The sequence below is a fragment of the Nannobrachium achirus genome (assembly GCF_963921795.1).
Source record: "Nannobrachium achirus genome assembly, chromosome: 13".
Lineage (NCBI taxonomy): Eukaryota > Metazoa > Chordata > Actinopteri > Myctophiformes > Myctophidae > Nannobrachium > Nannobrachium achirus.
Window position 1 is genome coordinate 23,853,910 of NC_137833.1, and position 55,000 is coordinate 23,908,909.

General features: G+C 42.6%; 1 protein-coding gene across 1 annotated transcript; it reads left to right on the forward strand.

Annotated features, from left to right (window-relative positions):
* Nucleotides 1-3,219: 3,219 nt before the first annotated feature.
* On the forward strand, nucleotides 3,220-33,441 carry slc2a15a (solute carrier family 2 member 15a; the record flags this gene model as incomplete). Its single annotated transcript, XM_080740141.1, has 12 exons — nucleotides 3,220-3,264; nucleotides 7,799-7,897; nucleotides 18,069-18,229; nucleotides 20,823-20,947; nucleotides 21,074-21,219; nucleotides 22,310-22,442; nucleotides 23,104-23,291; nucleotides 27,465-27,575; nucleotides 28,327-28,428; nucleotides 29,771-29,846; nucleotides 31,029-31,156; nucleotides 33,187-33,441. 12 exons carry the CDS (start codon nucleotides 3,220-3,222, stop codon nucleotides 33,439-33,441), a joined length of 1,569 nt encoding a protein of 522 aa, XP_080596267.1.
* Between the last annotated feature and the right edge of the window lie 21,559 nt (nucleotides 33,442-55,000).

Genomic DNA, 55,000 nt, shown 5'->3' on the forward strand with positions numbered 1-55,000 from the left:
CACTATGTGTCATCTAGTCTAGTCCCCATTTGTGCACTCACCCACCTTTGTACACAGGATTTAGTGTAAAATGTGAATGAACTTTGAGTGAACACACTGATCTGTCTATTACAGCAGCTTAATCAGGGCCATGCTGCTTGCAATTGAGTTCTTGCCATACTTTCATCAAACAGAGTCATATCCTTCATCGTGATTCCTGACATACTATATTGTGTTCGTGTGCATGTTTTTGCTCATAATTTTCTAGAATGTTGTTGCTATGCCTTGAAGGTAGCATTACTAACTTTTGTTAGTCTGTGTTTGCAGAGGAATTGTTTTCAGATGTGTCATTAAATCCGTCTTAGCTGTGGGGACAGAAATTGTCATAGACCCAGCCTGATGCTACTGTCTGGCAGTGGTGTAAAGTAACTAAGTACATTTACCCAAGTACTGTACTTAAGTACAATTGGTGACTTTCAGAGGCAAATATTGTATTTTTTAATTACTAGTTACTTTGAATATTTGGATTATTATTACAAAACCCTATACATTTTGGCAATTGAAAATAGCCTATCTACGAGTTCACAATGCGGCGCGATGTATATCGGCTATTTTCCAAATATACCTGGCTGTCGCGTCTCTGTCTTGGACTGTCAGAATACAGGAGATTTATTTTTTTGGGGGTACGCTGAACTCCCCAACTAGGTTCTGGGGGTCCCCAAAACATGGGTACAATTTAAGCCTTAAAATGCCATATGTAGGTGTACATATTTGATGACAGAAGCAAAGTAAGAGATATTTAATAATGACGTCTCATCTTCAAGTCATTACTTAAGAATATCTGTATGATCTTGCATGCATTGCCCCCACCCCTAAAGCGGGGGTCTGGGGCTCCTCCCCCAGATTTTTTAGTAGCCTAGATGTAATTTCCTGTATTCTGGTGAATTTTGGAGTTTGATACCAAATCCAGGAGAAATCCAGGAGATTTGCCAATCCAGGAGATTCCCAGGAGATGGGGTCAAAATCCAGGAGACTCCTGGGAAATCCAGGAGCATTGACAAGCCCTCTTATGTCAGACAGGTGGTGGTGTGGTACCTGGCAGTGTCTTCTTCCATTTATAATTTCGATTTAGTTTGTCCAGCTCCTTGGCTTGGTCCTTACGTCTTTATTTTCTTCTCTCTGTTTGCTTTTCACAGACATAAATAAATACAAAAAAAATAAAAACATGTCATCAATATTATTTTTCTTATTATTAACACATGTATTACTATAGGCTATGTATGCATATAACTCAACAAACAGATTTGTAGCCTACTGTACAGAGTGACGTGTCCTGTTGCTACATTGCTACTACAAGCTAGCTTTATCACAGTGACAGAACTTTGCTTTATTTATGTATGAAAATACACATTTCCCCTTCGGAAAATAATATAGGCCTATGAACTTATACGCATCAAAATGGTACACAAATAGTGTGCAATATGGTTGAACAAATTGTTCTCACCTGACCTAACTAACTGGAGTGCCACATGCACCTATAATAATAAATGTCAACAGCCTCAGGTGTTTGGACGTCTTTAATTACCCTGCACCAACTGAACTGCAACGCATCTCTGTCTGTCTGTCTGTCTGTCTGTCTGTCTGTCTGTATGCCGCCATAGGCTTCAACACATGTGCTGACTTGAGGAAATGTAATGTGAAACGTGGAAATATTTGACCGCCTGCACGTTTTCTGCCAGAACCTTCAAGTGGATACAGCAATTCCTGTGAGTAGCTACTGTACACACGGTAACACACCAGTGGCAGTGGTGTACCTACCGTACTCTGTTAAGTAGAAGTCCAGATTTCAAAATGTACTTGAGTAAAAGTACACAAGTATTGGCATCAAAATGTACTTAAAGTACCAAAAGTAAAAGTACTCATTAATCACAATGTCCCATTTCAAGTTTTCAAATGTGTAAAAAATCTTTTGAAATAGGCTAGCAGATCTACAAGCTCACAATGCATCATCTATTTTTCAAATGGTCAAAATGTACATAGGGGTGAAGTTGTTATTATAGGGCCTGTAGGCTATGTTTTGCGATAACAATCAAAATCTACAAAGTAACTAGTAACTAATAGTACATAAATGTAGTTGAGTAAAAGTACTATATTTGGATCTGAGATGTAGTGGAGTAGTTGAAAAACTTTAAGTAAATGTACTCAATTACTTCACACCACTGGAGGGCAGCTGACTGTGTACATTAACATATCACAGCCATTCTAGGGCTAGCGCAGGGGTAAAGAAAGACAGGCCTACCCTGTCCACCATGCCTTGTTGTCACTGCCAGGCATCAACAAGTTTGAGTTGAGCCTGGGGTGGAGACTGTGGGGCGCATGGCATGAATTCTGGCCACTGCCAGAAGTTCACCATCAGTTGACCATGAATGCAGTTTTTATAAGAAATGCAAATGTCCACTTTCCATGCCATACCTTAGGCAGCATTCAAGAGAATTGCCTGGTCCAAACTCTCTTGAACTGAATGCAGCATCTTATATTGAACAAATTGCCCTCTCTGTGTAGAAATCCATGCCTTTACGCTAGGAACCTAAGGTGACTAACAGTCTGTGTTATGAAAGGACTGACTGACTGACTGGAGATTGATAGTGTTTGTGTTTTTTTATTTTATTTTTTATAGTGTTTGTGTTTTATGATGTTTCATTGTGATATAGATTCTACAAGTTTTAAAAAGCGATTCAAGTAGAGTAAGCCAAAGCATACAAGTGCTTCAACAGGAAACAGGTCGACTCATAGACAGTATAGTAGCTAAATGCAAACTGCATTCTCACTCCCTACAGTAGGTCCACTGAAGCCTTGAATTACTGTATTGTATGCTCTCAACAGATTTCTCTCCTCTCCTCTCTCCTCCTCTCCTCTGGGTTACAGGGCTTTGTAAATTCACTTAGCTAATTGATTTCAGCAGTCTTTCTCCAGGAGATCACGTTGGTCTCCATCATGTGATGACACTGTCTGTGCTTGTTGGCAAGGCCAGGGCACCACTGGCCGGCAAGGAGAGGCCCGACACGCTGTAAATTAAACGGGACCAACTTCTGTGACTTTTTTCCACAGATATTGAAGCCATGACCACGCCTGTTTCGACATGATTTTGTCTGTGATGCCGGCAGCTTCAAGAGAGGACTAGTGTCGACTGTTTACCCGGTTACCGGACCACGTAAAAAAGCAGCCTGGAAATTCTCATAAATGGCTGAAGAAGTTTTAATATCATCGCCGGGGAAAATTTCGTCGGTAAGTTGTAATGAGTTTTATTTTTGTTAATGAAACGGAGCACATATAGGCTAGGCATGGCTTTATGAATTTAAGTAGGCCTGTATGTATTTAAACTTCATTTTCCGGCATCATACTGTACTGGCAATTTCTTTCTCACCCAGTCTGTTGCAATAGAATAGAATAATGGAGAAACCCTACTCCTAAGGAAATAGAGCGCCTTAAGAATAGGGTTTTCAAATTAGGTCCTGTTTATAATCTAACAATCAATCCATAGACTTGCTATAGGGAAATAGAGTGCCTTAAGAATAGGGTTTTCAAATTAAGGCCTGTTTATATTCTAACAATCCATAGACTTGACATTAGTAGCCCAAATTAGAGATTTTATGATAGTAGATACCAACAGATCACAGACTTATGTCACAAGACAATGTCTGCAAAACTTTTCTCACGTGTGCGTGGAAACATAAGTGACTGCATCTGACCACTTAGCCGTCAAATTAAGTTTGGGTTAAGTCCCCTGAATTGACCCAGGTGGAATCCATGCCAATTTGTGTTAGAGAATCTTGGTCTCAAACGGAAAAGAAAAGACCAAGTTCCTTATTTACTTAGTGAGTGTTATAAAGTGGACAACGCAGGCACCGTAAATCTTATCAGAGTCAATAGAACTTGTTTAGCAATTAGCTGTTGAAGACTCCACAAATTAGTGACGCACATACTACTGTGTAGACATACCAGTGACAAACACTTTACTGTCTTTACAATCTAATACTGAATTGAATTGGGAAAAAAATCCACTTGGGCCAATAGTATATGGCCATGGCTAATATTTATTGTCATAAACAATGTCAGTGTTTTTGTGTGATTCCTGACACAATACATGCACACTGTGAGAATGGATTTGGGTGAAACCAATACTTTCTCCATCATCAATATCCCTTTTAAGATATGTATAAGTATACACCTTTTTGTCAGGTAGGGAAATTGGGAAAGATCTTTTTTATATTTGGGTTGTACAACTTGCCACGAACGTTGGTTTGGTGGCTATGAGTGGCCTTTTTCTTTACCTTTGTACTTACTTATCAAGGTCAGCAGCACTAGCCTGGCGGTGCAGCCTCTATCACACACTTCAAGGGGTGGTGTTGTGCAGTCTGGTTTACCAGGCTACAGCAGAACCTCACCAATACTGGTGTGCGCCCTCCTCCTGTTTGTTTGAAAGGGAGTGAATCTCACCTGGTAAATTGACATGGCTAATCATTGACATACAGTATTGGTAGGTTATTGGTGAATCCCTGAATGCTAAATTATATGGGTGTATCCCTAATGCTATGTATCAATCTAATGCCTGGTATCAATATACCATCTGACCTTGATATGCTGTATTGACCTCCTTACATGCATTCCTTCCTTCTTACATTCCTAATGGTACTAGCTAGCCTATCTGTGTAATGGTGTTCAGTCCCACTCCTGATCCATGTGTTTATGTGTGTGTACACATACTGTAGATGCACACAAACATGATCCTAATACTTATCGGTATATTGTTGTGCATGACTCCCGTTGTGTCTCTCATATAAACACCTGCAAAGTTCACCTTCCATTTTATGACACACTCCCTTTAGATAATCAGCCCACTCACCTATTTCCCTTGCACTTCCTCCCCTCCATGCAAATTGTATTCTTAAAGTGACGTCTTTACATTTTCACAGACATTTTTGTTTAGTTTTCACAGAGATTGACAGTTATCATTTTGTGGGAGGGATTTGTTATTTGGATTCTTTTGAATAGGCTCGTGCCCTTCCTGGCATGTGCTTCAATGTGGTCACAACCAAGACTGATTATGTTAACTAATTAATTTCAAGGACTAATAGCCTAAGGTTTTCACTCTGGAATTCATTCTAGTCTAAGATATCCATTGTTTGAATTGAAGAATTGTCCCCTTAAAACGAATATGGTATACTATGAAATATGTTATGTCTTTGAGAAGAATGTGGATATACGGTAGCCTAAAGCAGTGGTTTTCAACCAGTGGTTCAGGCACCATCAGCGGTCCTTGAGGTGGTTCCAGGTGGTCCCCATCTAAATGATGGAGAGTTGGTAACCAAATGGACCCTTATAGATCTTTAACTCTTGAGAGTGTAAAATGAAACCAAGTGGACCTTACGGGTCCATCTCAAAAGTTGAATTATTGTTAAAGGAGTAGTTCACCCCCAAAATGACTTTTTTTCTATTGATTAGTCAAGCCATGGAGAGTAGAGTTCAATAATATGTTTAGTTTTTTGTCCCATTCCTAAGACAAAAATTTGATTCGAGTAAATTTACCCCCATTGATTCCGGATGGTGACTCGTTTCGAAACGGGTCACCATCCGGAATGAATGGGGGGAAATGTATTGTTATCACATTTTTGTCTTAGGAATGCGACAAAAAACAAAAAATATTATTGAACTCTAGTCTCCATGGCGTGACTAATCAATAGAAAAAAAGTCATTTTGGGGGTGAACTACTCCTTTAAATACCTGCATTACTTAATTTACATGAAATCTACACAATTACAGAATGTCCTATCGTACCACATCTATGCAGCATGGAATTGTGTACAACATCCTGTTTCCATCAAGGGCCTTGTGTCGGTTCATCCTTGGGCAAGCCACAAACTTATAGTCGTATAGTCTTATTTAGTGTTTGCTGTGCTCACACCTGGAAGTGAGTTACTATACCAGTAGTCTCGCGTAGCCAGACAACTATTCCACAATCTCCAAATGGTATATAGAGTCTGGAAATACACCTCCCGAAATCCGAGTAACGGAAGCTGGCATCTGTACTTCACACAGTGTATGTATATATACCTGTGAGAAAATAACTATGTAGTTGATAATGGTATTCTACTGTAGAAGCCACAATTTCTTAATTTAGCCATAACCATGTTTTTAGGCATTTTTAGAATGTTCAAATGGCTGGACAAGCATCTTCCAGCAGTTTTCACACCGTAACTAATTTAACATGAGAGTAGGGCTGTCACGATTATGACATTTTACATGATGATTAATTGTCTTGTCTGTATTAGTTCAATGAGACACATTTAAAGTTGCATAAGGCAGATGTGACACATAACCTAAATATACAAATATATTACTGACATATTTGACAACTTTATACTTATATAAGAACATTGATAGTGTAAATAGATGATCTACAATCACAAGTCTGCTATTTCCACTATTTTTGAAAATGTTTGAAAATATATGAACATTTTTCAACATGGCAACGATTATGACAAAATAATAGCGATTATGTCAAATAATTGTGATTAGACGATTATTATATAATAATTGTGACAGGTCTACATGAGAGTGTAAGGGTATATTTGTACACTCTCTGAGTGAAAATTGCTATACCCTAAGCCTCTATCATAGTCCAAGGTGAAGAGCTATCACCTCACCGCGGTGTAGTTTTCTAGCTATCACCTAGGCTTTATTATGCTTTTTTAATCTTAAGTCTTTAAATATCATAAGACACTCCAAAATTAAACCCAAAAAGAAATTTACAGGGGTTCACATTTATACACTTTCTTTTTTTTCCTTAAATCTGTCCTTTTTTGATAATAATAATATCAATTTTTCCCATCTTTTATTAACACCCAAGGAGCCAAACTCGTTCAGTAACGAGATACGGCCACTGGAGGTCGCTCTGCCAAAAATGAGTAATCTCGTTGAGGAACGAGACAAAGGGTTAATGGTGCAGCATGCAGCTGTGCGCATGTTGTGTTGTCTGTGAAAGACCCTGGTCCATACGTCATAACGTGGCTCGCAGAGAAGCAAAATGGCACGTCTAGGCTGCATTGATTTCTATTCTATGCTGAAACATAAAAAGGGCTTGATCTCTGAATAAGGTGCAAAGAACGCCAGGGAAGCAGAGATCTGCCTGTTTTCACGGCGACACTTTACCGTGATGGTCGGCCGCGGTTTGGATTTTAGTTTCGCGAGCGTTTGTAAACAAATGGATTATCCTCCTCAATCGTCAGTGGACACTCACGTGCACACGCACAAAGCTTCCGAGGCTCTTCAAAATTAAAGCGTAAGTGAAAGACGGCAGCAGCAACAGCTAGAAATGTTAGAAACCTTGGCTTCCCATGTGTTAAAGAGTTCTTCCTTTATTTTCCAACTTAAATGTTAATTGTTCCATGTCCTGAATTTTATCCAAGATTGTCCTCCATTGCCAGTAGTCCAGGATATCGTCCTTGAGCCATTTTTAGGTGATAGCTACAGGTATAACACTACACCGCGGTGAGGTGATAGCTCTTCACCTTGGACTATGATAGAGGCTTAAGTACCCCCTGTGTTCTGAATTTCGGAAAGTTATTGCACTAAACATCTTGAACTTGATTTGACAGACATTCAGTGATGGAACCCTAAAAAAAAGGTTGCTCCTGATACTGTATAATAAAAAATAAAAAAAATACAGTTGACCTTGAATGTTGACCTTGACCATAACCAAAACCTGCTAAAGTCATTCCTAATTCTATCTCTCTCTCTCACTCTTTTACTTTCTCCATAGCACCTGACTTCCTCTCTGCTGGCGGTGGCATTTCTAACTTCCTTTGGAAGCTCCATGCTCTATGGATATAACCTGGCGGTGGTCAACTCCCCTGCTATCGTAAGAACACCAGACACACGCACACGCACACGCGCACACACACACACACACACACACACACACACACACACACACACACACACACACACACACACACACACACACACACACACACACACACACACACATCCACCTGCCCCCTGCACTTGACACATCCCAGCTGTTCGGGATACAAGAGGAATACACGCTACCAATTATGCACACGTACGCACACACTCATGCACGCTGAAACAGGTGGTATTACATTTAGACACTGGGCATGCTTTGCTTGGTGTCCTATATTTCTACAGTAGTCTCTCTATTTGTTGGTTTTCTGCTTATTCTATTAATATCGTGTGGCCTCCAGGCAGCTCAGTGGTTCACACTCGTAAGGAATGATGCCTTGTTTGTTCTCTCTCTCTCTCTCTCTCTCTCTCTCTCTCTCTCTCTCTCTCTCTCTCTCTCTCTCTCTCTCTCTCTCTCTCTCTCTCTCTCTCTCTTTCTTTCTTCCCTCATACTTTCATGGAGTACTGATCATATCTGACTCTTATATTAGACTATATTAGACTCCTCTGCTTTGTTGCTGTGTCAGCCTTAATTACAGCAATACCTACAATTAATACCTACAACTAACTTTATATCTGTAGAATACAGTATGTATCATGGATGTGTGGACAACGGTCAAATTAAAAACAGTCTAAGAATGGCTTGGCCTCCAATCTAGAGCTATTGATTATTAGTTCTTACGTGTGCGGTTTGTGAACAAAGCTGCTTAAATCACATTGAAATGCCTCATTGACAATTGATTGCTTATAAGCTGCTTTGCTTATGTGGTGATAGTCTGTTTCCTTTAGCCAAATGCAACATCAACTATACAACCTTCAGCTGCTGAGTTTCACTCATGTATGTGGTTTCACTTTCGGTGCATGCATGGCCTGCATTAAATGTTTCACGTGTTCTAGAGGCTGATTAATGAATGCCTCCCCACATGCTTACTCTAACCTTAGTTTAAACTGAACCCTACCCAAGGCTAAACGTATTCACTTTAATCACATGTCCTAGATGTGTTCCTGCTTGGACATGAGCCTTTAGTCCAGGGGTCTTCAATGTGTTCAGGCCAAGGACCCCTTAGTTGAGAGCGAGATGAAGCAGGGACCGCACAAACATTTCATAGATTCCATATAGTTTCATTGTTTGACAGCACGATCATCAGTGTATTTTGAGCAGTTGAGCAGTCAACTGTCAATACTTAATAAACTTGACCTTTCTTTCACTGTGTACTTAGTCTGCTCCTTTTCCAAACCTCTTAGCAGAAAATAGCCAATATGCTTGTAGATCTGCTATTTTTGGCTAAGTTCTCCGAATATGGACGCTAGGGTTCAAATCGTTATTATGAAAAGGGAGAAAAAAAGGTCTCTATCACACAAAGATTTGGAGGACCCCCTGTAGTAACTCTGAGGACCCCCTAGGGGTCCCAGACCCCCTGTTGAAGACCCCTGCTTTACTCTCAACACTGTTCATGCTGCATTCTTTTATGCCTGTGTCTTCATGCTTGGCGTGATCTTTGATGGGTCTACTTTTGAGGAGACATACAGTAAATACATACATACATAATGTACAATAAAGAGAAAAACTTCTAGATGGCTTGGCCTTAATACATGTAAAGTTGACTGGATTGCCCACTGTACTGTTACTGTATAGAAAATACAAGACACTTAGGCCAAAATAGAAATTCACATGCAAAACAATATACCATCCATGCTTAGACCTACAATTGTTCTATGTGGTCAAACTTTACCTAGTTTGCCCTCTGTCTGATTGTTAATATCCCTATTGTTGTTGGTGCGTTAATATATGCAATCTTACACTTGGACTGTGTGTGTGTGTGTGTGTGTGTGTGTGTGTGTGTGTGTGTGTGTGTGTGTGTGTGTGTGTGTGTGTGTGTGTGTGTGTGTGTGTGTGTGTGTGTGTGTGTGTGTGTGTGTGTGTGTGTGTGTGTGTGTTAGAGTGAGAGAGCGCTCTGTGAAGGCCTGGTTGTTGTAAGGAATGTTAACTGAATGACCTACACGACTTGTCTTAATGTCAAGGAATGCGTCTGCTGGCCCTAGAGAAAATGACCCTACAGTGTGGCCCACACTGTCCATTGCTAGCACACGTTGCTAAAAATGCTAAATCCCTAGCAACTTATTTTAGTGAAGCTCCATTGTTTTGTAATTACAGCGCAATTAGACTGTGCCACAATGTGACCCAATTTGACACCACAGAATCTGTTGCTATTTATAAGTCTGTCATTCTAGTGGGTCTCAAAAAGTGGGTCACTTGTCACTTGATTTGTAGATACCTTTCATGTCCCAATGTAAAACCATTTTGGAACTATAGTAATAAGGCTTTTCTAAGTATTTGGTACTGACTTAACCTGTTCTGTTTTTGTACTGTTGGAAGTGTGTACTGTAAGGACACTAGAATAAGAAATAAAAACAGGCATCTCATTGATTTATGCACATTTAGACCACGTTATTGTTGGTAAAAATACTGAATAACCATGAAAAGTGGAACTAACTATCTGTATCCAATACTGGTAACTGTAACTGTGGTTAGAAACTCTACACACACACGCACGCACGCACGCACGCACACACACACACACACACACACACACACACACACACACACACACACACACACACACACACACACACACACACACACACACACACGCACGCACAAAGATTATCTTTAATTCAGACACACGTGACCTCGCCTCTCTCTTTCTGTCTGTATCACACACAAAGCAAGCAAGAGAGAGAGACAGAGAGAGAGAGAGAGAGAGGCAGAGAGAGAGAGAGAGAGAGAGAGAGAGAGAGAGAGAGAGAGAGAGAGAGAGGGAGAGAGAGAGCAACATAGAATTTGTCACACTTAACTTTTTGGCTGCTAGAAGCCTGTCATGTGCATAACCCATACAGGTCAAATATGTGAGCAGTCCCAGGCAGTCTTCCTGTCACATGACCCCCCCCTTTCCAAATGGTGGGATGAACGGCTCCTGATAGTCTCATGCCAGCTCATGGTAAATCGATTAGGAGTTTGAAGTAAACTGAAAAAAAGAAAGTGGTTGCCTGGGAATTAGACCTTTGAAATATTTATATATATTATATGATATACTAAACAACTATCGTATATAAATTGGGATTGTTTGAAATGTGTTACTTCTAGGGTTGTCACAATTATTACATAATCGTCTAATCGCAATTATTTGACATAATCGCGATTATTTTTCATAATCGTCATAATCATTTCCATTTTGAAAAATATTCATATATATTTTTTGAAGTAAAAAATAGTGGAAATAACCGATCTACAAGCTCACAACACGTCACATCGCGGTGCGTTGTGAGCTTGTAGATCGGCTATTTCCACTATCAATATCCATTTTTTAAGTATAAAGTTGTCAAATATGTCAGTAATTTCTTTGTATATTTAGGTTATGTGTCATATCTACCATGTGCAACTTCAAAGCCTAAAAGCCAAACAGAAATGTAATTGTCAACGACAAAAACACAATGAAATCGTTAATCGCAATTATTTGAGTGACATTTAATTGTCATGTAAAATGTCATAATCGTGACAGCCCTAATGAGCGCCAAATATATTGTGTACACATGCCAGTAGGCCACAGAAGATTGCCACACATTTTCTTTCACAAATTCTTTATACTTTTCTAAATATTAATATAAATAAATGAATTAATACATTAGAGACGACAACTGACTTCATCGATGACTGACATCACAGACTGACCACTAGCCCTTACTCAAAGGGTGACTCATTAGATCAGTCATGGGAAGCAGAGATGTGTTTACAATGAGACTAACATAGAGCTTGATTTTGACCTTGTATATGATGGGGGGGGGGGGGGTTTGCCCAAATGAAAATCAAATATTTAAATATTTAAGCAAACAAAAGCCTCAGTAGGTGTGAAAATAACCCAGAAGTGTAGTGAAATTCCCCTTTAAATGCATTATGTTCGCTTTCAGCACCATGGACAGCTCAAGATAGAAACAATCCAAACATCTCAGCAACCATAACCCACAGCGATCCTCTTTAAGTATTTTTAAGCATCCTGCGCGATAGAATCACATTTACACTGCATCTAAAGACTCCACCTTTTGCACAAAAATCGCGCATTTTTACCCCAATGTTCCTAGCAGCTTCTCCTGAAGCTATTGTATTTGCACGATGTACACTTTGTAGAAAAGTAATGTGTGGGTTTACTATGCAAATCTTTCCCCAGAGTTTCTCCTACGCAATTTTCGTCACCAAAGTATCAGGTTACAGCGACCGAGAGAGAGAGAGAGAGAGAGAGATGAGGGGAGGGGGGAGGGGGGAGCAAGCTACAGCGTGCAGCGACGCGAGCGAGCGAGAGAGAGAGAGATGAGGGGAGAGGGGAGAGGGGAGAGGGGAGGGGGTGGAGCAACTAACAGCGTTAACACAGCAGTCCTCTCTATGAGCAGCCCCGCAACGATATCTTCATTGTTGGTGTCAAAACATTAGGAATACATGCGCTCAGGTACGTCCCTTATAAACGTCCCCCAACACAGGACAACAAAAGTAACAAGTAAAAGTACTCCAGCCTTCTTCACAATGATCAATGGACAATGCTCGCCAGCAATTCGAGCCGCATCATTATGATTTAACTATGAAAGAAATAATGACAATAGATCAGGGTCGTTGTGCCGACACTGACAGACACACAGGCAGAAAGTACTCAAATATTTTACTTAAGTAAAAGTATCATTACAGAAATGTAGAAATACTGTTACAAGTAAAATTACGTAATTCAAAGTAAAAGTCCGCAATTTACTTGAGTAAAAGTACAAAAGTATTGGTATTGGTATCAAAATGTATTGGTATAAAAGCAGGGCTGCCAACTTTTAGGAAAATTACTCACGCAATGAGCACAAATGACCCTCTTCACACGCTCTCACGCCACACATCGTATTTCTCACGCCGTCACAAAGTGGAAAACTGTGCCAACTCAAGAGTCACTGACACATCCACTTCGGCCGCGATTGGAGCAACAAAGGGCTTAAAATATTGTATCTGAATGATTAGATTTAGATGCGTGTGTGCGTGAGCGTCTGGTGTGAGGAACGCTGCGTGCACTTTCCCTTGCACATCATTCTCTACATTAAGATCGACAGGCAGGGCCGCCGATAGGGGGGGGGCAAAGGGTACTGTTGTCCCCCCTCCCGAAAAGGGGGGAACCTGCGGTGGGGTGGCAAAAAATTACAAAAAAAAAAAGTTTGTGTAGGAAAGATTTGACTGTGAAATAACTTTCTCCCAATGTAAGATTAAGACATCATACTTTATATAAACCCTATTATATTAAGCCTAAACAGTTCTGCAGCTGTGTAGAACTGTTTTTAACAGTTTTTTTTTTACTTTAAAAGTAGGACCCCCAAATGTAGTTGAGTAGCCATACTTTGGTGTGACCATTCCCTTACAAGTAGCGAAAAGTCCGGAATTCAAAATTGAATGAAAGTACACAAGTATTCAATTGGTATTAATATGTACTTAAGTACCAAAAGTAAAAGTAGGCCTACTCATTAAGCAGAATGTCCCTTTTCAAATATTAAAATAGCAGATCTACAAGCTCACAACTGCAATGTAGAAATAGGCCAATGATCAATGGAGTGATCATTGCCAGCGCTCCCCATTTAACTATGAAATAAATAATGCATAATGACAATGGCCAACAAATGATCGTCTGGTCGTTGCAGTCACTGTAGAGACACCAACACATTTGCAATTGATCATCCTGTCGTTGCAGTCACTGTATTGGCACCAACACATTTGCATAGGATAATAAAGTGTTACAAAATACATATACAGTTTGGGGTCTCCCCCAAATAGACTATACAAATGCTGGCTGTAGTGCCCCCTGAAAACACTGAAAAAATACAGATGTATTTAGATGTATTTCCTTTTGATTTTACATCACATTTCATTTGTACATTTCCTTCATAAATACAGGGAAATACATATACTTTTCACCCCTTTAAGACAGTTTTTCAGTTTCTTGATTCAGATTTAGATATTTGATATTAATTGTATTAGACACACCCCTTACAACCCATTGTTACTTCAAACCACTTCACACTTTGGAAACAAATGCCTATTTAACATTGATGGCAACAACATTGGTTACCTGTCCACTGGACCTGTATTCGTCTGCATGGATTACATTGCATATATATACAGTATATATATATCAGAGGTCGCGCTAGGATTTTTAACAGCCGGTCACCGTGACCGGCATGATTAAAATTTATCGGACATCTGATAAAAATACCGGACATAATAATTGTAATGCATGGATGACAAGCAGGTGCAAAAACATAGCCAAAAACAACAGTTTAAGTCCTGTTGTATAGTTGGGACTGAACGAATTGAATGTAAAGGAGTAGTAGGCTGTACAAAAAACATACAGCTTCATCTTGCACAGGGAATTAATTTATATTGGACTATTCTTGCGCAGGCTCAGGCTGTGTGTTTGCACGCATACTGCAATAACTGCATGGTTTCATAACAAGTTGTTTCTGTTGCATCGAGGCTAACACATGTACAGAATAATGAGAAATATTCTGAAAGTGAGGTCTGCGCAAATGTTTCATAGGTTGATAGATTCATCTGTCCAGAAATTAATCAATTATAGACTACTCACTGCTATGGTCGAGTGGTCACGATGTCCATGCATCTCTATGCAACTTTGGGAAGGTTGTAAAGGCTTTGGTGGTGATCTCGTACAGTTTCCATAACATCTCCTCATAAAGAACGTCAATCGAGTGTATAAAGTTTGTTTTATATGGGTTGTTAGTTGTCCTGCGTGTCTTCCATAATTCCCGTGGGTGCACGTTGCAAGATGACACTGAAATGGACTGCTGTCTTCTCTCTCCCCCCAGCGCCCCATTCGCAAATTAATGTAGGCTAAACAGTTCTGATAATACAACTTATTTTGACTGTCCATTCATGTATAACTTAAACTGCGCGGGGTATTCCAAACCTATGCAGCTCACAGACTTTAGCGACATCATAACAAACCGACAACTAGGGCCAACCCAGCAACAACTATCATTTCCTGTCTTACCTTCACAATAAAGTGTCTGCCGCGTATCTCCCAATGCAGCTTATTTCACATAGGTTATTATTAACAGGAAAAAGTGTAGCTTAACCCGTGTGTTTTTGTGCAACCAAACTAACGTGCATGTGAGAGTGATGAGGGAGAGAGAGAGAGAGAGAGAGAGAGAGAGAGAGAGACATTGAGAAAGAGAGAGAGAGAGAGGGATTTGCGGTGATATTAATGAACTGCCGTGTCATTTTCAATCGGTCATTATGTCCGATGAGGTTTATATTTTCCGGTCTTTGTCATTAAAAATCGGTCAAATCCGGCAATTCCCGGTCTAACGCAATCTCTGATATATATATATATATATATATAAATATATATATATACAGTATATATATATATATATATATATATATATATATATATATATATATATATATATTTGTTTCAATCTCTGTGGCAAAAAATAGCGGTCGACAGAGATCTCCATATATGGACAAATCAATTCGATTGCTGGTATACCGTGAGGGCCCCCGGAGGGGGCCCGAGCTCTAGATTTGAGGGCCCCCGAAGGGGGTCCGAAATTCTAGTTTCCCTAATAGTAAGGGGAACATAAGAAAATCTGTGAAGTAAATCGTTACCAAGAAATTTCTTCGCCAATGTGTTTCTAAAGGTGTGTAATAATATGTGCTAAAAGTTTGAAATTCAACTCCCGGGGGAAACCTCATAAAAAAATGATTTGTGTTTGTGTCCCATTAATTTACTATACACACTAAAAACTCATGGGTCATTTCTTGACCCAAATCATGGGTCATTTGTGTTAGGTCACATTTCTGGGTCATTTCTCAGAGCCACAACCCTTCCTTGAGTTATTGGGATATTATTTTGACCCAATTCCAGGGTTGTTCGAGTTAGGTAATATTTATCTGGGGGTGACCCGTTTTTGGGGTTAGTGGTAACCCCTATACTTGGGTCAGTTGTCTAGCTTTGGGCCAATCAGGGGACAGGCACCATAAACCTGTTTGCAAAGCATGCTGGGAAAAGCATTTTTCTAGGTTTCCAGAGACATTTTCTAAGCTGTTGGGAGCTAAAAATGCTAAATATGTCATATCCATGTGTCTGTCTCGGCAAGCTGTCTGTCATATGTCTGAATTTGATTTGTCAATATTTGAGCCTAAACCCTAACCGTAAGTGCTTGGCTGCTAGCTTAGGGTTGAGCTCCCTCCCCAACAGCTTGTCTGAAAGAGAAGAACTCATAGTAATTCTGAGATTATTTTTGTGTATCTTCTCTAAACTATTCTGACTATAGTATTATCAACATTGTTGCATAATATATTGTATGCACTTTTATGTTGATATTACCAATCTTCGAACAAATCATCTGAGAAGAAACCCTGAAACATTTCTGATGTTATGTTAATGACAGATAATATTGACATTGTCATTCTAAAGACCATGCATATGTAGGTTGTATTCATTTAGCCCACTCAACCCCAAAACTTGGGTCATATTGACTACAATCTTGGGTCATTTTAAACAAATAATTTGGTTATTTATTTGACCCAATTTATGGGTCAATATTCATAACCAAATTTCTTGAGTTAAAATAACCAAACCTGGCATTGGTCCCTATTTGACCCGTGAGTTGGATCAAAAATGACCCAAGTTGAGTTGTTTTTGACCCAGCAGTTTTTAGAGTGTACAGGAAAAAAATACAAAAAATAAATCTGCTTAAAGTAACATGTGAGGGGTCAAAATAGGGGTTTTTCATGATGCTGAATCCATTGCAAGCATTTGTTTTGCACGAAAAACATTCCATGGGCTACAAATGGCCCCCACAAAACGGTGGGAAGTGATGATTCATCACTAAACCATCGTTTTGTGGGTCATATTTTAGCCCAAGGAATGTTTTTCATGCAAAACAAATGCTTGCAATGGATTCAGCATCATGAAAAAGCCCTAGTTTGACCCCTCACATGCTACTTAAAGCAGATTTATTTTTTGTATTTTTTTCCTGTATAGTAAATTAATGGGACACAAACACAAATCAGTTTTTTTTATGAGGTTTCCCCCAGGAGTTGAATTTCAACCTTTTAGTACATATTATTACACACCTTTAGAAATACATTGGTGAAGAAATTTCTTGGTAACGATTTACTTCGCAGATTGGTCAAATATCTTATAAAATCCCCTTACTATAACTTAATAATTAATAAAACAATAAACTGAAACAATTATATTTTTGCTTTGGAATGAGGAGAAGCCTCACCCCTTTTGGCAACTGTCTGCTCCCACGGCTGGTGTTTCTCAGCTGGCCGTAGGAGAATATTGTAGAGGGAGACCAAGCGGGAGGGAGATTTTTGCGTGAAGTCAGACCAGAGCTTGCTGAGAGAGGGACAGAGAGAGAGAGAGAGTTGACCCGAGCAATAACCCGGCCAAACTATACTCAGGGTTTAAGTGGGCTAGCCTGTTTTACCCCGGGGTATATTCCCTCAGGGTTTTCCCCTGGGTTATATTTTGGGTTATAAGTAGGCTAGCCCAGAATAACCCTCTAGCCCAGACTATACGTGTTTTTCATTAATAATTCTTTTCATCATACTTTTTTTATGATGTATGATTATAATTTTTTTGGTTCACTGATCTATTGTTCAATCAATAATTTCCTTGTGTCTTGGCGGAGATCTGTGCTCCGTGTGGCACACTTTTCTAGTTTACTGCATATTACTGTAATTAGCCAGTAGCTATGCCCCTCCCCTAAAAGCTTTTGTTCAATGCTAGCTTAGCAACCGGCAGCTTGCCAAGGCTGTTGCCAAGGCAAACCTTGGCAAGCAGGAAGTTATTCTAAGCTAGCATTGGACGAAAGCTTTTTGGGAGGGGCATAGCTACTGGCTAATTATGAGTTCTCTATAGTTTTGTGACATTTCAGCATTCCTGCACTGTAATATTTTCTTTTATTTGTTGTTTTTATCATTTAAATAATGCAAAAATAAAACTAACTCTGAACTTGCCTTCCTTCCTCTCCTCTCCTCCTCCCCCTCCTTCCTCTGCACTGTTCCTTCCCTCCATCAGTACATTAAGGACTTTTACAACAGGACGGTTGTCCGTAGGAATGGTACAGCTCTGACCGGTGAGGCCCTGACCCTCATGTACTCCCTGACCGTGTCTGTCTTCGCCATTGGTGGGCTGCTGGGGTCTCTCATGGTGGGCTTGCTGGTCACACGCTTTGGCAGGTGAGACACACTTACATGGATTAAAGTTCTCATAGTTACCACAGCTGTCAGGGCTGGTAAAAAATACAAATCAGCTGGCTAGATCTCAAACATGCAGGGTAACGGTAACAGGATTCCAGGAGATGTTTGGGAAACAGTACGTTAGATAATGTTGACTAGGTATTTCCTTCACCCCTTCAGGAAAGGAGTGGATTTACAGTGGTCAGAGCGATTGAGAGACGTGCTGTTGTTAAATCCTACAATGAAGTCACATCTCCTTTGGCCATAATGTTAATGGTTATCTTTATAAATACTAGTTCAAATAATGATGAACAGGTGTAATTTGTGCACACTGTTCATGCTACATTCCTTAAAACCACTTAAGCACTATATACGTATTGACTGGGGTACCTCAGGGCTCTGTACTTCATTCATGAGGTAGTTTAGTTACATTATGCCAGGAACTGTGATTTGTCTAATTTTGAGCAGACAGACATACAGTACAGTACAGACAAAGCCTGTTCTAGACAGCTTGTTATTGTGATTAATTGTCATTAAATGCTGTATTTCCCCGCCTTATTTCATTTATTTATTGCAACAATAGCTGATCTCCAAGAGCTTGAATTATGTTCTCTCCCCAATTTAGTTATGTCAATTGTTTCCTCCCCACACACATTTATGTGTGTTGATTCCTTCCCACACACATATCTGTGTGTTGTCACTGTGCTGTTGTATCCTACTGGCGCACCTCCCAGTGAGGAGCCCACACCGGGAGGACATAGAGCCTTCGTCCTACTTCTGCAGCCCAGCACTCCCTGCTGACAGGTGCCGCCCCAGCCTGTAGGAGTGACAAATATCACCCTTCTCGTTCGACTTCCCTCTCCCGAACACGGGCCAACGATGTTCGTATAGGTGCTCCACAAAGCCAGGTGCACCACAGTGGATTTTAACCCCAAGACTGCGCAGCGGTGGGCAGCTACTGCGCTACTCAAGTGCTTCAGATTTAATTATTTTCATAAAAATACAAATAAAATTTTCCATTATTGATGCAAGACAATATTATCAATATCATCACATGTTTTTGTCAGTAACGCCCAATCCTAATACGCACATGCGCGCACACACACACACACACACACACACACACACACACACACACACACACACACACACACACACACACACACACACACACACACACACACACACACACACAAAGGGTGAAATTGCTGGAAGACCCACATGAAACGCTGCTGGAGTTTGACCACAGCTGGGAACGAGGTGTCCTTTACTGACCTCTGAGTTGTGGTTGGACGTCGGCTCTGCTCTGTCCTACTGGCACCCTTACCTCAATACCCCCTAGACCGTCTGGCCGTATGGGTGGATGTTGGCCAGTTGGCTGTACCGGCCAAGGAGACGCTTGGCAGCATCTGGAACTGTGGGCACTGCCACCAAATCCTGCCTGGCACACAGAGATAACAAAAAAGCACACAAATTCACAACATTTAGGTCACAACGGAAGCATTTTGAATTGATGTTCTTCAAGTGTGGCCAAGTGTTCCGTACTGTATATACAGCATGGGTGAAAGCAAGGGAGAGTTGGACACTGATTAAGACACATGTTGACACATATACACACACTCACCTATGCTGGCACGAAAGATAACACCCCAGCGCTATTCTATCAATCACCCCCTCTGCTCTCTGACCTTAGTGATACCAACCCCCATTCCCTTGTGCGTAGCGCCCTTCAAAGCGCACTAGCCTCGTCTGTCTCTGCCCTTGAACAGTGTACAACACCTCCAAGTACGCCAAAAAAAGACAAACAACAACAAAAAAGTTCTTTTGTAGTCGTCTCTGGCGCTCGGCTTAATGCAGCACTGTCCGTCTCGTGTCTTTTCATGGGAACCTCGCTGGACATTTACATGCAAATGAAAAGCAAACGATTTACAATCTCATTTACGGGCTTGATCGCTTCCGCCGTGCCGCAGTGTGTTTTATGGCTAATCACAGTTTATGCCCGCCACCACCCCTCATGACTTGATGTTAGCATTTTACAGCTAATCAGGACTCATGTGGGTCTATACGTGCCTATCATTTTGACTGTGTGTATTTTAGTGGGTGTGTTCTTGTAGTGGTGGTGAGGATTAATTTACTACCGTTTGTCCTCTCCTCTGACCGATATACTGGAGATGTCCTTGTGTTTTTTATAATCCACCGATTTTATGCACGTTTATAATGTCAAATAGTGTTTGTGTGTTTGTGCATGTGCATTTGTTGTGTGTTTGTGCACATGTATTTGTGCATGTGGGGTACACATTTACTTGCAAATACCGCAAAGTGTGAAGTTACCTATCTTTATGAAAATGTGGTTAGAGTTAGAGATTAAAGTACCATATGGTGGTGGGGGTTCAAATTAGGGAATAGAAATGAATGGTCAAGTTAATGGTCAGCGATTGTGTGTGTGTGTGTGTGTGTGTGTGTGTGTGTGTGTGTGTGTGTGTGTGTGTGTGTGTGTGTGTGTGTGTGTGTGTGTGTGTGTGTGTGTGTGTGTGTGTGTGTGTGTGTGCGTGCGTGCGTGCGCGTGTGCGTGTGCGCGTACATGTGTGTCCAGAAAAGGCACTATAGTGAATACAACAGTGCTGGTGTTCATCGCTGGAACGCTAATGGGCTTCAGTAGAATCTGCGGTTCTCCTGAGATGGTCATGTTTGGCCGCTTCATAACAGGCATTCACTCAGGTACACACGCACGTCACACACAAAAGGGTTACTGTTTTGTAACAGTAACCCTTAGACACTTTATTGAATAACATCGTTTATCATATTTTTAACATTAAACCTATATTTCTCCTCTGTGTTGTCCAGGTATTTCGCTCAGTGTGGTGCCGATGTACCTGGGGGAGATAGCACCTAAAAACCTTCGAGGTTTCCTGGGTCTCATGCCCAGTATCTTCATCTGTGTTGGGGTGTTTGCTGCCCAGATCCTTGGCCTCCACGAGCTCCTGGGAAAGGTAGTCCAACCCCACTTCATAGTCCAACCCCACTAATTCTAAAATTAGTCTGTATTAGCTAGGCAAGTGACAATGAAGCAACACAGTTTAAGATTTGCAAGCAGTCGACTCTCCAGTGATCAAGCTGTTAGATACCCTGAAATGCTTAATTTTTACCCCATACCAGATCGCTTAAAGAGATCTTTAAGCTTGCCAGAAACGGCAAGACTACATGTTTTAGGTTATCACGGTGATGAACCAGGGAATGATCTTTCAATGTATTACCACAGATAATGTATTAACATTCCATGACAGTTTTTTTTTTTTTAATCCAGGTTAATACCCACCACCAGCGATTTTAATAGATTTGACCATATTTTGAAAAGCCCCGGAAGCCCTGATCGTGTCCATGTTGTGTAATTTCACGAATCCGAAAGTCGGCCGGGGTGATCCAAGCATTTTGGAGAAAGATTCCAAGATAAAGCCATTTGAATGAGCAATGAATAGGAGCCTATGATGGAGATTTACTCGCTTCCTGGTGACTGAAGTTCCTGCATATCGATGTGTACAGTATAGACACGCTGTGATATAAAACAATAAGACCATTATACGAACATACTCCTCAATGGCACAGGACCGTCACTGATTGAAAATCCGAACATACTCCTCAATGGCATGGAATGATGTGAAACAGAAAAACCCAATCACAATCACTGCTTTTGTCCGATGGCAGACTATGGATTGCAATACTTTGCCATGTTTTTATTTTTTTTGTAGCAAGTTATGTCCATGAACCAGGGCATTATTAGCCCCATTCTGCACCCATCAAGTTATGCAGTGTATGGACTTCCTATTCTAGTGTTCATACAGTTTACTACCCATTGGTCTGCACATAAATTGTAGTTTTCCTATACTTACAGTGTAGTTGTACATCAAAAATATGTCTATGTCGCATGTCTATGTCGCAGCTCAACATGTTGTGAGCTAGATGGGCTATTTTAGGCACGTGACACTGATGCTTTCATCATCGTTTCCATTGAGATATTCACAACAACGAACCACCCACCTTCATTTATTATTACTTATTATGACTGTGTTGTCATGTTTACAGGAAGAGCACTGGCCCCTCTTCCTGTCCCTGGTGGTGGTGCCTACTTTCATCCAACTGATGATGTTGCCATGGTTCCCAGAGAGCCCACGGTACCTGCTGATAGAGAAACACAACATCCATGCCACAATTACAGGTCAGTTGAGTTCAGGACGCATCAGAGGCCCTCTCCAAATAAGGCTGCATTGTTAGAATTCATTCAAATATGAATTACTCTATTGCCATCCTTTCCACTTCTGTTACTGAAGAATTTGCTGACAGCCACATTTCTCTCCCCCTCTCTCTCTCACACACACACACACACACACACACACACACACACACACACACACACACACACACACACACACACACACACACACACTTCTCTCTATCTCTCTCTGAAGTCATACAGGACCTTTTCCCTCCCTCTCTCTCTCTCTCTCTCTCTCTCTCTCTCTCTCTCTCTCTCTCTCTCTCTCTCTCTCTAAACATTTCAGGATTAGTATCCCATAGACAGAAGATCAGCATTACTCTGTCTACTGATACGTCAGGGTAAATCTAATGTGCTAGATCACCAGAGAAAACCAGCACTAACAAACCTATGTCCAATGTTGATACCGTCCCAATGTGATGGTCCCCTCTAACGTCTTTGCATTGGGGACTGCATGCCCATAAGTCAGACAATCTCATTACTCAGTCTATGTGGCTACGAGTCTGGCTATGCAAGTCTATGACAGGATAAAATTGTTTAAAGTCAAAAGGTTTTTCATCATTCATGTGTACCCCTTCCTCCCCTCTGCCTCTCTCTCTTTCAGCTCTAAAGTGGTACAGATCCAAGGTTAATATCCAGGCAGAGATCGAGGAGATGCAGGAGGAGCAGCGTTCCTTGTCGTCAGTGGAGACGGTGTCGGTATGGCGGCTGTTGATAGACGACACAGTCCGCTGGCAGGTGCTAAGTGTGGTGCTCATCAACATCGGCATGCAACTGTCCGGCATCGATGCTGTAAGTTAGGGACAACTGATATGTACTGTGATGTCACTGGAGTAAAATCCATGTATGTGAAAACTACAAACATTAGTTCCTAGTTTTCAGTGGCCTTGACATTGTTCACTATGTTTACGGTAAGATAGCTATCTTGACTTCAAGAATATGGATCAGGTTGATGTAATGGCTGCCTAAAGGGCCTTTCAGACGGAACGCGGTTGCCACGTCCTAGTAATTTATTTTCAATGAGAGGCGGGCGGTTATTTTGGCAACGCGGAGAAGTTTAGGCGCGGCAATGCGAGTGGGCACGGTCCTGTGAAATTCCCACGCGCGTGTTCGTTGGTGCATGTGCACACGGGCGGCGAGAGCTGGATTGTGGTCATATTTGTGAAATACCGCGCAGTGTTTACTCGCTCAGCGAGTGCGTTTGTGTCTCACCGCGGCGCTGTCCCCGCTGATCCTAGCTGGAGCCCCCGCGGCACCCGCGCTCCATCTGAAAGCCCCTTAAGTCCGGCTGGTGCTTCTCCTCAAAAGGTATTATGGGAATTTTAGGAACACTGAGAAAGGTTGTCAGCAATCTGTCAGTTTGTATTCTGATATATATGGACTCTTCAACAGTAAACTGAAACGTACATCAACAGCTCGACTGCTTTCCTTTAAATGGTGTGAGCTTACTTGGGAAGTAGCTGTGGTCAATGCTAAAATGTATGTCGCAACTATGAAGTAAAGTACAGTGATGATGACTACATGCAGCAGGTTAAAGAGCATGAAGGCTAGTGGAGTGCACTGCTGTATATATACTGTAGGCATGTCTCTTGGTACTCTGGCCCCCATTCCTCTTGCAGTACTTTCATTTCCACTGCTTTGATTTGTTAATTTCCCCTGCATATTATATCAAGTACTAATATTTTATTTCCCAATACTTCTCTTCCTCTCCCCCTCCTTTACTCCACCCCACCTCACCCCTCCACCCTTTTCCAACCCTCATTTTACCCACCTCCACTCATCTGATTGATCTAGCTTATTAGACAAAAGGACGCCAAAATGAAAGTGGGCTGAAACAATCCCTCATCGTTTTATAAGCCTCGCGTGGTCCCAGAGATTATAAACCACCCCAAAAAAAACGGCGTCATCATCTTTTACGCCGATACGATTAGCCAAATACCCTCTCTGAATTACGCCTCGGAGATTCATTAATTATTCAAACGATTAGCGGGGCGTGCGAGGGCCAGAAAGTGCAGCGTCTAAGCGGCGGAGCTGAACTCATTAGCGGCGCTCTTCTCTTGGCTGTATTTTTAGCTGCTAATTAGCTCTGCCTGAACAATGAGGTCCCATTGCTGGAAGACGCTGAGAGAGAGACTAACACTGGCTGTGACAGTAATGATGGTGACGATGGTGCGATTGATGAGGATGATGGCGATGACAGTGACCGTTGCGGTGATGATAACAGGTTCTGGTGATAGTGATGATGAAGATGCGTTGGTGTCATGGTGATGATGACATTGGGGATTATGAAGATGATGACGGTGGTGATAATGATGATGACCATGATAGTGACTGTGAGGGGGATTACAATGGTGATGTTGATGATAGTGGCAAGCATAGTGATGATGTTGATAGTGAGGATTATGCTAATGTGATATTAATGATGACTATACGCTAACTATGTATAAAAAAATTAAAAAAAACTTCCACCCACAAATGTGAAATGAACAAAATCTGGAGTGGTGGTGATGATGAAGAACGACTGATGATGAGGGTGACAGTGAGGATGATAATGAGAATTATGATGACAAATGAATGTTGTGACAGTGGTCACTGTGATGATGAAGATGATAATTCTAATGACTTCAGTGACGGAGATGACGATGAAGATGATGATTAAGGTTGTGGTCGTAATGACAGTGGTCCTGATGAAGATGATAATGAGGATGAAGGTGATGAAGATAGTGATACTAATGACAGCGGTGATGGTGATGACGAAGATAACGATGAAGGTTGTGGTAGTAATGATGGTGGTGACAGGCATGCTGCCTGAGGTGATTCTTCTGCCTAAGTAGATGTGGCAGGTGGCAAACCTTGGCACCGCTCCAGGAGCTCTGTGTGTGTGTGTGTGTGTGTGTGTGTGTGTGTGTGTGTGTGTGTGTGTGTGTGTGTGTGTGTGTGTGTGTGTGTGTGTGTGTGTGTGTGTGTGTGTGTGTGTGTGTGTGTGTGTGTGTGTGTGTGTGTGCATGCGCACACAGCCCTGTGTGTGTCCGCCTTCAGCCATTTGCATACATACGTTTGTATTTGCGAGTTTATGTGTTTGTTTGTTTGTGTGTGAGTATGTTTGTGTGTTTATTTGTGCACATGGCCCTGTCAGCCCTTTTTAACCATTTGCATATGTGATGTGCGAGCGCGTGTGTGTGTTCATGTTTATTAGCGCACATACCGTAGCCCTGTGTGTCGGGTCTGCCGGGTTTATCTATCTACCTGCTCTTTTCACCATCACCGTCTGCTACCTCCAGTTAATACCCCTCCTGTCTGTTGCCGTTACCTCCCCCTAAAGCCTCAAATTGAATTGAATTGAATCCGAGCGCATGTCCGCTGCCTCTCTGTGGCAGTGCTTGGCCACCTGTGCCAGGCAGTGCCACCTGTGCCCACAGCCCTCGGGTCGTAAAGGCTTGCCTCGCCATTTAGAATTTTAGTGTTATTATATCTCTTCCTTGGGCACTTGTCACGTGTTGAGGGGAAAACGTGTTTGAGCTACACCACTGAAAAACGCTTGTTAGCATTGTTCGCGTTTACTGTTCAAGTCAATGGGAAGGGATAACCTCAAGCTAGCTTGGTAGCTTGTAACTAATGATGGCAATTATTTTCACTTCATGATTAAGGTGGTGGATATTCAGCCGCTGGTCCCTCTGCATTGTACTCCATTTGATTGGTTGGAGCCCTAATCAAAATGTTTATGCCTTGCAGCTGGTTAAGTTTAGGCATGGGTTTAAAGATGTATTTATTGTTTATAGGTCAGTGTAGAGAGTCAGGAAACCAAGGGCAGAGGGAGAAAGGAGAGATGTGGTCCATGGGCTTACAAGGAGGATTATGGTATGTGCACAAACTGGCTGAGCTACCTGCCCACTCAGGTAGCTTTAGTTAGCTTAAAGTAAGCTTTTAACCATACAGATTTCCACCGATTTGCATCGATAGTCGTCGTTTGCCGGAAGGGAGCTTATCGAGAGGTTTTCGGCAGCGAGTCGGAACCGTTATCGACGGAAGACTGGAAGACTGGACATTTCCAGTTTTGCTGAGTAGCCCTGGCCCGTCTGTAGAATTGAGGCAGTTGTAGAGTGGACAGTTTGCTACTGCTGCAGAACCACCACCTAAACACAACATCAAAGTAGCTTATAACGAGCAGACCTGGAAACACAGTGTGCATGCACACAATTGCATACAGTAACTACAGTCGTTATACAGTAGGCTGGAAAAAATGCGTTTTAGTTAAAGTTAGGCAGTGTTAATATGGTTATGTTTTGGTGTGGTTAAGGTTGAGGCAAGGATCTGGGGAGCATGCTCAGCATGCTGTGCTCTGAGAACAGTATGGGTTTCCACAGAGCACCCTGCAGTGGCTGAATATAATAATGTGTGGAGATGCGAGATGAAGTAACAGTTGAAAGAATTTGATTTTAAGAAATCTAGAAAATAATGTAAAGATGCCAATCTATTGTGTTTTTACTACTCACCTTCTCTTAACTAACCAGTAAGACGCCTAAGGGCGAAAAGTGACCTTGCCCTAAAGGGCGAGGTCGCGCATTACCTAGTTGCTAGTTTCTGTCCCAGAGAGCTAGTTTCTGTCCCAGAGAGAGAGAGAGAGAGAGAGAGAGAGAGAGAGAAAAGAAAAAGAAAAAAAAGCCATGGCTCACTAGAGTGGATTTTAAAACCTTTTAATACACGTTTTGAAGGACCATGATAAAGACTTATGTTTTGGAAAAACATCATGTCATGAAACCTTTAAGAAGTGGCCAACCTAAACCTTCAATATGCAGCAAAATCTTCCATCTTAATTACTATATTTTGTGATCCATTCTTACTATACAGTATGAAATCATCAAAGTGCTGGTGGGATTTAATCCCAGGCCAGCTGGGGTTTGTGTGGAGTCAAGGGTCTTTATCCACTGTGTAGTCTTATGTTTCTTGGTTCTTTTTTTCCTGTAGATTTGGTTTTATACCAATGACATCTTTGAGAATGCGGGTATCCCATTACCAGAGATCCAGTATACCACAGTGGGGACTGGAGCCATTGAAATCATCGCAGGACTAATTGGGGTAAGTTTTCTTTCTTTCTTTCTTTCTTTCTTTCTTTCTTTCTTTATCTGTCAACCTATCGACCGATCAAACAATCTCTGCTTCCTTGGCCTAGAGTGGTTCTCCTTTCTATTCCTTCCTTTTTAGTCTGGTTGTCCCTGTATAGGGCAATCAGACTATAGTACTTGTCCAACTTTATTCCATCTTCCATCGTCTCCTAAGTATACTTTTCTTTGCTGCGCTACTCCTCCTACATTTTTGGTGGCACGGACTTGGGCCATATTTCAAATCGACCAGCTTCATCGGAACATGCATGCGTGCATTTTGCTAAGAGATCTGTTATTATATAGTTTAATTTATTTAAATGTATTTGATTTGTGAACAAATTTTCTCCAATGACTTTAATCAACCTTTCCCAAATATGGAGATGGCTGACATCATAGACCACATGAGACTGACACCGTATGTCCATATATGGGCTTTCCAAAATATGGGCTTAATATTGATGACATCAGGGATCTCCATATATGGGCATAAAAGGACAAGGACATTCATTTATTAGTGAATTAATTTTCCCCATTGATTTGAATGGGGAAAATTCAAATGGTAAGACGAAACACGGCAACCACACTTTCTTTCTAGTTTATTTTAGTTTCTTTTCTTTTTAGGTATTGATGCTCTGTGTCTGGAGGCCTTAACTCAATTCTCTCTCTCTCTCTCTCTCTCTCTCTCTCTCTCTCTCTCTCTCTCTCTCTCTCTCTCTCTCCTCCAGTGTTTTACCATAGAGAGGTTAGGCAGAAGGCCTCTTATGATCGGAGGTTTCTGCATGATGGGAGTCTGCTGTGCTGGGATCACACTGGCACTCCTTCTACAGGTGTGTGCGCGTGCGTGCGTGCATACGCGCTCGTGTGTGCGTGTACGTGTGCCGTGTGCGTGTGTGGCTATATTTGGGCTATATTTGATTGTTTCTATTTTAGGGGGAAATGCATGATCATTGAATGATGCACAATGTTTATGTCAAATGTAAAAGTAACGTAATATGTAATATTATTTTCTCAACTCAAAGATATGTTTTACTTGCTATCATCTTTAAACTTTCATCATTACTTTTAACATGTGATTGATCAAATTTGTTCAAATGTCACATAAACTCCTAAAAAGAAGTCCAGAAACTTAACTTCGTCGATTATTTCTCTCCTTCAATAATACCAATTGGTATTGTATAAAATGTTATATTGTTGTTATTGTTGATTAGTCACCTTTACGATCGTGGAACGAGCAACACAGCTAAACACGTGGGTAGCCCCCCCCCCCCCCCCCCCAAACATTCGCCAAAATTCCCCAATATGCTTTTGTTATTCGCTCTCTTTTGAGCGACCTGCCAGCACACACCTGCTGTGTGTGCCAGTCACCTGAGCTTAGGTCCTGCAACTTAAAAGAGATCTGTCTCTGGGGGACAGAACTCTATCTGTCAGGTGGTCAGAAGTGGCCTGTTCACTCCTCATGTATTCAAAGAAGCATGAGCTCAGTTCAGGACTGTCTTCACCCAGTTTGGTAGAGGGAGAGTAGCGCCCAGGATTACAGCTTAGGCAATTGGCAATGGGTGAAAAATGGGTTACAAAAAAAAGAGATCTGTCTGTGGTACTGTTGTGCAAATCTTGCCTGTAAAGAAAAGCCATGGTTAAGCAAGGCTGAGGAACTGGTCTTCTTGGGAAAGCTTCCTTAGCGGTTTGTCTATGACTTCACCAGTCTCACAGAACTCACAGGTCCTAAGTTTGGAAATGGTGCCAGGGATGATACCAAATAATGATGCCACTTTGTGTAACGGAACACCAGCTTCCGCTTGCACTATTATCCTCAACAAACTCACACAAACTCAACAAAGTATAGCGGGACCTATGCTCAGGGGCCACTCACACACCTGTGCTGGCAGGTCGCTCAAAGGAAAACGAGAGCGATTACCATCAGAAGCATATTGGGGGATTTTGGCAATTTTTTGGAGGGTGCTCCCCATACTGTACGTTTAGCTGTGTTGCTCATTCCATGCTCACACGTGTGTGTGTGTGTGTGTGTGTGTGTGTGTGTGTGTGTGTGTGTGTGTGTGTGTGTGTGTGTGTGTGTGTGTGTGTGTGTGTGTGTGTGTGTGTGTGTGTGTGTGTGTGTGTGTGTGTGTGTGTGTGTGTGTGTGTGTGTGTGTGTGTCTTTCCCCTGTGCAGAATCGCCTGTCTTTCATGCGCTACATCAGTGTGGGTTGTGTTGTGGGAATCATCGCTGGCTTCTGTATTGGACCAGGTGGGTCGCTCTTTTCCAGACCACTGCCTGGGATTTCTTGGCCCTTTTAGAACAGTTTTTGATCACATAATATTTTGTCATGTCTTCCACTGTTTGTTTTATATTATCATTATATGTATTTGCTGTTCAACATGTTCTTAGTCATTGATTAAATCAAGACCCGAGGAAACAAACCAAGACATCTAAGTGTATGAACTTGTGTGACAGGGTTTCCAGCTAAGACAGCAAGCAGACTGGTGTGCTTGTGTACACACTGGTTTTATGTAATGAAATGGCACCCTCTAGTGATGATACATGGGATATTTCTTAAAGAGGATGCCACTAAATGTGAGCTTTTCCAGATATTAATACTATGGCAGCTCTAGATTTAGTATGTTGACATCTTATTGCTCACTTTTTAAAAAGTGCGTTGAAAATGTCCAGAGTGGGGTCACAGAGAAAGACCAACTTCACCAATTGAGAACGCTACTGTTCTAGACCAAGGGAAGAGTCATTCTATAATTTGAGTGGTGTTCCCATTTAGCCAGTTAAATGGCTATTCTGTATATTTCAAAAATATTGCAACAGGGTATTTAAGCTCTTTTTAAAATGTGTTGACATTCTTTGAAAATGTTTGAATTGACAATAAATAAGGACTCTGGTTGAAAGGGATTAAAGGCAGACAGTTATTCTACTCTGTCTGATTATACACATCCAGACATCCTGATGATTTGGTCATACATTCCGTATAAGAGAGACAAATAAGAGACATATTCCTATAATAATATGCATTCTATGATGTACGACTCTTATGTCCACACGCTGCTCTGGCCTTCACCCGATTGGCTGTGTATGTTCGAGGACCCGTTACTTAATTAGCCATTTTTCGCACCTCATTGGTCCAAAACATGATAAATGCTGCCGCTGAGGGTGAATAATCAAATCAGCATGAATAATGAATTGCAGCCATACGCTCTGCAGGAAAATTATATTCCTCCACCCAAAGCCCATGGAAGATAACTAATAGTGCCAAGGGTTCTTATGCATCCATAGGATTATTGGGTTTAACATAATGTGTGGTTTATTTATAATCGTGTGTGTGTGTGTGTGTGTGTGTGTGTGTGTGTGTGTGTGTGTGTGTGTGTGTGTGTGTGTGCGTGTGCGTGTGCGTGTGCGTGATGTGACTGTTTGCTCCTGTTCCAGCGGGCGTTCCCTTCCTCATCACTGCAGAGCTGTTTAAACAGTCCCACCGACCGGCAGCCTACACCGTGGGAGGGTCCCTCAACTGGATGTCCAACTTTGCTGTTGGCTTCGTGTTTCCTTTTCTACAGGTGAAAACTCTTCTTATGTCTCTGCTATGGTTGCAGCTGTGACAGACCTGCATGAGCCACTTTCCTTTTCTGAATGTATATAGTTTAGTTTAGATCAGTGGTTTTCAACCAGTGGTCCGGGGACCACCAGTGGTCCTTGAGGGAGTTCCAGGTGGTCCCCAGCTAAATGATGGAGAGTTGGTAACCAAATGGACCCTTTATACTGTATAGATCTTTAACCCGTGAGAGCGTAAAATTAAACCAAATGGATCCTTACGGGTCCATTTGGTTTCATTTTACGCTCTCAAGAGTTAAATTATTGTTTAACACCTGCATTACTTATTAATTAATTTAGAAGAAATCTTACAGAATGTAGATGAATTGTTATTTTGATTGAGCTGTTATCAGTTGGAATTCTATGAAACACTATGGAATTCACATGGAATCCTATCCAACGATAAAAATAAATAGTTTAGGGTCTGAGTGGCTGAATCTCATCAAATGGTGGTCCGTGGCTCAAATGCTGAATAAATAACACACTTTGATATGAAAAGGTTTGAAAACCACTGATTTAGATAGCTTAGGTATTTTATGTCATGCTTGACCAATGGTCCCGTCATGTCTCTTTGCAGTGCTAATAGCTTCTTTGTCTTGCTATTTTCAATGGGAAGCATATCATCAAGCCATGTGGCTCATAGGCCTATCTTATGGCCTCTACTGTACATGACGCTAGTACAGTATGTCGCCCAAAATTAGGGAAGGCATTGAGTACCATTGTTTATAGTCTTTGGTATGGCTCAGCCGGGGATTGAACACCATCCTCCCAGTCACAGGGCGGACACTCGAACTACAAGGCCGCTGAGCTGGTTTAATAGAAAGACAGGATTTCTGCCCGACAGCGACAATATGGTGGTTCCTCATATCCCTCAGAGCTTACCAAGTATGCAGCTCTTAGACTGCTGATGAAACATTATTACAACTTTGTCATACAGGCGCCAAGCCTTAAACAGTGTAATTTGTAGCCTCGCAATAACAAAAGGCATCGCCAGTGCAACATGCAGTGGTTCCTAATCATGGATTTGAGCCCCGCTTGGAAAGGCACCGAAGATCTTGAGGTATTGAGGTAGTCAGAAAATATTTTTTGCACAAGATAATGTAATAACTCGCTTTCCAGACCTCAGCTCATATTTTCTCAAACATAAAGTCTCCAAGGAAAAAGGTCTGGTAAATACTGTTCTGAAGAACCTTTAGCACTACACAGTAAAATCCTCTGCGTTAATGTATCCATTTGTTAGAGTTCAATCAACACCCAGGATTCCACTGTGTACCTGAATTGGCACAAACTCTTCTGAGTTTACTAATCATTTACGAGCTGCAATCTGTATCTTACATGCTGCCTTACATTGTCCTTGCCCTGTGTTGACATGACTATTGCCTTGAATGCAGTTCAGTCTTTCGTTGTTCCCAAAGGGACATTTCATAGCAGATATTGCTATAACGTGAATACCCGGTGAATACCGGCGGCGACTGTGTTTTGGGGCGAGCGTTTTCGGTATCCCGTACAACAATCCTGGTCATCTCATGGCTGTTTCACCATCTGTTATCCCATTGAAGGATCATTGTGCTGCTTCTTTCTTCAGTTACACTAACATGGCATCTGCTTTGACCTCTCTTTGCCGTGCATGGCCTATTCCCCCTGACTTGTGACGCTTTGTTGGATTCCATTGCCCACTGCAAAGCAAAAATATAGGTTGTAGGAGTAAACCTCCAACTTGTCTACCCCTTCCAATGATCCACCCACTTCCACCAGCCATACACCATCATATATAGTATACCATACATATCTGCTCATCCATGTGTTCATACATAAACCCCTATTCCCATGTTCTATACACACACACACACACACACACACACACACACACACACACACACACACACACACACACACACACACACACACACACACACACACACACACACACACACACAAATGTCTCATTCCATTCATCCATCCTTCCATCCATCCACCTATTCCGTCATCTCTCCAGAGGTCAGCAGGCTCTTACTGCTACCTGGTGTTTGCCGTTGTGTGCTTCTCCGTGGCCATCTATGTCCACCTCGTCATCCCCGAAACCAAGAACAAGACGTTTGTGGAGATCCACCGCATGTTTGCCAAGAAGGAGGCTATCCCCGAGACCCAGGGCCTGGCGCAGGTGGACCAGCTCAAGCTGAGGAAGTTGAACGGCTACGGGACGCTGGAGCATGGCTCGCTGGAGTTTGACAGCTCCTCCTCCGTACCTTAAGCCTGATTTACACTTTGTTGCGTGCCGGTGTCGTGTACGGAAAATATGTGATTTACAAGCTCACAATGCTAGTTTCAGCGCACTACACATACGTCGTATGATGAAAATTAAGGATTAGCAGAGGCTCAGTACCTGTTGCAGGGGCCTTTCAGTCACCCTTCCGTGCATCCCCTTATTTCTACATCTTTTCGACAGCATTTGTCTGGACCCAGATGAGTTCTACATGTTGGGTCATGTTGCCTTTGATCAAGTTTGGGTACGTTTTGGGTGCTGAAACATTGCTGAAAAACATTTGATTTCCTTATCAAGGGGTGCTGACATGGTTAAAGAGACCATCATGCAGTCTCTGGCCATGATACCTTATGTTTTAACCACTTAAACCCTATATATTTTTCGTTCTGCGTCAAATAGAGAAAAATAACCGATCTACAAGCTCACATTGCATTTCAGTGGGATACATTGCACATTTGTAGATCTGCAATATGTTTGCCTATTTTCACCAAATGTTTGCCTATTTTTGTTGAATGCTTGCCTATTATATGACCAGAATAGAGACACTAGGGTTCTTGTGCTTAAAGGAGTAGTTCACCCCCAAAATGACTTTTTTTCTATTGATTACTCACGCCATGGACACTTGAGTTCAATAATATTTTTAGTTTTTTGTCACATTCCTAAGACAAAAATGTGTTTACAATAAATTTACCCCCATTCGTTCCGGATGGGGACCCAAATCGATTCGGGTCCCCATCCAGAATCAATGGTGGTAAATTTACTATAATCACATTTATGTCTTAGGAATGCGACAAAAAATATATATATTATTGAACTCAAGTGTCCATGGCGTGAGTAATCAATAGAAAAAAAGTCATTTTGGGGGTGAACTACTCCTTTAAGACTTGATGCCAGATAGACATGCACACAAATACCTATACTTTTTCTTCTATGACACGAAATAAAGATATATATAATAAAACAAGAAAGGTAGCAGGTTAATACGACACAGATGTGGCTGTGTTTAAGAGAGATGAGGTGTATGAGTGTGAAAAGTATTAATATATGAAAGACATTAACGATTTTATTATATTCTTATTCATAATCATTTCTTCATGGGGGACAAGCAATAATGTACAAATTACTGTATAGTGTGAATTCCCTATTTTGTGTTTTTTTTTTATCAAACATTTTGTAAATAAGTCATATTGTCATATTCTTTTCAAAATATATTCCAGTTTTTATAGTTTTTAACATTTATATAGATACCCTGCAACACCTTGTATACTTAATCACTACAGTTTATTCAAAGGACTACGGTTATTTCCTTAAACCAGCTGTGTGAACTAGCAGTCGTTTTAAAGACTGTGTGAATGTACTGTCAGATCTGTACAATGTTTTTAGCTAGGTGTGTTTGTACATGCGATTTAGTCAATCCTGAAATTAGTAATTTTTTAATTCTAATGCATATAAATATACTGTGTCTATATTTGAACTGTGTACATTCCGATGCAGCATTTTATGGCGGTGAGGGTAATGGCAAAGCATGATGGCGTAAATGAATTAAATCACTGGTATCTTTGTGAGTATTTGAGAGATTGTCTGACTTGGCACCGACTCTCCAATTTGATGGCTCAAAATGATGTTTTACTGTGTTTTAAAGATGCAAACGGCATCTCACTCTATTCCTCCATCCATCCATCCATCCATCCATCCATCCATCCATCCCTCCATCCATTCAGCCAGCCAGCAAGAGCCAGTAAGAAAGAAGTTCTACAATGTGGTGTTACACAAAGTAACACATCTAACTCAATCCTGACCTCTTGTGGCTGAATGTAAATACGCCTGCAGTGCACACATACAAACATGCACACACAAAAATGTGTATGTGCATACCACAGAACACACAGAAACAGCACAGTGTTGTAATTAATGACACTGCCTCTGCCCTAATAAGCTTTGGGTTTATTCTGTGTGTGTGTGTGTGTGTGTGTGTGTGTGTGTGTGTGTGTGTGTGTGTGTGTGTGTGTGTGTGTGTGTGTGTGTGTGTGTGTGTGTGGTGCGTGTGCGTGTGCGTGTGTGTTTGTGTATGTGTGATGGCATTAAAACAGGGCTGGAAGACGTTGACAAATGTCTGGTTTCACTGAACAAGGCCACTGACAAATGAAAGGGAGCCACAGCGTGCGGTGGTTCTGTCACCGAGTCATAGAACTGGATAGATGAGAGCACAGCACAGATCCACTACAAACCAACCCAATTAGACTGCAGGGAGAAGGGGGAGAGAGGGGGAGGAGTGGGAGAGAGGGAGAGAGCCTGGGACAAAATGGGAGCCACTGAAATGAGAGAGAAAAGAGAGGCAAGAAAGTGAGGGAAGAAAAAGTCAACGGGAGACGAGTGAGGTGAAAAGGAGAGGGGAGTGATTTACTAGAGTGAAGCAGAGAACAAGATCTTGGAACTTGGCATTAAGAGTAACTTCTCTTCATGATGCCTTTTGCACTGCAGATTGGTGTGGATTATAGTGAACTGTGTTGTACTGCTGCTACGTGGGCTTGATCATTTGTATAAAGTACAAATGCTGTCAGTCATTTTATTACTGCCAGGCAGAAACCTTGTATCTCAATTTTTCTTTTTTTGAGCGGTGCTCCTGTAAGGAGCGATTTTTAAAGAAGGCTACCCCTGGAGAAAATGTATGTGCCCTGATATAAAATGCCATGACCCTCCATCTGGCTGTAAAAAGAAATTCAATGACCCTCCCCAAGAAAGGACATCACACTCTGGCTTCACTGTGATGTCACACTAACAGAATCCCTTTTATGCCCATATATGGAGTTCCCTGATGTCATCCATCTATCTATAAATGCGACAAATCTCTGTCTGTCTGTCTGCGTGTATAGAATCCGCGTATCTCGAGAACCGTTCGTCCCACCGGCTTCAGATTCGGCACGCACGTTCCCCGCCGCGGCGCGGAGTGCCGTGCCCGGCCTCGACCCGACCCGACGCGCGTTTTTTCCGAACCGGCGCGAAATGTTCGGAATCACCATATGCGGAGCTGATTGTTGACATCAGGTGTTTCGGAGGAAACCGGCGCAAGCGCTGACTCATTGTGACATCACTTCATAAAAGGCTCTGACATCACGTACGCCACATGAGTCAACAAGAAATCTCTGAATATCTCCATATATAGCATATATGGGCATAAAATGGACGCAGAATCACAAAGATCTCCATATACGGGCATAAAGGGACACAGACAGACGGATACAGAGATCTCCATAAATGGGCATAAAATGGACGCAAATGGCATATATGGGCATAAAATTTACGCAGAATCACAAAGATCTCCATATACGGGCATAAAGGGACACAGACAGACAGGTACAGAGATCCCCATATATGGGCATGAAATGGACGCAAATAGACAGATATCTCCATATATGGGCATATATGGGCATAAAATGGACCCAGAACTATATCTGCAGTGATCTCCATATATGGACATAAAATGGACGCTGACAGACAGACAGACAGATAACAGATATCTCCATATATGGGCATAAATGGACACAGGCAAACAGATGGTCAAAACGGGTCCTATGACAACAGGTATAATGGGGTTTGCATTAAAGGGCGGGGCATTCATTCCCTATTTACATCGTTCCCGAGTTGGCCAGGTCGCCGACTAGACGCTGGGCCGCCCGGCTTCTAGTATTAACAATGCCCTGTTAAAGAGATCCCTGTGATGCCAGGGGGAGCAAATCCCGTTTATGCCCATATATGGAGATATGGAGATCCCTGTGATGCCAGGGGAACAATCCCTTTTATGCCCATATACGGAGATCCCTGATCTCCACATCCCTGATGTCCACATCATTGTGGTGCAACCTCGCCCTCAGGGGAACCACTCTACCAGAATGGGTTTGCCGCTCTGACACCACTCTCTGGCTTCACTCACTGTGATGTCACACTAACAGAATCCCTTTTATGCACATATATGGAGTTCCCTGATGTCATCAATATTAATATTTCGTGTATCATCATCCTTGATGATTGGTTGACAACATTTATTTCACAAGATTTCTTGTTACTTAGGGGAGGCCATGGGGCTGGCTGTCGTCTTCTCCCCCTTGCTGACGTCGGCTTAAGCATGCCCTGTTAGAGAGTTCCCTCTGATGCCAGGGGGAACAAATCCCTTTTATGCCCATATATGGAGATATGGAGCAGAGATGCCAGGGGAACAAATCCCTTTTATGCTCATATATGGAGATCCCTGATGTCCACAGCCCTGATGTCTACATCACTGTGGCGCAACCTCTCCCTTGAGGGCGAGGTCGCTTACTAGGCGTCTTAATAGTATAAATTTTTTCCTTCTTTTTTTTTTTTAGAACTACAGAAGGCGTGTGTGTGTGTGTGTGTGTGTGTGTGTGTGTGTGTGTGTGTGTGTGTGTGTGTGTGCGGGTGGGCGGGTGGGCGGGTGGGCGGGCGGGGGGGGGGGAGAGTTTGTCTGGCCCTGTTACTGATGTTGTCCAAAAATCATGCAGATCGGTACACAGTACCTCTATAGCCATTAAACGAAACGGGTATTTCTTACATTGATGCTCCTACATATTACCAGTAACACTCCCTAATCGGGAGATAAGCGACCCTAGGTCACTTATCTCCACAAATAGGGCAAAAATGTGTTTTGCCAAAATCTTCCTGATCCATGTTGATGACATGAGTGTAGACAGTGATTTTCGTGATTTTAGGGCAAAATCTGTAGGAGCAGTGTCCAAAAATGTGTTTTTAAAAATCGGCCTGGAGGTGGCGCTATATGGGAGAGATTCATGTTGAGGGGATGAGTGTAGACATACTGTGTACCGATTTGCGTGATTTTAGGGCAAAAATTGTAGGAGCAGTGTCCAAAAATGTGTTTTGCAAGAATCGGCCTCATGGTGGCGCTAGAAGAGGGCCATGTGAGAAATGAGGGGTGGGGTCTCCGCGCCGGCAAGGCGGACGAATAGGTACCGGCCCCGGCTGTCCCGGTCGCTCCTAGCCGGAGTTACGGCATTTTATGTGAGCTGCAGTGTAGGGGGTCCTCCACTGGGGGCGCCACCACTTTTGCATCCGTTCTGGAGCACCAGGAGTGGGTGGTCCCCGGGAATTCCCCTTGAGCAGCCCCGTGGGGGTGGTCATTTGGTCAGTTTAGCACATTTGGTCATGTTTTACATCTGGGGTTGTAGTTTGGCAGGTAAGGAACATGTGTGCAAAATTTGGCATGGATCGGGGCAACGGTTGCGGAGATATGAGCAGGGCAAGAGTGTGACGTGTGAGGTGTGACAGACAGACAGACTGACTGACGGACTGACTTACACTTTGTGCAGGGTTTGATAGTAAATGCGACCTACGGTCGCAATCATGCAAGCACCAGTTAAAGTTACTTTCCATCCCTCATACTGTGTGCACAGTGCACATCCCATAACCCACACGCTGCACATCATTTCGGAGCTCATATCTTTGAACGGGTAAGGGCTAGTTAACAATATTTTGACTTATTTGTAATTTGACTTGCTGTATATCATGCCAAGTTGAACAACCCAAGATACTATCAAAGTTCTCTCTCTCTCTCTCTTTTTTTTCTCTCTCTCTCCCTTTCCCTCCCTCCCTCTCTCTCTCTCTCTCTCTCTCTCTCGCTCTCTCTCTCTCCCCCTCCCTCCCTCCCTCTCAATTTCAATTCAGATTATTTCACTGAAAGGAGCTTTATTGGCATGGGAAACATGGCCAAAGGAAGTGTGAAATAATAATAATTAAAAGAAAACTAACAAAAAACATTATAAAAGGAAGAAATGTGTGCTGTCTCACATTGCAATTTTGCAATCAAATATAAATACCAACAACAATTTTAAGTTTGCTGTTAAAAATAGTTATCTATATGTAAGCATTAAGCAAAGATAACTTTAAAGATTATTTGTTTTAGTTGCTCTGTTTGTGTGCACTGCACCGATGTCAGCATGGTACAGAGAGTACCCCTCTCTCTCCCCCTTTTCTTTCTCCTCTCTCAGGTCTTTGTCTCCAAGCCGTCACGGGTCCATTTGTAAATGCGCTGGCAGATAGCCGATGAATGTGTCACTTCTGTGCTACAGGCAGTTAGAGAGTGTGAGCGAGATTGTCTTACGACTCGCCACAACCCCATTCGTTATGCTGTACCTCTGTTCTGTCACACAGACAGCTCTGTGGCATGGATACATATTCACACAGGGGAGCCACTCGCAATTCTGGGCCCCCGCGGTCACGTATTACAGTGGACTTTGGACATTAATAGAGTAAAATGACCACGCCATGGCGTCTTTAACCAGTTCAGTCTGGCGCCCCTATTTTGGGCATGTTTTTATAAAATCCTATATTAAAATTGGCTATTGGGCAGGTGAACCCCTGCCCCGTCACTAAGACTCTGACATTACCATATAGAGTTTACTGACTCAACCATATAGGGGCCTTTTCCACCGGCAAAGAACCGGTTCGGGGTCTTTCTCCCGCCTATGGGATGGCAACTTTCTTGGAACCTTGGTTCGTTCTTGCGAACTGGCCGCGAACCAACTTTTACGGTTCGGAACCAACTCGGTTCTCGTTGGAAAAGCTCACCTCTGGTTCATCCCATAGGCGGAAGAAAGAACCCGAACCAGTTCTTTGCCGGTGAAAAAGGCCCCATAGCGTTCACTATGCCTCAGACTCAACCATATAGGGTTCACTATGACTCAGACATAACCATATATAGAGTTCCCACTGCAAATATGGTGTGTGTCATGCTGACTGTGACAGCATGACGTGTTGCAGCCAGAACTCTAGATGAGGGCCACGTTGGGGCCCGAACCTCTTGTTTCTAAACAAATAGCAGCATTAGAGGCTCGTAGTGAGTTTGTAGATGGACTGCTTAAGCAATGGGGCCCTTGTCTATGTTGTTCTTCTCACATTATAGCATTTGTATATTCAGTGTTTTCATACTTAAACCATAATGCTTTGCAGTTATAGCAGTCTGTTAGATTTCACTGCAAAAAGGTGTCATAAAAGTAATGATGTTAATCTTTGTCCATCTTATTCCTTAGTGGCTTGCGAACATCTATCATGTGTTGGAAAATAATGTGTGTTTTTGGGGGGTAATTAGAGCTCTTGAGCACTCGTAATGGCAAACAGGTGAACCTGCTACTGTCAACACTTGTGACAAATGTTAGTATGGAGAACTGCTAGGTATTATGGTCTCCTGTATGTAAAACCATTAAATGCTCCAGTGTTACATTTACTGTTTGTGTCCGCACGTGACAAAGTACATACACACCTCCACGCGTTCATGCATTAGTCGCAAATCTGTCCCACTGTTCTCACTTGTTTCTCCCTCTGCTGTGAAATACCAATGCATACACCCACCCACGACCTCTGCACCAACTGTATGCTGCCGCTTTACTGTGCGTGCACGGTGTGAAGTTGGGCAGCATACTGTATCTCAGGCTGTTTTAAGTGTTAATCACCATTCCCTGGCCCTGGGGGCCACAGACACAGCCAGGGCTGCTGGTATGTTAACGTAGCCCCGCCCACCACACCAATAAGCATCTGGGGGCCGTGAGTCAGTTTCTACTGACTGCTGAACCAGTAGTATGTTTATTCTCTCACATCATTAAGCCATCAAGTCCTAAGATGTTGATTGGGGGCCCTTTACATTCAACAATGTGTTATATGTTTGAGAGTTTCCTCCACTGGCTTTGATGTGTAGGAGGCTGTGTGCGTGTGGGGGAGAGGGGGGGCTACTTTGGAGCTGGAATTTGCGGGTTTGTAAGGGACAAAGGTTAATTATGAACCATTAATAGTGCATCAATTGTGCATAAAAAGAGTCAAATCTACTGTAAGTGATATCATAATATTGACCCAGCACCTTCTGCCAGGTAAACAGATACCCTGTCTATTTGATTACCTTCGTACATGGTTCAGAGTGAAATTAAAATTGTGGATCTGACTATATTATCCCTGCATGTTGTGGTGGCCACATTCAGATCCACAGCTTTAAAAGGTTATCATATTGACAAATCATAAAACTTTTTTTGTATGAGACTAGTCACTCATTTTATCTATCTATCTTATCAGTTTCTTTATTTTAGGGCCTGACACGTTGAAAGCGTCAGGCGCTCACACCAATGACACTTTCAGCACGTCAGGGCTTTCAGAGTTACAAATAGATCAATTAACACAGAGGGTTTTATTGTGGTTCTAGAGATAAGCGTTTTCACATCTCTGCCACTGATGGGTTCTTGTATATTTTTATCAGATTTCCTCCTCTGACCCCATTAAAACCTCAATCCGAAAGGATTACAAGGACATACCCTACCAGTCAAAAGTTTGGTCACACACATTGAGTGAGAAGCTGTGTCCAAACATTTGACTGGTAGGGTTATATGATACATTTAGCAATAAACCAGTGTTTACCAAAGGTTTCCATGCAAAAACTACACATTTGTAGAAACTATTATGTTTATTTGTATTGTCCAGATAGCTTCTATAGCAACTAACTTGGTATACATAATTTAGTAATAAACAATATTGTAACAACGGTAACATAATAATAGTTTGACAATGTGTGACAATTCCCTCAGTCTATTAATCAAAATATGGTATTTAACATTAACTGCCACTGGAGGGCGCAAGTGATACATTCTCTCTCTCTCTCTCTCTCTGTCTCTCTCTCTCTCTCTCTCTCTCTCTCTCTCTCTGACACAGTCACACACACACACACACACACACACACACACACACACACACACACACACACACACTCTCTCTCTCTCTCTCTCTCTCTCTCTCTCTCTCTCTCTCTCTCTCTCTCTCTCTCTCTCTCTCTCTCTCTCTCTCTCTCTCTCTGACACAGTCACACACACACACACACACACACACACACACACACACACACACACACACACACACAGACAGACACACACACAGTTCTATCTTGTGTTGATGTGATTCAAATCAAGTATAATTCATACTAATTGGTAGTTATTTAAATGTCTGTTCAAATGATCACTGTGAAAATACGTATCTTGTAAGTTGTTTTTCTACTAAACTCACCACTCTTCATGCTACACAGCCTGGGATCCCCAAGCGGCCTCGCTCACAGCGTTTGATCACAATATTATTGATCCACAAGACTGTGGCCCAATCATCATCCTTAGCCCTCCTCCCTCTTCTCCATTCATTACTCCATTCATCGGCAAACGTGGCGCAGACATCTTATTAGGCCTACACCCGTTCATTTACGACTTACAAGAATTAAAGAAAGAAACCACTCTGGCACCATTAAAGCGCCAATACACACCGCCCAGGGCCCAGGCTGCAATACGCAAGGTGGCTGGCTTTCTCTGTCTGTGACTCCACTCTCCTGAGTTCTCCTCTTCTGTTCTGCTGACCTTGAAACTTATTTGAAGTCATTGTGTTCCTCGGTGGTGTATTGTGCTCAGGGGCCCCATCTCAACCAGTAGTGACAGTTCGCAACTACCTGTAATGGTGGACACCCCGCCCCTCCCCGAATCCCCTCCCCCTCCCCACTACAGCGGTCAAAAGACCTGAGTGTCTGCCCCTTACGAATAACAATGCCACCGTTCCCCAGTTGTGGGCTCCTGTGTGTGTTGGGTCCCCTGTGATCCTGCAGCAGGTCTATTGGGGGCCCTATCGTGGCTCTTTATGGCAGCTAACTACACTGAACACATGATAATAAAGGTTGCTGTGGATGCGGTCATCCTAAGTTGACCCGGGACTCGTACCTGTGACGTGAAAGTACAGTGGCTTTGTGAGGCTTTAGGGCTATGGGTCTGTTTTGGGGGGAGGGCCGAAGAACAAGTTTCGTTGTGTGTCTAAAAGGGTGACCATATTTTCAGCTGCTCAAACTGGGACGCGAACTACTGTTGCCTAAAACCGGGACCCTCAAAGCAATGTGCACGTTACCACGCACGCGCGTGCCCATTCTATAACGTCCTTGCATGCACACATACACACAGGGTTGCATACAGGCAGTCAGTGATAGACAAACAGTCTCAGCGTTGAATTCAGACACGCAATGAATTTGTTCATGTTTTCTGATTGGTTAGGTGAGCATGTTTACATGAAAAGAACATGTTAAATGTCTATGCAACCACTGAAAACAGCTACTATTATTTTAATTCTGGCGAAAATCGGGACAATTTTGTAGTGAATGTTAGTGAATGAAACCGGGACATATTAGTCTTATAGAGATATTTGTCAGGACACTGGGACACGCAGTTTGAAAACGGGACAGTCCCGGCCAAAACGGGACGTCGGGTCAGTTATGTGGTGAGTTATGAAATTTAACCAAATGGACCTGTAAGGATCTGATCTTACTGTGAAGGAAGGTAAAATGTTGCATTTGGTTACAGATTAATGTAGTTAGAAACATGCATTCATTTGCACCATATTTGGTTACGTCCTTTCATACAAATCTGTAATATAATCGGCAATACCCAAGCGGCAGACAGTCTATCATTTTGTCTCCAGTTTTAGTTCTCCCCCGGTCCATTTACCCCCATGTATGTATGGTCCCTATCACTCCCAATCCCTGCTGTCTGGTCTTATCAATATACATCGGTGTAGACAACCATGTCTCCTCCGATACACATGGAGTTGCCAGCCACATATTTTCACCTGACAGCGAGGAGTTTCACTGGGAGGGTGTAATGAATGCAGAGGAACACGCTATCCCTCTCAGTTCTGCTCCCTGCTGAACAGGTGCCCCGCCAACCTGTGGGGGTCGCTTGTGCAGCAACGGAGAACATCCTCCCCTGCCAGCTTCCCAACATGGCCAATCGTGTAATAGCTGGAGTACCCAGCCAATCAAACACCCAGTCTCCACGGTGGTGGGCAGGAACTTTACCCTGCGCCACCTGGACACCCCAGGAGTCACTCTCCCCCCCTCCCCCCAAAAAGATAGTGTTATTTCTGAGACTTTTACATTCAGTGGTTCGTACTTCGTAAGTGGATAAGGTGACATATTTCAGGCTGTTCTGCACTAGGTTTTGATGCAGGAGGTCTCGGTGTTGGCTGTGGTCAGCTGAGTGTCCGTCCACCCTGTGCGGTCGGATGCTACAGACTGCCCTGCCCGCTGTCAAGTTAATGACTGGTGGTTAATATGGGAAGGCGTATGTCCAACTGAATACGTTTCCAACTTGCTGTGTTTGCCTTTGAAGGGGAAAGTCTATTATTCTGTCTCTAAAATCAACAGATTAAGTTGCCAACAGTCCTTTAAAAACAATTATATTATGTTAATCTTCCATCCCTCTACCGTTTTAAAATATATTTTACATTTCTTTAAAGATTCTCAACTAACCTCTTCTCTCACTGTTCAGCTCATGCGTTAAAGCTTGTGATGTCTGGCTGCAGCAGGGCTGGGTGTTTGCTGTGGTCAGAGGAGTGTCTGTCCACGCGGTGGTGGTTGGACGCCGCTTGCAGCTCCGTCCACAGCGACCAGAGACTGACCATCTCCAACCTGTGATTAGAGACAGGGATGATCTGTGGAAGGTTGAACCAGGTCAAGTAAAAAAAAAAAAAGAAGAAAAGAGAACTGTTTGTTAAGACGGCTGGTTTGGTTGGATCCAGCTAATGTTTAACTAATCTTTTTTCTATTGCATTGTGAGTACCTGGTCTGACTGTGAACCCTTTGTAACGTGATGCCCGTCTGTGTTCATGTTTGTCACAGATCTGAGGAAAACATATACATCAGGTCATACTTAGTGGTTGGTCAGAGATAGGATTCCTGGACTCGCTTCAACTGAGACGTATGCCTCACAATAATTAACTGACCATATTCTTCAGGGAAAGCTTCCAAATACATTCATGCGGGTGGCTTTGTGCTGGACAGGAAATGTATGTACTGACAGCACCTGCAAGGAATGTAATTGCAGGAAAAAATGGTAAGACAAGGAAGAAAAAGGAATGTGTGACATAATCAACACCTTCACTTAAAACTGCAAGCTTTGATGAGAGCCGCGTATATGCCCGATTCTGAAAAGCGAACCCACTAAAGGATTCTCAAACTCTGATTGGCAGAAGCTGATGTTCAGATTTAAGAAGACTGTCTGGTATTTCAGAACGCTTCATTGGCATCGCCGCATGGGTCTTCAACAGGGGGTCTGGGACCCCTAGGGGGTCCTCAGAGTTACTACAGGGGGTCCTCCAAATCTGAGTGATAGAACGTAGTTCTTATATTAACCACTTGAACCCTAGTGCCTGTCCATATTCTGAGAACTTTAGCCAAAAATAGCAGATCTACATGCTTTGTGAGCTTGTAGATCGGCTATTTTTGGGCGAAGAGGTTTGGTGTAGGAAAAAGAGCAGACTAAGTACAGAGTGAAACGTCAAGTTTATTAAGTATTGACGGTTCAAGTGGTTTAAATATCTGTAAACACAAATTGACATGAATCCAGAATACACTGATGATTATGCTTGTCAATCGATGAAACTATATGGAATCTATGATAAGGTTGTCGGGGTCCCAGCTTCATCTCTCTCTCAACTAAGGGGTCCTTGGCCTGAAAACGTTGAAGACCCCTGATTTAGAGCATAAGCATGCCTGTACAGTATTAGCTTCAGTCGAAGAAAGCCGATTTCTCTTTGCAACTATCTCTGGTTTCAAACCGCAATTATGGCAGTATGTCATGTGCAGGGGAGACACTTTGACGTCTGAGCAGAATGATATCACTCTCTGTATTTAATCGCATTGTTTGTATATCAAGTAACAACAGGCATAGTTGAGGGGCCCTTGGGATCTTCCCAAACATGTCAAAGCATTTCAACCACCATCCTGTCTGTCAGTTGTCAGTATCTCTGTGTGTAAAACAGCCTGACAATCTGCCTTTCATCAGAGGCTCCGATTTGACCACAGGAGTGCTTGTGTGGCACACACTTGTGAGTGGACGGCATTGTGCAAGCAAGAGTGTAGTATGTGATTGTTTGTGCATGCATCTTATATCCTGTCTTGTACTTAGTAACAGGTGCAGACTACATCAATTCCCAATGTCATTTTTTCCTGTGTGCAAGGAAAGCTTTTGTTTGAACTTAAGAAGACATCACATTGTCCTCCCTCTCCACAGTGACACAGTAGACAGAATCGGAAATTCCACACTCCGTCCACGTTCTTTCTTCCAGCTCCAACTGCCTGTGTCCCAAACAATGTTTTTCACTCATGCAGAAGTGAAAGGTATCTCATCGCAATTTGTCCAAATCACTGCAAGGGCCTTGTGGAGCAAGGCGGCAGCCACAGCTATGATGATTACAGCAGCGGCAGTGGCTAGCAGACCACAGTAATAACTACTGGGACTTGGCTGTGGGACAGGGGAAGAGAAGGATGGAAGCAGAATGAGAGAGAGAGAGAGAGAGAAAGTATGAATGGAAAGATGGAAGTAGAAAGTGTCAAAAATGGTCAAAAATAGCTGATCTACATGCTCATTGCATTGCAGTGTGACACGGTGTGAGCTTGTAGATTAGTGTTTTCTCCATGTGACACTGTTGTATGAAGTATAAAATAGGGCTTAAGTGGTTAAGGGCTCGGCTTCTGACCTTTGCACTCTCACACTTCTGTTGGAATGTGTGCATGTGCAGTGATATAGCCTCTGTCTCATTTCCAAGGAAGCATCCTAGTTAGGTTGCAGGAAATAAATTATGCCTGCTTTGGATTGTCTCGTTACAGTAGTATGACCACTTAACATCACGTTATTTGAATGGTTTATTTCACCTCAGACTCATTTTTACAACATTGCTCTGAAAGAGGCTAACCATCTGTGTGTGTGTGTGTGTGTGTGTGTGTGTGTGTGTGTGTGTGTGTGTGTGTGTGTGTGTGTGTGTGTGTGTGTGTGTGTGTGTGTGTGCATTATTGTTCGGAGCTAGTCTCGCGAACTGCTGGACTGATCAGCGCCAGATTTCTTGTCTATCCTTAACTTAGTACCTCCACAAATCTTTCACATACGGTGATGTTTTAAAATATTAATTTGAATTGGATAATGGGGCTTGGATTGCCCACTTTTGAGCATTGATGACATATTGATAACATCAATGATACTGAAGTTGCCTCTTTGCCTGTCAATGCGGGACAGTCAATCTAGCTAAGTTTTGTTATTGGAACATAAAACATATAATATAACAATATAATAACAAAAAAATCAAACACACACAGTTACATTTTGAATCCTATCGTCAGCATTGTTCGTTTTGAGTTAGTCAGTTCATCTGGTTTTTGAGAGACTTGATTACCATGGAAACCAGAGGCACCAAGCTATGTTGAATTTCAATGTTGTAGCTCAATGCTACCTTTCTACATTAATTCAAATAATTCAAACAAAACAGGTGCCTAATATCAACACAGATTCCTAAAGGTGATAGGATGTAACCTCACAAATGAGACAGAAGCCACTCATTCATAGTCAATATCAAATAATGTCTCCGGTGTGAAATCAATTCAGCATCAACAATCTTACAGAAGCATGTGAAGATTTCTAATGACTTTAGATGTAATAGAGTGTTGGAGCATTGAAAAACGGTGACAATTTTCACTCGTGCTTTTCAGTTGTGTCATGTGAAGACATAACACTTGCAAATGAGTTTTTTTCCCCCTCAAGTATGTACTCTCTGTACAAACAGAGGTTGACAGGGGGGCGTGTGTAGGAGAGAGGGAGAAAAAGAGAGAGAGAGAGAGTGAGCGAGGAGTTAGGGGTGTACCGTAAAAGTGGTCACAGTGAGCAAGAAGGAGAATGAGTGAATTGAGCGACACTGTTGAAAGGAGAGAAGAACAAATAGGAAAGACATGATAATATAGAGGATGCAGTTCTCGACTTGGGGTGTGGGGACCCCCAGGGTTCCTTCAAGGGTTTCCAGGGAGTCCCCAGCTAAATAATTGAGACACACTTACAGGTCCGTAACTCTGAATGTGCACAAATGGCTCAAACGGGTCCATTTGGTTTCACGTGTACACATTCATTCACTGAAGGGTGATCAATACAGAGAAAGCTATTGAAAGGAAGGAAGGGGAGGGAAGAGGTGGAACGATAAGAGAGGGGACAGAGAGAGAATGACAAATAGGTGTGGGGAAAGGGGAGAGTGTTTTTTGCAGGTCTTTCAGTCCGAGTGAGTCAAAAAAGCAACAGGGTTAAGTACCGTTAGTCCGACCAGTGTAACATTCACCAGGTTAACATTCACCAGCGTCGGCAGGTTAGCATTCACCAGCATTGGCATGTTATCATTTCACCAGGTTAGCATTCACCAGCGTTAGTTCGTTTTACTGATTTTACTGAGGTTAGGGACGGGTTAGGGTTAAGGCTAGGTTTAGGTGTATCTCCTTCCCCCCGACTTTCGTCGCCTCCGCGCAGCCAATCACAAGCTTCCGCTGCCTAAACCCAGTTGCTTTTTTATACACTCGGACTGAAAGACCTGCAAAAAAACACTCTCCCATGGGGAAAGAAAGAGATGGACAGAGGAAATGGCTAAAAGTTGGAGAGAAGAAGAGATCCCACACTGTCAGAGTTCCTGCAGACTGGAGACAAACAGCATAGAATCAGTGTATCCTACAGTAACAGGCACACACACACACACACACACACACACACACACACACACACACACACACACACACACACACACACACACACACACACATCTGTATATTAACAAAACATGCAAATACACAGTAGGAGATGCATGACAACTCATGACAGTTTGACTTGACTAACCACTAGCAGACATATCTCACTCTCTCGATCACATACATACACAGGCATGCGCACGCGCACACACCCACACACACACACACACACACACACACACAGACAGTGTTTAGCCACTGTACCTCAACACAAACATGACAACCGCTACACACATACACACATATATGCACACATACTCACGCGCGCGCACACACACACAATTACACAAACACACGCCACATTTACGCACCGCTGTCCGCCTCGACACAAACAAGTCAACATCAACTATTTCAACTATGTATGCTATGCTCTCTCTCTCTCTCGTCTCTGTCTCGCTTGATTACACATACACATGCACGCTCATATGCATGCGCACACACAGTCATTCACAAATTCTGCTTTCCTCTTTGCAGTGTGAGCTGTTATCTGTCATATGCCAGTAGCTCTGTAGTGAATTGGACTGCTTCTGTTCTGGAAGCTTGAGGTTTGAAAGTTGTCTGCTGTCTAGTGTACACTCTACTGCCTGAACACATAATATGTCACCTAGGCCTATACTGGATTTTGTGAAGAATTTCATTAACACCTTATATGAACTTCAACTGAAATGTGTGTGTACAGTATAGCCCATAATCATTGACTATATAATAGCAATAACATGTATGATGTTAATTCTTTCTTTAAAAGAGCATGTGGTATTTATCAAATCGAGAGTCCATCCATCCTTCCATCCATCCATCTTCAACCGCTTATCCGGAATAGGGTCGTGGGGGTAACCGTTCCACCTGGGATTTCCAGAGTTCCCTATCCTGAGCAACTTCATCCACTCCTTCCGGGAGTATACAGAGGCGTTCCCAGGCCAGTGTGGAGATATAATCCTTCCATCTAGTCTTTGGTCTGCCATGGGATCTCCTCCCAGTGACTCCTTTCCAAGTGAATGAGCAGCAGTTCTACTCCAAGTCTCTCTCGGGCAATCTGGCAAGCCATCGTCAAAGAAAAGGGAACGCCCACTCGGTTTGTCCCTCTTCAGAAGCGTAAGCTATCAGACTCTGTCTCGAGAGAATGCTCTCGGGTGATTGAACTTCTCACCCTATCTTAAAGGGAGATACCAGCCACCCTTCTGAGAAAAATCTTTTCGGCCGCTTGTACCCGAGACCTTATACTTTCGGTCATGACCCACACTTCATGACCATATGAGAGTAGTGTGGGAACCAACACACAGGCATCGATCAAGAGGACGTTCCACACTTACCTACGACCTACGTGGATGTACTAAAGAAAGATTCTGGTGCAGAAAGCACAAAGGAGCTGGCCAGATGTATGGAGAACCAAGATGACTGGAGACACTGCTGATGGAGGGCTCGTCTGAGGACGACGTAGAGAGAGAATGTAGTCCAGCGACTTCTCAATAGCGCGACTCCAGAATCAGTCCAGAAAGACAGGTGTTCTCAAACTCAGGGACCATTTTAGCCCCGCCAGCCCATGGCATGGCCCTGATGCACCCTCAGTGTTCATTTAACATCATAGTCTGAGATCATGTACGTTCAGCATGGATGTGTGTGTGTGTGTGTGTGTGTGTGTGTGTGTGTGTGTGTGTGTGTGTGTGTGTGTGTGTGTGTGTGTGTGTGTGTGTGTGTGTGTGTGTGTGTGTGTGCGTGCGTGCGTGTGTGTGCATTTGTGTGTGATCGAGAGAGAGCTGTGGTGCTTTCTACATGATGACCCCCTGCCCTACACTGTTAACATGGATAGGGCTGTGGTCCTTCCCACAGCTTAGCTGGGTTTGGGTCTCAAGGCACTTTACATGTCATCTCCCACTCGCTCTCGCCTGTCCAAGCTGTCCTGTCTCTCTGTACGCTGTCCTGTTGAAGTAGCCTAAAGCAGAAGTCCCCGAAACAAAATATATAAAACTAGAAGCAGTGCTCTTCCGAGCACAGGTCTCCACCAGGTCAGGTAGCTCCTGGTGGCACTAAATGTGAAAAGGGTGCCTTCATGATTTAAGTCATTTTGTTCAAAATGGACCAATCTTGCAAACTTTGGAAGCCAATGTTAGCCAATTAGGATGGAATATGAAATATCGGACAGATCCGTCTTGATCACACTATAGGGATACTGTGTACTTATTTGCATTGATAATAATAATAGGAAAAAATGTGTTTTACAAGTCGGCCTCCTGGTGGCGCTATAAAAGGCAGATATAAAAAATGCAGGGCAAAGGTTTTTCCTTGGCCTCTAGGGAGTGCATATACAAAGTTTTACACTGATCAGTGAAGTTATAAGTAAAAACACGAATTGGCCTGTTATAGCACCACCATGAGGCTGATTACATTTTTTAAGTGGCATTTATTCGTCGTCCTATTGGGAATGTGCATGCACATTTTCACCAAAATCGCACACTGCGTTCATGATTTCAGGCATTTTATTGTCTCCACCAGCCGTCCCTGTCCGTGCGTGCGTGCGTGCGTGCGTGCGTGCGTGCGTGCTTGCGTGCGTCTGTGCGTCTGTGTGTCCTCCAGTTTGTTACCAGCTAATCTCCGGCGCCGTTGGCCCGGTCGCTGCTAAAATGGGCACACACACTCCCTGGATGCCAATTCAGAACCTCTGCCCCACATTTTTCAAATGGCCCTGTTCTAGCTCCACCATGAGGCCGATGTTTGCAAAACACATTTCTGTACACTACTCTTAGAGATTTTGTCCACAAATCCTACAAATCGGTAGACAGTATCTCTACAGTCATGTGATCATCATGGATGTGTCCGATTTTCCATATTCCATCCTGATTGGTTACAATTGGCTTCCAAAGTTTGCAGGATTGCTCCGTTTTGAACAAAATGCCTCAAATCATGAACACAGCGTGCAATCTTGGTGAAATTGGGCGTGCACGTTCATACTAGGCAGAGGAAGAAATGCCACTTCAAATTGATCAAATCAGCCTCTTGGTGATGCTATAACAGGGCAATTTGTGTTTTTACCTTTAACTCCACTGATAAGTGGAAAACTTTGTATGCGCACTCCCTAGAGGCTAAGGATAAACCTTTGCCCTGCATTTTTCACATTCGCCTTTTATAGCACCACCAGGAGGACAACTTATGTAAAACACATTCTTTGCTATTACTCCATCAGATTTTCTCCAACAACCTTGCAAATCAGTACACAGTATCTCTATAGTCATGTGATCAAGTCCGATCCATCTGATATTTCATATAACATCCTAATTGGCTAATATTGGTTTGCAGGATTGCTCCGTTTTTGAACAAAATTCCTCAAATCATCAACGAAATTTCCCCACATATTCCCACTACGTCAAGGAACAAATGCTACCTTTTTCACATTGGCCTGTGCCACCAGCAGGTAGACTTTAGCAAAACACATTTTTGGAACACAATGCCTCAAATCATGCATGCAGCGTCCGACTGCCATGAAAGGTCTAAGATTGGCGAAGAACACATGCCACCCTTTTTACATTGGCCTATAGCACCACCAGGACGCCTGGCCTGGTGCAGACCTGTGCTCGGAAGAGCACTGCTTCTAGTTCAACATGGACCAATCCTGTAAACAAAGCCAGTTTTAGCCAATCAGGATGGAATATGGAAAATCGGACTGATCCATGTCGATCACATGATACAAGATACTGTGTACCAATTCGTGTGATTTTTGGACAAAATCTGTAGGAGTACTGGCAAAAGTTAGTTTTGCAAAAATCGGCCTCCTGGTGGCGCTAGAACAGGCCCATGTGAAAAATTCTGAATTGGTATCCAGGGAGTGTGTGTGCACAGTTTGGCAGCAACCGGGCCAACAGCGCCGGAGATTAGCTGGTAACAGACGGACGGACGGACGGACGCACACACACGGACGGACGGACGGACGCACGGACGCACGGACGCACGGACAGATGGACGGACAGGGGCGAAAACATACTCTCCCCCATGCCTTCGGCTGGTGAAGACAAAAATACGAAAAATAGAGACAGACATATAAATTATGTAAAACTAGAAGCAGTGCTCTTCCGAGCACAGGTCTGTGCCTTTGTGCCTCTGTGGTTGATGTTTGATCATAACCTCATACTGTACATATACATTATTAGGCAGTAATATATTACTTTGTAATATAAATATAATTTTGTAATATATTACTTATATATTACTTAGTAGTATATTACTGTAATACTTTTACTTTTCCCAGTAACGAGTAGTGTAACTTATTACAAATACTTTTTTTACAATAACTAAATATAAAATTTGGTAAGTAGAATTGCTTACTCATTTATGCTCGCGTTGCGAGGCGTTATGAGCATGTAGATCGGCTATTTTCACAATATTTATCTGTGGAACCGAGTCACATTAAATGTTATACCTACAATTCCAAGTGCTTGTCAGGGTGGGGGTCCCCAGTTCAAATATGTGTATTTGGGGTTCATGGCCTAAAAAGATTTGAGAACCCCTAACATAATGTATTATAATGACAAGTCTGAACAGGCCTACAGTATAAGTGACACAGCTAAAATGTCTTCAATGAGTCACCAAAATCTGGCAGATGTTGTCTCTGCTGTCACTGCCCTATTAGTGCCCTAATAGGTCACCAGTCTGTATTTAGTCTGGCTTGAAAACCACAGAGGAATGTACTGTGGACTGGACCCCGCTGGCTTACAGAAGGGGACGAAAGACGAGAGACATGGAGAGAGAGAGAGGGAGAGGGAGACCATTCTTCCCTGTGTTCCTTGTCCACCTCTCCCCCTTTCCGTTTCAGTTGTCAATCGTGTGTGTTATCTCCGTCCCTTCAGTGTGGGTGGTGGGGTGGGGTCAAGCGACCGGAGGGATCTGAGGGTCCGGTTGGTGGGACCGTCACCCCTGCGTGGTGACAGAGGAGACCCCTCATATCTGAGACTGCCTGATAACCCCCAGGACCCCCGGAGGACAAAACGCCAACACTGTCCGGTGGAACGAGCTGAAAGCCCATCTGTCTGTCCTCTCTTCTGCACACACTTTCTCAGCTTTCCATTTCTCGTGGGGTGTGTGAGAGAGAGAGAGAGGCGTTACTACAAATCAAATGAAAACCAACATCAACTAAAAGTTGTTAATTTGACCCTCAGGTATAAAATTTAAAAAGTATAAAAAGGGTACATTTTTATACTTTTACTTTTACCCATACATTATGGTCAATATGTTCTTACCTTCTACACCATAGTGGTTGTTTGTTTAATAAAAAGTACTTATTTTAATTGCCTGAATCTATTTAAATTTAATTGAAAGAGCTCTCTGTAGACAGCAGAATCCTTTGTTAATTTAACAAAAAAATTAAAATGAACAAACATTATTGGAAACTTGGAAATGTTGGGGTGACATAATGTCCAGGTTCTGCACAGCTAATTGTTTTGTGTCTTTGTGTTGTTTTCTTCTTTTCATTTTAGAGTTTGGTGACAGCCGATCTGTAATTTGAGCTACGTCTCTGAATGTTTGGAGTACACACATGTTGTTGTTGGCATCACTAGTAGTAAGCTAAGAAACTCCTCTTTCAACAAATCTCCTCTTTCCTCTCAAAACGTGTTTTCAGTTAAAATCTGTCTGAGTTATGTAGCGACAGGTACCTTATAGGCAGAGTGTGTGTGGTCTGTAGAAGCCGGGGTCCTCACTCAGTGCAGTAGGGCCCGCTTCTGGCTGCCAAAAGCACCATTCATCCAAAAAGGTGACAAGTAGGAGTGGGATAAAATATTATTGGAAAGTCATTGTTGAGTGTGTGAAGGGCCACGTGCATTACAGAGTATTTCGAAAGGAATAAATATTACAGACACATTGTCAAAGGGTGAATTTAGACCCCCGTCGAAAGTGACCAGGAGAGAGCCAATAACGTGAATGTAG